Source organism: Lissotriton vulgaris, chromosome 1_1 (assembly GCF_964263255.1).
Source record: "Lissotriton vulgaris chromosome 1_1, aLisVul1.2, whole genome shotgun sequence".
Taxonomy (NCBI): domain Eukaryota; kingdom Metazoa; phylum Chordata; class Amphibia; order Caudata; family Salamandridae; genus Lissotriton; species Lissotriton vulgaris.
The window spans coordinates 69,488,250-69,560,338 of NC_141685.1; the positions used below are offsets into that span (position 1 = coordinate 69,488,250).

Here is a 72,089-nt window from a genome sequence, read left to right on the forward strand (position 1 = left end):
AGGCACTCAAAGCTTCTTGCATGACAATGCTACAAAGAGCTGACGCTCTCACTAATCAACGGTGTACTGATGACAAGCGTACTATGATATAGGGGCCTATGTGAAGGAGTAGAATATTTTTGAGTCGTGAAATGCCCCTCCCCTGTTCCTCAGACCAGTAACACCCACTCATTTTTATGATACAATGCAAACTGTGTGAGAAATTTCTGGTTCTTACTTGATATCTCTGTCTTAGGAATTAGCTGTTTCAAAGATAAATTGCTTTATTTTTTGTCAGTGAATCTTTGTTGAGAGAGGATGGTGGGTATTGTAAACAAAACAACAAAGCCTGGAAGAGGCCGCTAACTTAATAATTTAGGAGACAGTTTTGCTCTTAAATAAGAAACTCAAAACCTAATTAGAACCCACAATTCAGTCTTGTTCGAGGATATAAAACTGTATCAAATATAAGGAATAAGCCACAGACACAGGAAAATTAGAAATAAGCTCCTTCAATTGTCGCTTTGACACATGACCTATGCCTCATTGTCACTGATATGGTTTATAAAACTCCATGGTATTTACCTCTGTTTACTTTGCTATCAAGGACGTTGTGGATTTGAACAACTGCAAATAAATTATTTAAAAGAATAAATAAGCTGCCCAGTTTAATTGGAAAACTGACTGATATTCTGATATATTCATTGAAATACAGATATATTCATTGAAATACAGATATATTCAATGAAATAAAGATATATTCATTGAAATACGGACTGTCGCTTCCAGTTGTCACCTTTCTGTAAATACTCTTAAGTCCTATACAACAATGTTTGGAAGATGCTCATCCAAAGTGAAACTATAAATGCTTTCTTAAAGCAGCAGCCAAGGGTGAAGCCCTGTACTTGAACTGTCTGACCCTTAAAAACATTCCCGTCTGAGACATCTGAAATCCCAGGTCTTTACAGGTATAAATGCTTGTTTATGTGAAATGTATTCACTGCTGGAGCCTGGAGGCGGCGGTTCCGTCAGCGGCCACCAGAGGGCGCTCCTCGCCTGCTGATGAAACCCACTGAGCTGCACATTGGGTGAAAAAGAGAAGGGTTTCATCTTCCGGGTCAGCGGTGGCAGAGACAGCACCAGCAGCGGGGGTGACATCACTTTCTCCCTGTGCTCTGTGTCCAGCCTGTTGCAGAGGAGGAAGGGCCCCTGTCTGTCTGTGTTTGCAGCTACCTCCATCTTCAGACCCTCACACCCCCCCCTCAGACCCCAGATCTGCCCCTGCCCCCCTCAGACCCCAGATCTGTTCCCCCGCAGGCCCCCAGGAGGAGGAGAGAGCCCGGACAGGTTTCTGCTCAGGTAGGCGAGCTGCCAACTCATTTGGCTGAAATTTATAAATCCATGGATCAGATCCAACCTCCCCCCCACCCCCTCCCCCCTGGCATTCACGGTGACAGGAGAGCTCAGCTCTTCCTGCTGCTGAGGCTGAGTGGGGAGCGGAGGAGGGGAGGCCTGCCCAGGGTCAGAGGAGAAGACGTCTGTCCAGGGGTGCAGAGGAGGTGAGGCCTGTCCAGAGGAGGGGCAGAGGAGGAGAGGCCTTGAGCTGGGGTTCAGAGGAGTTGGAGCCTGTCCAGAAGGGGTGAAGAGGAGGTGAGGCCTGGCCAGGGGTGCAGAGGAGGTGAGGCCTGTCCAGGAGGCAGAGGAGGAGAGGCCTGTCCAGGGGTGCAGAGGTTAGGCCTGTCCAGGGGTGCAGAGGAGGAGAGGCCTGTCCAGGGGAGCAGAGGAGGTGAGGCCTGTCCTGTAGTGCAGAGGAGGAGAGGCCTGTCCAGGGGTGCAGAGGAGGCGAGGCCTGTCCAGGAGTGCAGAGGAGGCGAGGCCTGTCCAGGGGAGCAGAGGAGGTGAGGCCAGGGGTGCAGATGAGGTGAGGCCTGTCCAGGGGTGCAGATGAGGTGAGGCCTGTCCAGGAGTGCAGAGGAGGTGAGGCCTGTCCGTGTGTGCAGAGGAGGTAAGGCCTGTCCAGGTGGGCAGAGGAGGTGAGGCATGTCCAGTGGTGCAGAGGAGGTGTGGCCTGTCTAGCGGTGCAGAGGAGGAGAGGCCTGTCCAGGAGTGCAGAGGAGGTGAGGCCTGTCCAGGGGTGCAGAAGAGATGAGGCCTGTCCAGGGGTGCAGAAAGGGAGAGGCCTGTCCAGGGGTGCAGATGAGGTGAGGCCTGTCCTGTGTTTGGGTGGTTCATAGAAGGTGGGGCCTGTCCAGGAGGGATGCAGTGGAGATGAGACATGTTTGTCCAGGCAGGGTGGTCGAGAGCTGAGTTTAAGTTTGTTAATTGTTGTTCCAAGAGATTTGTGGAATGAGTGTAAGTTGCTTGTAAACTGGCTAATTGAAGAGCCACAGAGTGAAGCGCCTCCAAATATGTTATTATATATTACAAGAGATTATTGCAGATTTGCAGACAATATTGCAAAGTCGAAGACCGGGTAAAAGAGGACGCATCATTTAGCGTTGCATCCAGATGTTAGTGCACATATCCGATTCAGAAAAGGGGGTGGTGATGAACAGAGTGTCTGAATTAAGCAGACCACTCTTACCCAGTCCAAAGATCAGGGCTTGATCCATCACCGTTATTTAGCTCACTGCACCCTCCCAGCTCAGAACCTGGCTATATGCAAATCAGTCTGTCCCTGGCCCAATGCATCATAGGAACAGGGCAGACTAAACTACCAAGCCAATTCTTCACCAGAAAGGAGACAAGCTACCGGGGACCGGTTTCTGGCATTTCAGCCGTCGTCGGCCCGGCTTGCTTGAATCCTGATGGTGCAGTGAGCAAGGGACTCATGTCTGAGTATACCCTGCCACACATATAGTGGCCAAAAACGATTCAGAAAAGGGGGTGGTGATGAACAGAGTGTCTGAATTAAGCAGACCACTCTTACCCAGTCCAAAGATCAGGGCTTGATCCTTCACCGTTATTTAGCTCACTTCAGAAAAGGGGGTGGTGATGAACAGAGTGTCTGAATTAAGCAGACCACTCTTACCCAGTCCAAAGATCAGGGCTTGATCCATCACCATTATTTAGCTCACACCGGGAGCTTGTTTCCTTCCCAGTGTAAGAATTGGCTTGGTAGTTTGGTTTGCCCTGTTCCCATCTTGCACTGGGACAGGAACAGACTAATTTGCATATAGCCAGGTTCTGAGCTGGGATGGTGCAGTGAGCTAAAAAACGGTGTTGGATCTAGCCCTGATCTCTTGACTGGGTGAGAGTATTCTGCTTAATTCAGAAACTCTGTCCATCACCACCCCTTGTTGTTAAACGTTTTGTCCACCCTAAGCGTGGAAGGGTATACTCAGATGTGAGTCCCTTGCTCATTGCACCATCAGGATTCAAGCAAACCGGGCCGACGACGGCTGAAATGCCAGAAACCGGTCCCCGGGAGCTTGTTTCCTTCCCAGTGTAAGAATTGGCTTGGTAGTTTGGTTTGCCCTGTTCCCATCATGCACTGGGACAGGAACAGACTAATTTGCATATAGCCAGGTTCTGAGCTGGGATGGTGCAGTGAGCTAAAAAACGGTGTTGGATCTAGCCCTGATCTGTTGACTGGTGAGAGTATTCTGCTTAATTCAGAAACTCTGTCCATCACCACCCCTTGTTGTTAAACGTTTTGTCCACCCTAAGCGTGGAAGGGTATACTCAGATGTGAGTCCCTTGCTCATTGCACCATCAGGATTCAAGCAAACCGGGCCAACGACGGCTGAAATGCCAGAAACCGGTCCCCGGGAGCTTGTTTCCTTCCCAGTGTAAGAATTGGCTTGGTAGTTTGGTTTGCCCTGTTCCCATCATGCACTGGGACAGGAACAGACTAATTTGCATATAGCCAGGTTCTGAGCTGGGATGGTGCAGTGAGCTAAAACACGGTGTTGGATCTAGCCCTGATCTCTTGACTGGGTGAGAGTATTCTGCTTAATTCAGAAACTCTGTCCATCACCACTCCTTGTTGTTAAACAGTGCACATATCCAGCAAAATGTTAGGGGCTGCAGACCAACATTCTGGATGAGATTTTGATGTAACCAAAGTACTCTAGTGACAATTTTATTACTAAGCAGAAGAAGATCAAAATAAAAATGATGGCTCAGACAAAATTTTTCCAAACGGGTGACGAAAGTGGTTCTCACGGATTGTATTCTTGTTTTGATTCTGGGTTTGTTGCTGGTGTGAATTTGGATATGCACGGCGTTGGTGTGCAAAATAATGATGTTCAGTATGTGCATGGAGGAAATGTTGTTCCTCTGGGTCAGGGCCGGACTGGGAACCCAAACCAGGCCTGACAATTATGACGGACCAGCTCCCTGCCTCTTATGTTGCTGGGGGCGATATAGCAACACCACAGCAAAACCAGCCCCAAGTGACCAATATGTTTCCCGGCACTGAACAATCGGTCCCCACTGTTCTAGCCTCCCGGGGAAACACCGGAAGCCCGTTACGGCCAGTGCGGCCCCGCTTAGGGTATAGGTTTTAATAACAGTGGCAATTTAAATACCTCAAACACTAATAATGTGTAGAATAAGACATGATCTGTGCGATGTTTGCAGGAACCTGGGAAACTGGAACATGAATTAGATGGCACCAAATGGGATGTCAACAATTGAATTCAGGGGTCCCCCTACTGGGAGGGGAACACTCTAGTGCACAACAAAAGGACCGTAGTCTTATTCCATAGACAAATTGGTCACGAGTCTATATGTTTACTTTCATAAGTTTTTATTCACTTGATGTGAATATTTTTCTTGTATTCAAATTCATTTTTATATTTCAAAGCAAACTGGTGTTATGGCACACTGGGTAAATCCACATTAGTAATCCTCAACAAAAGTCCCGATGCATTTCGGGCAAGAGCCCTTTCTCAAGGGAATTCTCTACAATGAAAACATAGAATGAAACCAGAGTCAGTATATGGGCGTGAAAACAACCGAGATAGGTCAGTCAGGTGCATGCACAAAGCGGTGAAGAAATAGTACGAAAATAAAAACTAAGCCCTCACAGAGTTAAAAAAGTAAATCCGCTGGAGAACGGTAGTCTAAAGTGATAAAAATGAAGTAAACGGAACCGTGTTATAAGTGAATTGAAAGTACTAGGTGTACACAAACCCAGTAGTGAAAGAAATGTAAAGACGCGCGTGTCCATAGTCAAATACCCAGTTTCCAACGTGAATGACATCCTCGTGCACATTAAAATAAAGCGGGAGGCAAACTTCCCTAATGCTACTTACTTGGTGAATTTGAAAGAAATGCCTCGCGATGTGCCGGCGAGACAGAGGTGCAACCATACGGTAAACACGTGTGTGTTAAATATCTAGATAGTAAACAGAGAGGAGGGGTGGTGAATCGCGGGTGGTGAAAATAAAAAACGGACCATGCAGTGTGAAGGGGAAACGAAAAAATAGGTCTCCATGATGGAATAGTCAAAAGAAAACAGTAGGACATAATGAAAAATGTAAGCAAAGGTTCACAGAGTGAAAAAATGAGAAACAATTATAAATAACATAAAAATTCGATGCGATCATTCAGCCCGTTGGGCACCATCGTGGCAAGGTATCGGATCCAGAAATTTTCTCGCTTTAGTAGATTGTTCTTGTTGTTCTGGGTGATTTGGACTTGTTCCAAAACCTGGAATTTTAGTTGAGCAACAGTGTGTCTGAATTCGGTAAAATGAGAAGCCACACTTGATTTAATGTTGTTGGTGCGGATGTTGCTTTTATGTTCTAAAATCCTGGTGCGGATTTTTCTCTCAGTGTGGCCTACATAGCATTTGCCGCACGGACACTTGAGAAGATAAATGACATTATTGGAATTGCAGGTGGCATTCACTTTGAGTCTGATGGAGTGTCCTTTCATGGGGTGACATATTATGTTAACGGTGATGCAGTTGTTACAATTCGAACAGTTATAACAAGGTTTCAATCCCTTGTATACCGTAAGATTATCTTCCTGGTTGGATTTACACAAAAGATCTTTCAGGTTTCTCCCTCTTGTATAGGCGAAGATGGGTGGTTGTTTAAAAAGACCCATGAAGTCTGGTTCTAGTGTCAGAATAGACCAATGTTTTCGGATAATAGCTTGAAATCGGTTCGAAGTATTAGAGTACTTGGATACCACGACCATCCGGTCAGATTGATCTTTGGACTTTGGTTGCAACAAGGCAGACCTACTTGTTTTCTCACTTCTAGACATTGCCAAATCCAAAATAGGTGGAGGGTATCCTCTGGCTTTTAAACGTTCAAGGGTGTACTTCATTTGTGATTTGCATTGATCTTCTTTAGAGACTATGCGTTTGATGCGCAGTAATTGTGCATAGGGAAGATTGTTCTTCAAACCAGGGCGATGAAAACTCTTATAATGGAGGGTAGAGTTTCTGTCCGTGGGTTTACGGTATACCGTAGTGAACCACTCTCCTGTATTCCTGCGAATTTCAACATCAAGGTAATGTACTTGTCTTTCACTGTGTTCCCATGTGAACTGTATTCTTGGATTAAAGTGATTCCATGTATCCAAAAAAATATTTAGAGACTCAGTGGTGCCCTCCCATAGGAGGAAAATGTCGTCAATAAAGCGCAGAAATAATCTGCCATGTTCAAGCCAACTCGTTTGGCATAGAATGTAGGACTCCTCAAATTGCTGCATGTAGAGATTGGCATAGCAAGGAGCTGCCGAATTTCCCATGGCGGTGCCGTTGAGTTGCAAAATCCATTTATCTTTGACTGAGAAGTAGCTGTGGTAGAGTGTGAATATTGTCAGTTGCATTAGGAAAACTTTCAGATCAGCGTCTAGCTCAGAAGTAGATAGGATGTTCTCAATGGATTCAATGCCTCCATCATGGGGGATGGAGGTGTATAGTGAACATACGTCCACCATACACATGATGAGCTGAGTGTTTTTGAGTTCGTTCATGATAGGTTCAATTTTTAAGAGGAAATCTGTTGTATCTTTTACATGTGATCTAGTAGCTTGAACAAAAGGTTGTAAGTATCTGTCCAAAAATTTACCTACATTCTCATGTAGGCTGCCTCTAGTCGACACTATGGGTCGAAATGGGGGATGCGTTGGATGCTTATGCATCTTGGGAAGCATGTACAGAGTGGGTGGTTTGGGGTTGAATGGTGTCAAAAATCTCTGAGTTTTGTCGTTGATAGTTCCTTGATCAAAGGCATTTTTGATGATGAGTCTCAGATCTTGTGAATACTCTTTTGTGGGATCTCCAGGTAAGAGATCATACGTATCTCTATCGTTGATGTGTAGGTCGATTTGCTGGTCGTAAAAAGTGGTGTCCATGATGACCAGGGCACCTCCTTTATCAGCATTTTGAAATGTGATGGACTTGTCATTGGCCAATTTTTGCAGGATGTTTCTCTCCTTCCGGGTTAGGTTTCCTCTTTTTATGGTCGATTGAAAAGGCAGCTTCAAGATGTCTTGTTTGATCAGATTTTCAAAGGCATCTATCATTTTGTGGCTTTGAGGTGCCATGAATACACTGTGTGGTCTTAATCCTCTAAGCATATCCTCTTCATCTGTAGGTGTAGAGATAATGTTCGAAAAATAGTGTCTTAAACGGATGTTGCGAATGAGTTTGAATGCGCTAACTTCCAGTTCCAATGTGTTGATGGTCGTGGTGGGGACAAAAGATTGACCCTTTTGTAGGGTGTTAATTTCTTCATTGGTTAAGGTAGTTGAAGAAATGTTGATAACAAGATTGTCTTGAATGTTCAACGTCTGCCTTTGGGTTTTTTCTTGGTTTGAGGAGGTGTTTTTTCGATGTCCTCTGCGGGTTTTTCCCCCCCGGGATCTTTCTGTTGGTCCAGACCTAATTCTAAAAAATGCACAGAGGGATCAGTGGAGGTGCTCGGAGTTTGTGAATCCGTACTTGGTGTCGTACGGGTTGATCGAGATCTGGTGTCATCTTCTGAAGATGATGTTTCCGTGGCCGATGTGGGATTGTAAGGTTTGTTGGAGCGTCGGCGGGCATACACCTCTGCCCAGGTGTACACCTCGCCGAGGTTATAATCTATAGTGTCCCTCTTGAATTTGCGGAGTTTTCTCTCCTGTGTTTCACGGGTATGTTTGTCCAGTTGGATATTGATATCCTCTAACATTTTGTTCAGTTCCTCAGCAGACATGGTATCGGTCAGCTCTTTTTTTACATTCGTTATCTCACGTGTTAATTCCTCCAAGGATTTGGAAAGTTCCTCTACGATCAATAAAATAAGATCGAGGGAACATTTGTTTAGTATGGAGTACCAACGTTCTACAAATTGGATGTTGTTCTTGCAGAGAAGTGGTTTGAGTGGGACCCTCAGGCCACGGGGGATCCGTTGTACCCGATGGTACCGTATCAGGGTGCTCGCATGAAGTTTCTGGTTGGATTCCTTTTTCAATAGATAGAGTAGTTGTTTGAGGTTACTTTCCGCTCTGTGGGTGTTGCCAGGCGCGGTAACTTCTTCTTGAATTAGATTGTAGATTTTGCTAGCATCTTCTGTTGTGTATGCGAAAGTGGTTGCTTTTTGATCGGTCATCCCTGACACAGTATCAAAATTCATCTTAAGGCGCGTGCTGAGGTCCAAGGACAGATAATGCAGAAATTCAACGAGGAGTGGGAGCTCGCACAGCGTAAATATTCCTAACGGTAGCGTGAAGTTGAAAGGTTGTAGTGTGCAACCAGAGTATGACACCGTCTGGCCAGGCAGTGTGGAGAGTCAACAATTGAATTCAGGGGTCCCCCTACTGGGAGGGGAACACTCTAGTGCACAACAAAAGGACCGTAGTCTTATTCCATAGACAAATTGGTCACGAGTCTATATGTTTACTTTCATAAGTTTTTATTCACTTGATGTGAATATTTTTCTTGTATTCAAATTCATTTTTATATTTCAAAGCAAACTGGTGTTATGGCACACTGGGTAAATCCACATTAGTAATCCTCAACAAAAGTCCCGATGCATTTCGGGCAAGAGCCCTTTCTCAAGGGAATTCTCTACAATGAAAACATAGAATGAAACCAGAGTCAGTATATGGGCGTGAAAACAACCGAGATAGGTCAGTCAGGTGCATGCACAAAGCGGTGAAGAAATAGTACGAAAATAAAAACTAAGCCACTCACAGAGTTAAAAAAGTGAATCCGCTGGAGAACGGTAGTCTAAAGTGATAAAAATGAAGTAAACGGAACGTGTTATAAGTGAATTGAAAGTACTAGGTGTACACAAACCCAGTAGTGAAAGAAACGTAAAGACGCGCGTGTCCATAGTCAAATACCCAGTTTCCAACGTGAATGACATCCTCGTGCACATTAAAATAAAGCGGGAGGCAAACTTCCCTAATGCTACTTACTTGGTGAATTTGAAAGAAATGCCTCGCGATGTGCCGGCGAGACAGAGGTGCAACCATACGGTAAACGCGTGTGTGTTAAATATCTAGATAGTAAACAGAGAGGAGGGGTGGTGAATCGCGGGTGGTGAAAATAAAAAACGGACCATGCAGTGTGAAGGGGAAACGAAAAAATAGGTCTCCATGATGGAATAGTCAAAAGAAAACAGTAGGACATAATGAAAAATGTAAGCAAAGGTTCACAGAGTGAAAAAATGAGAAACAATTATAAATAACATAAAAATTCGATGCGATCATTCAGCCCGTTGGGCACCATCGTGGCAAGGTATCGGATCCAGAAATTTTCTCGCTTTAGTAGATTGTTCTTGTTGTTCTGGGTGATTTGGACTTGTTCCAAAACCTGGAATTTTAGTTGAGCAACAGTGTGTCTGAATTCGGTAAAATGAGAAGCCACACTTGATTTAATGTTGTTGGTGCGGATGTTGCTTTTATGTTCTAAAATCCTGGTGCGGATTTTTCTCTCAGTGTGGCCTACATAGCATTTGCCGCACGGACACTTGAGAAGATAAATGACATTATTGGAATTGCAGGTGGCATTCACTTTGAGTCTGATGGAGTGTCCTTTCATGGGGTGACATATGATGTTACCGGTGATGCAGTTGTTACAATTCGAACAGTTATAACAAGGTTTCAATCCCTTGTATACCGTAAGATTATCTTCCTGGTTGGATTTACACAAAAGATCTTTCAGGTTTCTCCCTCTTGTATAGGCGAAGATGGGTGGTTGTTTAAAAAGACCCATGAAGTCTGGTTCTAGTGTCAGAATAGACCAATGTTTTCGGATAATAGCTTGAAATCGGTTCGAAGTATTAGAGTACTTGGATACCACGACCATCCGGTCAGATTGATCTTTGGACTTTGGTTGCAACAAGGCAGACCTACTTGTTTTCTCACTTCTAGACATTGCCAAATCCAAAATAGGTGGAGGGTATCCTCTGGCTTTTAAACGTTCAAGGGTGTACTTTATTTGTGATTTGCATTGATCTTCTTTAGAGACTATGCGTTTGATGCGCAGTAATTGTGCATAGGGGAGATTGTTCTTCAAACCAGGGCGATGAAAACTCTTATAATGGAGGGTAGAGTTTCTGTCCGTGGGTTTACGGTATACCGTAGTGAACCACTCTCCTGTATTCCTGTGAATTTCAACATCAAGGTAATGTACTTGTCTTTCACTGTGTTCCCATGTGAACTGTATTCTTGGATTAAAGTGATTCCATGTATCCAAAAAAATATTTAGAGACTCAGTGGTGCCCTCCCATAGGAGGAAAATGTCGTCAATAAAGCGCAGAAATAATCTGCCATGTTCAAGCCAACTCGTTTGGCATAGAATGTAGGACTCCTCAAATTGCTGCATGTAGAGATTGGCATAGCAAGGAGCTGCCGAATTTCCCATGGCGGTGCCGTTGAGTTGCAAAATCCATTTATCTTTGACTGAGAAGTAGCTGTGGTAGAGTGTGAATATTGTCAGTTGCATTAGGAAAACTTTCAGATCAGCGTCTAGCTCAGAAGTAGATAGGATGTTCTCAATGGATTCAATGCCTCCATCATGGGGGATGGAGGTGTATAGTGAACATACGTCCACCGTACACATGATGAGCTGAGTGTTTTTGAGTTCGTTCATGATAGGTTCAATTTTTAAGAGGAAATCTGTTGTATCTTTTACATGTGATCTAGTAGCTTGAACAAAAGGTTGTAAGTATCTGTCCAAAAATGTACCTACATTCTCATGTAGGCTGCCTCTAGTCGACACTATGGGTCAAAATGGGGGATGCGTTGGATGCTTATGTATCAAATGGGATGTCTCAGTCAATGGTCCCAGCCCAACTGGCCTCTGTGCCGAGCATGCAGAATCAAAGGCAGGTATATTGGAACACACATTCAGTCCAGATAGTCCCACAGCCCAGTGCAGAATAAAACACCAAATTCTCAACAAATGAGAAATTTCCTAGTTATCACAAAGGAAAGTTTCAATTCTATTAAGGACGCAGAGGCGAGGGTTATGCATGACCTTTCTTCATTTTATTAACAGCAAGTTAGAAGAAACAGAAAAAACACAGGGTGCCAACTATCCCATGAGGCACAACAGTAACCATGGGAGCCAGTCCACCAATCATAGTCCAGCCGAATACATAAAGCAGCTCCCTCGACGAAGTCCGTCCTCTTTCGTCGCTGCAGGAAGTTAAGTCGTCCCCAGATTAATCAGTCTTCTGATCAGATCCTAGGGCAACAGAAAACGAAGAGAAGAACCACAGAGCAAGATAAAATGCAAATGCAAAAGTACTATCAGTAGCATAACCAAAAGACAAATAGAACGTGCAAATGTACAGAACAAGATCAATGCACAAAATACCATAAATATAAGAAAACATTACTCTCCTTATATGTAGAAATACTAAATCCAGCAAGACCTCCAAGCATTAGGGAGGGAGGCTTGAAAAGCCAGGGTGGGATAATCCTCGACTCCGTGTCCTTAATAGAATTGAAACTTTCCTTTGTGATAACTAGGAAATTTCTCATTCTACGTCAGGAAGCAGGGGCGAGGATTATGAAAGTTCAAAGCTTACTCTCCACCAGCGCAACGGCTTCATGAATTGGTTTAATAGAATTTCTTAAAAGTAGATTCTGAAGACCAATCAGCTGCATTCATAATGTCCCCAAACTGCAACCGACCTGGGCATCCTTGGAGGCCATTGCTCCCCTAGTAGAATGAGCCCCAAAATGCCTGACGTCAATACCAGATTCAGTCATAATCCATTTGACCCATCTAGCAATGGTAGGAGAAGATACCGCCTGAAACGGTTTTTTAATGGCAATCAGAAGTTGCCGTCCACCCGGAGGACGAACCTCCAAAGTCATATCTTCATAAGATTTTAAACATCGAACAACACACAATTTCAGAGAATTTGGATAAGCAGGATAGATTACTGACCTCGTACTCGATTTAGTTCTCCTGGAGATGGTAAAGGTAACACCTTCAGCGGAAAAAACACAGGCAGAAATATCAAGGGCCCTGACATCTGACACTCTCTTACACGAAATAAGACACAGGAGGATAGCAAGTTTAGCTGAAATCTCTTTTTGGGAAAGGAAATCATTATCTTGCCAGGATTAAAGTAGACGAAGTACCACATTAACGTCCTTGAGGCCCAGGTAACGAGGCTCCGATGGACGTGAAAGACGTATTCCTTTCAAAAGCTTAAAAAGCAATGGGTGCTCCCCAATCGGAGCCCCATCCACGAGAGAGTGACCAGCAGAAATGACCGGCCTAAAAGAGTTGATAGTGCCACAGGCTAATTTCTGATGAAAAAGTTCCGATAGGAAGTTCACTACTTCTGCAGCGCAGGCGCCCAAGGGATCCAGGTGTTTCGCCACACACCAACAAACCCATCTTCTCCAAGCTGATCAGTATCGCTTGGTAGTGCCCGGGGCCCAAGCCTGCTGGATAAGGAGTTCAGCTTCTCTTGAAAGCGAGACGTCAGTCCAACATCTCCTGAAATCCTCCATGCCATAAGATGTAGATGGCCTTGAAGAACCAGGGGGTGAGGAAGTCCCAGAGGGTCTGAGGGGATGTTGTTGAAAGACGGCAACCGAAGAGGTCTGTCCCAAGATAATTCTAGAAGGGACGGAAACCAAATCTGGGCTCTCCAAATTGGAGTGATCAGGATCAGAGAGGCCCTCTGTCTGCGGACCTGGGCTGCAACCCTTTGGATGAAAAGGAAGGGTGGAAACGCGTACGCTGATATCCCCGACCAATCCTGAAGGAAAACGTCCACTGCCTCCGCTCCCGGATCCGGTGTCCAGCTGAAGAAACGGGGAACCTGAGCGTTCCATCTGGATGCAAAAAGATCAACTAGGGGAAGGCCCAAAGGGACACAATCTGAGAAAACACTCCAGGATCCAGTCTTCAATCGCTGGCATCCCTGAAATTCCTGGAACTCCAGTCTGCCACACAATTCTGATCTCCTGGGAGATACTCCGCCGTCACCGAAATCTGACGTTGGAGGCAGTAATGCCAAAAATCCTTGAAGAGATCCACCAGAATCTTGGAATGAGTACCTCCAAGGCGATTGATGTACCTCACCGCCGTCGTGTTGTCCATCCTGAGAAGGACACAACAGGACACTCTGTTGGTCGTGAAAGATCGAATGGCAAAGGAGCCCGCTAGGAGTTCTAGGCAATTGATATGGAGAAGGAGTTCCTCCTACGTCCACCGACCTCCCACCGATAGAGAGCCGCATCTGGCACCCCAGCCCAGGCGACTGGCATCCGATTCTATCACTAGATCCGGATGGAATCCGAAGATCGTTCTCCCATTCCAGGCCTCCATATGGTCCTGTGGTATCGGGTTCCCAAGGCCTACATGCTCCGTAGATAACCCACTTACACTGAAAGAACTGTTGGCACGGAAACTGAAAAGTACAAAGAACAAGTTTATTAAGACCCCATGGGGTGGTGGTACATTCCTACAGCACCCTTCGGCAATGCAAGAAGTATCACACCGAACGTTGGTGTGACTCGGTCTTTTATACAGTTTACAGGTAATAAAAGATAGGCGGTACAAAGTTACAGAGCTTTATGTACATATATGGTCATTTTTTGAACACAGCCAACTCATGGGAGGGGTTACAATCTCACTGGTCAGTTTGGCGGCACATTCCTAAGGGGTGACTGGTCAGTTGGGACTGCACATGTACAGGCTTGACCGTTACTAAAAGTAGCCTGTACCTGGGCAAACTCGAGTGGTCAGTGGTACGGACAACGGACTAAAGGGCACGCTGGCCACGAGGCCGCTCATGATCTAAGATGGCCGCCGTAACGTACAAGATGGCGTTTTCTAATATGGCCAAGTTAAGGAGAATAACGTGTAGCAAAGCTAAGCGCTAACCCAGCCATCGTCAAATTACGACAGACGACCCTTTTAGCGCTTAGCTGAAGCTACCTCATAGTGGACATAGTCCGGGTATTCATCCTCGATATCAATCAGCATTATTTGAGCAACTTCCTTATGTAGTACCATTTCATTCTGAGCAAGAGTACGTCTGGATGGAATGCAGGCTGATAAACACATGGAACATAGGGCAGGACCACATTGTATACATAAGCATACGAAGAACAGTATCCCAATAATGACACATAGAATCGTTAATAGTTTCCAACCCCAAGCTGTAAGTGTGGACCAGAACCATCCTGAAAGAGTCCAAGTTCCATTGTCTGGGTGTATTTCGGCAGCTATTTTGTGCAACTTCGAAATGGCATCATAAACAGATGGCGAATTATCAGGTACGTATACACAGCAGCTGCTTCCGATGATTCTACATGCCCCCCCACGGTCAGCTAGAACCACATCTAGAACCATCCTGTTCTGAAGCGTAACAATCCTAGAAGTCTGAAGTTCTTGAGTAATATTTCCCAATGCAATAGCAGTATCATTGGCTACAGCCTCAACAACACGGGTCAATCGTCGTATTTTCCGACTATTCAAAGCAGCCCCCACAAAGGAGAACAGTCCCAAATTAAAGTCCACATATTGTTGCAAAGCAGTATCAGTCTGGTCGATGTCGTCCAGAACAACAGTACGTTTAACACGATTCAACACGAAATCATGATAAAGTACATAGTCATTATGATACATGGGTGGGGCAATGAATACAGGGGGCAATACAAAAGAGATGTAGCATGTACCTAACCATCCTAACGGAAGCTGATGATAGCCCTTCGTTCCACAAATAAAATAAGTATTACGAGATGCTACAAACGATATGCCATTCGGGCTGTCAAATGTAAGTGTAGTGTTGCATTCACTTTTTCCAACCGGGATTGTACCTTTATTACGTATGCACAAATCAGCTTTAGTGGCAATAACATTAATAACATGTGAACTGGATACATTGATGTTCCTTTAGTTGCTGTAAATACGGGGTGCAGATGCATTGTCGGGGCGGTATTCCTCCCATTCAAATCGAGTACCCTCAGCTCGTGGATACCCATCCCGGTCATGGTAGCAAATTTTATTCAAACGGAAAAGCACCCCCCCTTTCGTTGGCCATCGCAAAGTGAATAGAAGAGTGTACCAGGCATTGCAGGACCCATTATGTGAAAACGGGAGTGGAATGAGTGGAGTGCCCCCTTTCTTCTGATGACCAGGCAACATCCCACACACCCAGCAATTAGAAGTATTTGTCATGTTATGAGGATGATGCAGGATCTGAATAAAGCTATTGTTCAAATAAGTCTGTCTGTGCCGTTCTTCATGGTAGGGCAAGGTGAAGTGAAAATGTTCAGATGGAGCCGGGGTAGTCGGCAGCAAATGTTCACGTGCAGGCACCACGAGTTCAACTACCCAAGCTATCACTGCTATTACCACAATTGTCAAGACGAATAAGATGGCACCAAGTATTCTTTTGTCTCGCGATGCAGTGGACGCCATAGTTCAAAGAGTTCACAAAGTCTCAAATGTACATATATATATATACCTAAAAAAGAAAAATACGGTGCTGAGCTCCGAGGTAGCTGCTGTTTTCTTCTCCGGGGTCAAGACGGGTGTCGCTACTCTTGGCAGAACTGATCCCCCCCCCTTGAGATTCCCGGCTTCCGTTTCACAAACCCCAGAGCGGTAACCAACCAGTCTCGAAAACCAAAAAAAATCTTCTTATCCTGGCCGCAGATGGTAACGCTGTCGTCCAGAAACAGTGTGGTCCGGGAAGGCTCCCTCGACTTCGGCCGATGTCACAGCTGGGCTCTTTTCTTTATCCAGAATTTCCTTGTAGTCGGTCAGCACGGCAGGATTCACCAGATCAGGAGAGACGCGACGGCAGTGAGTTGAGTGCACCCACCGCTTTCTGTTAGTCACTCGTACAGCTGTTCGAGTAGCCAGGAGGACCTGCTCGGGGCCACGCCACCTCGGTTCCAAGCTGTTCGCCCTCTCAAACGACCGGATCATCACAAAATCCCCAGGACGAAGATTGTGAGCCTCTCCAGTAGAATTGTCAGGGAGCGCTTCTCGAACCTGTTGATGAATAGAAAGCAAATCATTTGTTAATCGTGCCAAATAATCGTTCATCATTATACAAGGCACATCATGTATCAATCGCGGCTTAGGCACTCCCCAAATATTCATAGGCCTTCCAAACACCACTTCATGCGGTGTGAGGCCTGTTCGAGAGTGGGGCACTGATCTGAGGGAGAGCAATGCTAGCGGTAAAGCATCCGGCCACTTCAATGACATAGACGCTACAATCTTAGCCAGTTTTAGTTTCAACGTGGCATTGTACCGCTCAACAAGACCTGCTGACTGAGGGTGGAACACAGCATGAAACTTCTGCTGGATCCCCAACCCCTTCAGCACATACTCCACAATTTTCCCGGCAAAATGAGGCCCATTATCGCTCCACAAAAATTTGCAAACTCCAAATCGAGGGAAGTACTCCTTGAGCAACACCTTAGCCGTTGTCAAAGCTGTATTATCTTTCGTGGGGAAGGCCTCAACCCATTTGCTAAAGGCACACACCACCACTAAGACATACTTAAGGTTATTGCAACGCTCAAGCTGGATATAATCCATTTGGAGTACCTCGAATGGCGCAGAAGGTGGAACGAACCCTCCTTTCGGAGTATGGGTCCCCTTTGCAGGATTGTGCTGCAAACATATCAGGCAGGTCTGCACTACTCTCTTGGCAGTATTGGCAATCTCGGGATGCTCCCAAACTCGTGTTAACAATCGAGTGATTGCAAGAGCTCCCACGTGCGCCAATCCATGTGTCATCTGAACCATCGCCTGCAAGTAAGCTGCAGGCAATTTCCATCTCTCCATATCCTTGCTTCTCCAACAACCCTCATCATCTAGCACCCCTTCTGCTGCCCATGCCGCACGTTCTGATTCAGTAGCTGATTTTTGGATATCTAGTATCTCCGCTCTAGCATCATACCATCGCTCAGCCTGTGATTGTGTCACGTACATGGGGGAGTCAGTTCGAGACATAGCCGTTTGTCTCGCTATGCTGTCTGCAAAAGCATTTCCTTGACCCACTTTATCGGTGATCTTTTTATGGGCACTACATTTAATTATCGCTACTTTCTTTGGACAAAGCAGCGCGTTTAAGAGATCACGCACCATTTCTCCGTGCATAATGTGTACTCCATGAGAAGTCAAAAACCCACGCTCTCTCCAGAGTAGCCCGAAGTCATGCGCTACTCCGAAGGCGTACCGGCTGTCTGTGTATATGTTCACACATAGGCCAGCACTCAATTCGCAGGCTCTTGTCAAGGCTATCAGCTCTGCTGCTTGAGCCGATTTCTGTGGTATTCTAGCTGTTTCTACCACTGTCTTAAGTGTCGTGATCGCGTATGCTGCGGAAGTCGTACCATCTGGCAGCCTCAAACACGATCCATCAACCCACAGTTCCCCATCCACATCTGGAAGTGGCATATCCTGTAAGTCGACACGACCCTTTGTCTGTTCCTCGGTCAGGAAAACACAGTCATGATGTTTTTCTTCCTGACCCTCCTCAACCGGATAGGGCAATAAAGTGGCAGGGTTCAGGGTAGCGCATCTTTTCAGTGTGATATGTGGTGCCAGAAGTGTGAGCTCATATCCTGTCAAACGTGCACTCGTGAGATACTGGGTTTTCGTCTGATTCAACAGGGCATCAACTGCATGGGGGACTAACACCAACAATTTGTGCGATAAAACTATTCCCTCACTCTGTCGTATTGCTACCGCTGTTGCTGCAACTGCTCGAAAGCACCCAGGTAACCCTCGTGCTACAGGGTCAAGAACCGCAGAGAAGTATGCACATGGCCTTTGTTTGTCCCCGTGTGCTTGCACTAACACTGATAACGCGCACCCATCTTTCTCGTGCACATACTGTGGTAAATATTTTACCGTATACGAGTTTGCCATATAATTTCAGACAAGTTAAAGAAAATAGCTCAATCAAATGAGAGGCAGAGTCCGTGGCATCAGAGTCATACGGGCTTTAATCATAAATGACTCGAGTCAATGGAGATCTATTCCATCAATACAAGGGTTCGGGTATGCAATGATGGCAGGAAAAGATGTCCACGATTTATTAACAGTACATGACATATATAGTAAAATGACACAATAGCATTGAATACAGTAGGCGTGACAAGTGAAATGTATATGATAAGAACACATGTGCGTAGCAAAAAGGCGTGAATATGGGTGTGCACAGAGGCGTGAACTAGAAACATCACAGAAAAGTGTCATAAGTGGGTGGATGCTTAGAGAATTCTTGCGGAGTCAGCTGAAACCTGTGGCTTGAATGCGCGCGCAGCTAATATGACGTGTGATTGACGTGTATCTGGAGGAAGCTAAGGGTCTGACTTTTAACACTAGTAGAAGAGACAGAAGTCTGGCATGTCAGATCGACCTGTCCCTAAAACATATCTGATATCTTGTGTTTGGAGGATGTTTAATCTGGAGTAAAAGGTCTTTCGGGCAGAGGCTAATTCTATACTGAATGTATGCGTGTCTAGGTGCAAATGCGCGGAGCCAGGGGCCTACCATGGTAACGGGAGCAATGAATTTCAGGAGGGAGGACAGGAAGGCTTGGCTCTTTGCTCTGCAGCCGGGGGTATGTTTTCGTATTTCACTAGACAGGAATGTGTTTTCGAGGAGCTGAGCTGGCTACGCTGATAACTTGAAGGCAAAATACTGTTTTTGGCAGGCAGACCAGGCCGAGCCGGGCACCGCTCGCTTGGCAGGAAGTAAGGCAGAGGTCAGGGATGCATCTCCATGCTGCAGCTTTCAGAGGCAGAGGCAGAAGTGGCTTGAAGACAGAAATCAGGGCCTAACTCGGCAGAGCCAGGGAAAAACGTGAAAGTGCACCATATAAAGACGGTGGCACGGCATACTTAGGAACGGAATTATCGATCCATTCATGGTGGATCTGATAGAGGACATGTTAACATTGGACGCAAATGTATTTGCGTCATCAGATTCGGTTGTGGAGGAAGTTACATGCACTTTAAACTCGTACATGGAGTCAATGGGGTACACGGTAGGGGACACACTTGACCATAAAAATTCCAATTACCTCATTCCCTCCTTGTCCCCTACGGACCAATTAAGATATATAAATTTTCATGAGACCATCTATTTGTTCATATAACATCATCTGTTCTTCTTTCTTTTTTCGGGAATGGGAACGTGCACTTGAATGGGGAACACATGCTGTGGCGCACAAGCCGCAAATCGCTGGCCCACATTGCAAACATAGACAACAACTGAATACTATAGTCAATATGATTCCTAGGAATGACAGTAGCTTCCATCCCCAGGCCGATACTACACTCCAGAGCCAACCGGACCAAGTCCAGGAGCCTGGATTCTGGTGTATCAGATGAGCAATCTCGTGCAGTCTGGTAATAGCTTTATAGACTGATGGCGCGTTATTTGGAATAAACACGCAGCAACTGGATCCGATGACTCTACAAGCCCCGCCCCTATCGGCCAGGATGACGTCAAGGACAAGGCGGTTCTGAAGAACAACAAGTCTCATAGCAGACTGGTCCTCTGGTAAGTTGCCCAAAGCAGAAGTAGTCTCGTTCACTACCGCTTCGAGAATTCTGGTTAATCTACGTATCAGTTTACTATTGGAGACAGTGCCTAGATAGGGAAAGAATCCTTTATTGAAATCTGTATATTGTTCCCATGTAGTTTCAGTCAGATCAACTAGTGGGAGGTCTCTTTTGTGTCTAACAATATTAAGGCGGGAATTCCTGTGATAGTCAGATGGGGCTAGGAATACTGGTGGCAATAAAAAGGCAATGAAACAGGTACCATCCCAGTCTGGAGGTAAACGGACATAAACTGTCTGACCACATATAAAATAGGAATGTCGGGAAGCTTTGAATGTAGACTTGCCTTGATCACTGAATTCGACCACAGTAGTACAGTCACTGTGACCTAGATGTACTGAACCATTCTTTCTGACACATAATACACCTTTCGCTGGTAGAACTGATATGGATGGTAAGTCTGGACTGGTTTCTGACTGAACATTTAGAATCATGAGGTTAAGTGTAAAATTGCCTAATCCATACACTTCATTTTCTAGATCGGTCCCTGTCATTTGTGGAAGACCTTCCTCGTTTGGAAAACATGCTTTGTTCATGACTGTGTTCAGATTTCCCCATATCCAATTGCCTTGGGAAACCTTAGAGTCAGTGTCTATAGAAGATATTAAACTAAACCAGGCACCACAGGAACCATTATGTGTAAACGGGTAAGGGAAAAGAGGCAGAGCTCCCTTGTAGTTCTGATAGGGAGGGAGTCGGCCACATATCCAACAATTAGTAGCATTGTTGGTCTGGTGAGAATGGTGTAACATACGAATGAATGTATTGTTGCGCAGCGCAAGTCGATAAGACAATTCGTGTGGGGGTAGAGCACTAAACGTGTGCTCTGCAGTGTTATTAGAAAAAGAATGTGCAAGAGGAAAATACATGTACAGCATCCAACTCAAAACAATAATCGTAAGACTCAGAAAAAGCATAATAAGTAATGTGCAGATGCATCTGCTCCGGAGACTTTTACGATATTTTTGCTTCTTGGTCTCCTGTCTATCTCTCTCTCTATTTGGGTCTAACTTGTACATTGTCAGAAACTGCCTAACCGCTTCACCCAGGAGGGGACTTAAACAATTAAACTGTCTGACTTACTAGACCTCAATTTCTGGCGATACTCCTCTTGGGGAGTTTTCTCTAGAAGGGGGAGTTTGGTATCTGTCTCTGGAATGTTACAGTTCTGGGAATCAGGGTTTGGCGGAAGTCCATGGAATCGTTTAACGTGACTGGAGTGCACCCATCCCTTCCGCCCCTCCAGTTTAACAGCAGTCCTGGTTGTTAACAAAACAATCTTCGGCTCCTTCCAGCGGGGCTCCAGCGGGCTTGACCGGTCGAAATTTCGAACGACCACAACGTCCCCCGGAACCAGTTCATGTGGCTTCACCTTGGTGTTGTCTGGGAAGGCTGCCGCGACCTGTGAACGACATGATTGTAGTGCAGACATCAAAGAAGCAAGGTAATCTGTCAGCATAGTACTATCAACATCTGTGATTTTTCGCGGCAGAGGCGTCCCCCACATATTAGGAGGTCTACCGAAGACCACCTCATACGGGGATAGCCCTGTCCTAGAATGGGCTACCATTCGCATATAGAAAAGTGCAACTGGCAATGCTACTATCCAATCCACTCCTTTCTCTTTACACACTTTTGCAAGGCGAGTTTTCAGAGTCTGATTGTGTCGCTCCACGAGACCTGCTGCCTCCAGATGCCAGACACAGTGAAACTTCCACTGGTACCCCAATAGAAGAGAGACCTGCTTCATAAGCTCAGATGAGAATGGCTGACCGTTATCTGAATACACGACACGGGGCAAACGTATCGAGGGAAAAACTCACGAACCAACTGCCTGGCAGTGGTCGGGGCAGTGTAATCTGGGACGGGATATGCCTCTGTCCATCGGGATAGGGCACATACAACTACGAGGACATACTTAAATCCTCGGCATCTGTCCATCTGGATATAATCCATCTGGAGGACTTCAAAAGGATGGTCGGGAGGATGAAATCCACCTTGCTCTACGGGAATCCCTTTTCCTGGATTGAACTGACAACAGATCATGCAGGTACGCACTTTCTGTTTTGCTGCTGCTCGTAAATGCTTGTTGAACCAAAGGTTCTGTACACTGTCTAACATGGCTTTTTCTCCTAAATGTGCTGGACTATGTGCTGTGTTGATGATAACTTGAACCATAGAGTCGGCGAGAAACCATGTGGTCTTTCCCTTCGTCATCCATCCTTGGTCTGTCTGGACCCCTCCTTGTTCAGCCCATTTCTTTATTTCATCTGGAGTGGCATGTGTCTGTATGTCGATGACATCTTGTGTGGGGTCCCTGACTGTCATACAATGTGTAAGTGATGTTACGTCAGTCTTTGTCATATCAGTCGTTTGAGTATGAGTCAGTGCTGTATGTTTCGCTATTCGATCTGCGAAATCGTTGCCCTGAGAAATAGTGTCTGTGACTCTTGTATGTGCCTTGCACTTCATGATGGCTATGGCTGTAGGCAAATGTATTGCTTCCAACAGAGCTTGAATGAGGGGGCCATGCTGGATCTTGGCTCCGTGAGAGGTCAAGAAACCTCTTTCTTGCCAGAGAACACCGAAGTCGTGTACGACTCCAAATGCATAACGTGAATCTGTGTATATGTTTACTTTCAGGTTCTTGGCACGTATACAGGCTTGGGTCAGAGCAATGAGCTCTGCTGCTTGGGCTGACGGGGTGTCAATGCGATGTGTTTCTATGACTTCAGTTTCAGTGGTCACTGCATACGCGGCCACTAACTCTCCTGTACTTGTTCTTAAACATGAACCGTCCACATAAAGTGTCAGGTCTGGATCGGGTAATGCGACATCTGTCAAGTCTTGTCTGGGTTTCGTAACTGTGTCAACTACATCCACGCAGTCATGTGGAGTAGGATCTGTTGTGCTCGATGGTAAAAGTGTAGCAGGATTCAGTGTATTACAGCGTCTGATTTCTATGTGTGGTTGGAATAACGTCAATTCATAACCTGTCAGTCGTGCTACAGTCAAGTGTTGAGTCTGGGTTCTGTTTAAAAGAACCTCTACAGAATGTGGAACTTGTACTGTCAATTGATGTCCTAATACAATGGAGTCACTTTGTCTGATTGCTAGGGCCGTAGCTGCAACTGACTTTAAGCACGCAGGCAAGGCCTGGGCTACTGGATCCAATGTAATCGAAAAATAAGCACACGGTCTGTGTTTGTCTGCTTGTAGCTGAGTGAGAACCGACAACGCTGTGCCATCGCGTTCTGTGACAAAAAGTGTAAAAGGCTTACTGTAACATGGTGTTGCTAACACTGGTGCTTGACATAAGGCTTTCTTCAATTCGTCAAAAGCTTGTGTATGTTCCTGTGTCCAAGGGAGAACAGTCGAAGACGCTGCCTCCTGTGTTGTCAACTGTATGAGTGGTTTAGCTAGAAATGCATATTGTGGAATCCATTGTCTGCAATAAGAAGTGAGTCCAATAAAGGCTCGTACTTCTTTCTGTGTCTTGGGTTGCGGAAGATGTGCAATTAACTGAATTCGTTCAGGTGTCAGCTGCCTACCCCACTTGGACAGCAAGTGCCCAAGGTACACCACTTGCTGGGCACAGAATTGTAGCTTCGAAGGAGACACCTTGTGTCCCTTGTCCGCCAAGAAATGCAAGACTGTCAGTGATGCTTGTTCACATTCAGGTTCACTACGGGTGGTGATCAATAGATCATCGACGTATTGAAGTAGGGCAGTGTTGGCAGGCATGTGAATACTGTCAAGTTGTCGTTTTAATGCTTGGCTGTAGATGCTGGGGCTTTCTGTGAATCCTTGAGGTGCGCGTGCAAATTTGAAGCTTCGGCCATTTAAACAGAATCCGAAAAGGTATTGGCTTTCCAGGTCAATGGGGACACTAAAAAAGGCGTTCTTGAGATCGATTACAGTAAAGAACGTCGCTTCGGAATCAATAGCAGTCAATAAGGACGAAATGTCTGGGACCGCGGGATATTGTGGTACAATACATTTATTTAATTCTCGTAAATCGATAACTAATCGATAAACTGGGGGTGCATTTGGATCTGTACGTTTAAGAATTGGAATGATAGGGGAATTACAAACATTAGAGTCGGTTTCCACAACCACTCCTTGTGCAATGAGCTCGTCAATGATTTTCAGTAAAGCCACTACAGCATCTGGTGGTAACTTGTATTGTCGGATTCGTGGTAGTACTACTCCTGGCTTGAGTGTGACACGGTATGGAGTAATGTGCATACAACCTACATCAGTGGGGCCTTTTGCCCATAAATGTGCAGGAACATTCTGTAACCTGGGGTCAAAATCTCTCAATACATAATGTCCCTTAAAATCACGAAGGAACAACCTTACTCCTTCCGGAGAACAACAAATTACAGCTCCTAGAGCTTTCAGGGTCTTAATACCAAGCAGGTTTTCTGGACACGATTTCGTGAGCAATAAATCTGTAGTACGGGACAATGGACCAACTGCAAGGGGAACTGGTTTCGATACTTCATTAACAATAGGCTTTCCTGAAAATCCAAGGGAAACATTCTGTGAGCCTGAGAGGGGTGCCCCTGGAACCTCGTCATGACTGATGGTTGTTCTGCTTGCCCCTGTGTCAATCAAAAAATGTCTATCTTTCCCTAATACCTGACTATGTACATAAGGACCCTCTTGATCTACAGGAACCTCAATAAGAGGCAAGCCAACCTCCCTCTCTAGGCTGTTTCATGTGTATTGCTGATAATCGGGGTAGTCGGATTGTGCATACTGGTACATCTGCTGTGTGACATGTTGTGTTGCGGCAATGGGCTGTGGCTGTGGTACCGCTACGGTCTGTTGTGGAATCTGCATAGGCTGTATATTCTGTGGAACGTGTTGTTAGACCTGGTCCTGTCTAGGAGGACGCGGTCTCTCTTTTGTTTTACCTGTAGCTATGTTGTGTTTCAAAACTGCACAATCGTTTACATAGTGACCTGGCTGTTTACAATAGTTGCATGTCCCTTTAACAGGAGCTGCTGAATTATTGGACTGTGTCGTACCCCTTTTATGACCGTCAGCTGGAACTGACTGAGCAACTAGTACTTTCATTTTTGTGTCTTTCATACGTCTCTGTTCGTGATCATGTTCCTCCCTGATTCTGTTCTGGTGATACTGTAACATTTGTAACATTTGGGAAGGCGTATTAGCTTGCCATGTGCTCTCGACTTTCAGTACACGGTTCTTAACCTGGGGCAATGAATTCTCGACTAATTTTGACACAAAAAGGTGTGGGTATGACTCGCTACTTGTTTTCAGGCCACTATTAATAATAAAACATTTCTCAAATCGGGAATAAAAATCACTAGTGTCCTCGTCGTGTTTCTGTTTGCAGGCTGAGATCGCATCCCAATCCTCCTTTTTAGTTGCTAACAATCTTGGCAAAACCTGTACTAACAATCCTGGTAATGCTTTAGTTTTCTCCCCAAGACCTAAACCTGGGGTTCGAGTCGTTTCTTCGTTTTCTAATTCAGCCCAATTAATCTTTTTGTCTCCCACCTCCCATTCTTTTTCTTTGAGTTTCTCGTAAATACCGGCAGGAAATAACACTTTCAATATTTTCATAATGTCGGGATAGGTATAATCTCCCATCAGTAACATGTTTTTTATTTCACAGTGGAAACCTGCAGGGTCTTTATCATGACTGGGCACTATTTTCTTCATTTCCAATAATTCCATTTTAGTTATGGGCGTGTATACAAACACACGTTCAAGGGTATCATCAGGTTTCCGGATTGGATGTACTTCTCGTAATGGATTCTGTTTGTCTAAGTGATATGGTTGCCTGACTGGGGGTGGAACGGAAACAAGATGTGGAGTCAGGAAAGTTCTATACTTGTGACGTTGTTCTAAAATCGTTTCAATTAGATCGGTACCTAGACCTCTCCATCTTCTCAGGAGTAAGTCTTGCAATAAATTATATAACGGACCTGGATCAGATGCTTGGTTTTCATACTGTATAATGAGGTGTTGGGTCATGTATATACCAGCTAGTTGCTGTTCTTCTGGAGTAAGACTTAAAAATGTTTGCACTACTGAATCGTCTTTATATATGCTATCATCCCCGGCCCACTGTACTGCGGACCGGGCTAGTTCCTGATCACGTAAGGTATTGAGTTCGTGATAACCTACCCTTTCTTTCAGTACTTTATCAGTAATTTGAAATATATGCTCTAGGGAACATCGCTCTGGTATCGGACAAAGGTAACGTTTCTTGTTTTCTAAACGAATGGGTCTATCGAAGGGCCTATCAAGAGGATATGGTCTAGGGAGTTTCTCCCTACCTACATATGCTATCATGTCTCTACTCGCTAGTTGCGAGGTTTCTGCTGCATTCTCTGGTTGTTCTTCCTCATCTGAGGTTACTTTATCGTCTGACTCAGATTGCATTTCAGGCTCTCGACGGGCATGTATTGCTATTATTTCTTTACGGATCTTTCTAACCATAGCATGTACGCATTTCTCTTTATCATGTTTACATTCTGCAATATTCTGACTCCATTTTGACAACTTCTCCATCTCTTCTTGCGGAAAACCGGACTGATCTTGTTCCCTTATCAAACAATTAATCAAGAATCGCAAAAGTAATGTTTTTGTCTCAACTTTCTGATGTGCCATGGCTTCACTAATACACTCCGGTCTTTCTCCTGTTCTGATAAAATGATATATATTGTCTAGATGGTCTGGCATTTCTGGTAGTAACATCAAATAATTGGTAACACGTCTTAAACGTAGGGAGGCTAACATCATGGGTCCTGTCTTTCCAGGCACTGTATCATATCTTCAATCTGTAAGATGTTCTTTAAGCTTTTCGGCTGGGACTGCTTTAGGTGTTCGCAGCATTGCTAATTCTCTCATTGTTGTTCGTTGTACATGTGGCGGGGTGCGGTAACCTCCTGTAGCACCTCCTGAGGCGGAGGTTTGAGCATAACCTGGCTGTAGGATCGGTATCTGTAACGGGGTTGGACCCTGAACCGTGCCGGGCCCAAAGGGATTAAGCGGATGAATACCAGGGGGAATAGGTACGGGAACCTGGGGACGTGGAGGGGTCTGCTGTTGCGGACCTGGGGGCAGATTATTGTGGGGTAGGTTATTGTCAGCAGGTGGTACGGGTGGTATGGGTGGAACAGGTGGTACGGGTACATTGGCAGGCACATTGGTATATGTGGGAGCTACGTCGTCTAAATAGGAAGAAAGAAAAATGTCTGCTGCGGTCTTATGACGTAATTTAGTCGGAACCAATGGAGGGGGCAGATCTTTCTGTACTTCCGGGGTCGCCTGGGGCAGGCCCTCGGCCAGGACTGGATACAGTCCTGTAATAATGGCATTACTCTGTCTGTCGTGTTGTTCCATTCTAACTCGTTCTCCTTCTTCTAATAGTTCTTTTTCTTTGGCTTTTTCGGAATCCTCTCTACTGTTCTCTATTTTCCTGAGTGCTTTCTCTGTCCGTCTATGTGATTCTTTACGCCATAATTCAATGGCATCTTTCTGTGACTGTCTGGCTTTCTTTTTCCACAACGCTTCCTCTACTCTCATGATGCACTCGGCATCCCATGTCCCAGTAACGGGCCATCTCTGATTCTCTGCCAAGTCTTTCGTATAGTCCACCCACAAGTCGAGATATAATATGGCATCTAAGCCGTGCTTGTGGTACATAAAATGCCCAGGAGTGTCCCTGGGTGGGATGGGAACTGCTTCTTCAAGTATCCCTTTCCTAGTTCCTATCTGTCGTAATTTCGAGAATAAAGGCATTGCTACCTCGATCTAGACACTATACACAGTAAACACAGTTAGAAAAATGCGAACAATCACTCATACCACGACATTTAAAACACATTGAAACATTACGAAACGAACAACAATAACTGGATAATTGAATACTAGATGCACTGCTAAACAGTACAGATACACTGCTAAAACAGTGCAGACCGGATCTGTGTACCCAAACCCGTCTTGACCGGACACAAATTAATGCACCCGTCTTGATGCGTCCCCAGCAACGGTACTCACCGGGAAGCACGGAACGGAAGGCCTCGGAAACTCGACTGGACTGGACTGACGTCACTGCTTCTGCCGCGCACTACGCATGCACCTCGACACTACAGGTGGGCCTCTCGATACCTCGGACACTGCTCTCTCGGCTGGGCTCTGGTCGGGATCCTCCGCACTCCTCACCGCCTCGTCTGGATGTCGGCCGCAGTCTCCGTCACCTCCGTAGGCCTGAGGAAGATACAGGAAATCCTGCAGATGCGCATGGGGTCCGTCACGGCCGTGGCAGGGGGCAAGGCCTGCGACGCATCACCGGCGCGTGGGGTGGGGGAGGGGTACCTATTCGGGCGCCAAATTATGTGGTAAATATTTTACCGTATACGAGTTTGCCATATAATTTCAGACAAGTTAAAGAAAATAGCTCAATCAAATGAGAGGCAGAGTCCGTGGCATCAGAGTCATACGGGCTTTAATCATAAATGACTCGAGTCAATGGAGATCTATTCCATCAATACAAGGGTTCGGGTATGCAATGATGGCAGGAAAAGATGTCCACGATTTATTAACAGTACATGACATATATAGTAAAATGACACAATAGCATTGAATACAGTAGGCGTGACAAGTGAAATGTATATGATAAGAACACATGTGCGTAGCAAAAAGGCGTGAATATGGGTGTGCACAGAGGCGTGAACTAGAAACATCACAGAAAAGTGTCATAAGTGGGTGGATGCTTAGAGAATTCTTGCGGAGTCAGCTGAAACCTGTGGCTTGAATGCGCGTGCAGCTAATATGACGTGTGATTGACGTGTATCTGGAGGAAGCTAAGGGTCTGACTTTTAACACTAGTAGAAGAGACAGAAGTCTGGCATGTCAGATCGACCTGTCCCTAAAACATATCTGATATCTTGTGTTTGGAGGATGTTTAATCTGGAGTAAAAGGTCTTTCGGGCAGAGGCTAATTCTATACTGAATGTATGCGTGTCTAGGTGCAAATGCGCGGAGCCAGGGGCCTACCATGGTAACGGGAGCAATGAATTTCAGGAGGGAGGACAGGAAGGCTTGGCTCTTTGCTCTGCAGCCAGGGGTATGTTTTCGTATTTCACTAGACAGGAATGTGTTTTCGAGGAGCTGAGCTGGCTACGCTGATAACTTGAAGGCAAAATACTGTTTTTGGCAGGCAGACCAGGCCGAGCCGGGCACCGCTCGCTTGGCAGGAAGTAAGGCAGAGGTCAGGGATGCATCTCCATGCTGCAGCTTTCAGAGGCAGAGGCAGAAGTGGCTTGAAGACAGAAATCAGGGCCTAACTCGGCAGAGCCAGGGAAAAACGTGAAAGTGCACCATATAAAGACGGTGGCACGGCATACTTAGGAACGGAATTATCGATCCATTCAGGGTGGATCTGATAGAGGACATGTTAACATTGGACGCAAATGTATTTGCGTCATCAGATTCGGTTGTGGAGGGAAGTTACATGCACTTTAAACTCGTACATGGAGTCGATGGGGTACACGTTAGGGGACACACTTGACCATAAAAATTCCAATTACCTCAGTACAACCTGAAAATCTTTTTATAATCTGGTATACCTAACACGGGTGCAGAACAAAGGGCTTGTCTCAATTGTTCAAAGGCATTTTGACATTCATCTGTCCAGTCAAGGGGCATTGGTGTTGTTTTGGACAGTAACGCTAACAAACGTTTTATAATGTGCGAAAACCCCATGATCCACTGTCTGCAAAAGGACGTCAAACCTATGAAAGCACGTACATCTCTCTGAGTGCGGGGAATTGGTGTGTCTAAAATCGCCTGAATTCGATCTGATGTTAATGCACGCCCCTCCTTAGACAAAAGATGACCGAGGTAGGTCACCTTGGGTCTACAGTATTGAAGCTTTTTCTTTGAAACATTATGATTGTTCTGTGCCAAAAAGGAAAGCAAAGCAATTGTACTCTCCTCACATTGTGCATAAGAGTCTGCAGCAAGCAAAAGGTCATCGACGTACTGGATAAGGACAACCCCAGACCGTAATTCAAAAGAATCAAGCTGTCTTTTCAAAGCCTGGCTGTAGATACTAGGGCTCTCAGTGTAACCTTGAGGAACACGACAAAATCTATACGATTTATTATTTAACGTGAAGCCAAACAAATATCTGCTATCAGGGTGGACAGGAATAGAAAAGAACGCATTTTTCAAGTCAATAACACTAAATGTTGTTGCCGTTGGTGGCACCAGTGTAAGCAATGTCGTGATGTCAGACACCACCGGGTATTGGGGAATGACAATTTTGTTAATTTCTCTCAAATCAATAATAAAACGATAGACTTTGTCGTCAGTATCTTTCTTAAGGATCGGAAGAATAGGGCTGTTGCAAACATTGTAAGGAACCTCCTCCACTACTCCTGCAGTTATCAAATCTTGGACAATGTGTGTCAGGGCAATTTCACCTTCCCTGGAAATCTTATACTGTGGCACACGTGGCAAAGGTACTCCCTCCTTCACAGTAATTCGAATAGGTGGAATACTCATCTCTCCCACATCCGTGTCTGAGGTCGCCCATAACGTGTGCGGGAGAGAGGCCAAAGCTGCAGTGTCTTGTATAGTGCAAAACCTGTCCGATTCAGGGTAATTGTCATTCAAAATAACCCGCACTCCCTCGGGAGCGCAACGTATCATTGCTCGAAAATATTTAAGAAAATCACAGCCCAAGATGTTATCTGGTGTATGGGGCGATAGCAAAAATTGACCAAAACTGAAAAATTCATCAAGACAAAGTGCAAGGGGTTTTGACAATGGGCTAGGGGAGGGTGTGCCATCAAACCCTACACATGTTATCATTTCGCCAGACAGGGGAGCCCTCGGAACCAATTTTTTTGACAAAGCGCTACGAGTAGCTCCTGTGTCGACTAAAAACTGATCAGTAGAGCCCAAAATGCCCGCTGACACATATGGACCCTTCTGATCTACCGGCACCTCAACTGATTCCGTACCCCATCCTACGCAGTCCTATACATGCACAAAATCCTGATGCTCCACATTCTCGCCCTCCGATATCTGATATTGATTTCGTCTATCAAAAGTATTTCGTTCATCCTGGCCACGGCCCCTCTCTTCAGCCCTTCCACGATCACCTCCGTCACCTCTCGCCCCCGAATAACTGCCCCTCGACCTTCCACCTCCTCGACCACGCTGACTACGTTGTTCACGAAGTACCGGACAATCTTCAGCCCAATGCCCAAACTCTTTACAATAAGCACATTGATCCTCTGCTATATCCGTACGACCATACGACGTATTACTTCCACCTCGTCTGCTTCTATCACTCCCTCTAGATTGTGTGCCACGAACCTGTGCCAACATCACCTTCGTTTTCAATTCCTTCGCTTTCTTATCAACACTTTCTTTAGCCTCCAATTCCTGCCACTCATATTACTGAGCCATAGTTAACAAAGACGCAGGGGTCGCCGTGGCCCAGGAACTTTCACTCGATTTTAATCGTTTTGCAATCTCCGGTAGGAGATTAGCCACATACTTATCTACAAACAAATGCCTACCCGTATCATCTATTAATGATTGACCACTGTAATCGTGAAAAGCCTCTTCGAAGCGTGTAAAGAAATCCGAAACCGTTTCATCTGACTTTTGTTTGCACGAAGCCAACATGGTCCAATCGATCTTTTTAGAAGGAACAAGCATTTTTAATTTAATCAAAATAGCCGCCGGGAGGTTTAGAATCAACTCACATGGCTTACATGCAGGCTCCCTATCTAAATCTGCTTCGTTTATTTCTTTCCACGTTCCCCGAAGTATTGTTTCATCATTATTTTTTCGAATTAATCTCCACATGTCAGGCGGAAGAATTAACCCAAAAAACAAATCTATATCAACCAGAGTCATAACACAGGACGAAATAGCCCCTTCCACCCCTTCATAAAATGCTGCCTGGGTTTTACGAAGATCAGGCAAAGAATTTTTCAACGCCATAACATCTGCTCTATTCCAAGGCGTATACACCCAATTATATATAAAATACCCCTTCGCATCCTTCGAAGTTTTATCATCGTCTGTACCATCCCCTTTCGGTGGAACATACAAAGGCGCAGCTTCACGCATAGGCATAACATGCACTTTAGAACTCTTATCTGAACCCCGGAGAGAACACTCCTTAGACTGCCCAGTAGACTCCGGCCCGGACTCCTTATTCTTTTCCCGCTCGTCCCGCAATCTGGACGTCTCATCCCGAAGCTGGATCAGTTGCTTGAAAAACGTATCAACATCTGCAAGAACAAATAAACCTTTACCCAGATTCTCATGATGAACCGATACAGCCTTAGGTTCTAATGTATCCGAATATTTACGAAATGCGATAACAACTTCATCAGCCAAAATAGGCAAAAAACACATCAATTCTTGTTCTGTCCAATTACCCCTCTCGACAATAACTTCAGCCACAGTTACAAAATTTGTATTCAATTTACGGGCCCAACTACGCAAATCCGCAGCTCTTTCCGCAGATAACCTGATACTCGACTTGCTCCCTTTTCCCGACTTATCCTGTTCGTCATCGTCCGAGTCCGCAGTCGGAGCCGTAGGTGGAACGTACGGAGGCGGCGATCGATCTAGTAACGAAAAATCATCAATTTCATTATTAAGGACAGGATAAAGCGGTCGACGAATAGGGAATTGACCAGTCGTTTGCAATTTACGTTCCCGTTCCTCCCTCTCTCTCTTTTCCTGAGCCTCCTTTTCCTCAAGCTGTAAAGCCTTATCTCGAGCAGCCTTGCGCTGCTCTTTGTCCGCCAAGGCAACCTCACGTTTCATTCGTTCACGCACCGCTTTCTCCCACATTCGCACACAATCAAACATGTTCTGTCTAGACCTTCGTTGAAACAACCACTGCTCCACAAACTGAACCTTTCGCAAATCGAACGACCCATGTAGTGGCCATTGCAAATTAGGATCGGTTTTGGTGTATTTATGCCATAATTTACTGTACATTATAGGGGGAAGGCCGATTTTCATGTACATTTCACGGTTTGGAGTTCCTTCTGGGGGAGCCGGCTGTGATTCCGCTAACCTAATTGTGGTACCATTTCCAAAACAGCACATCCCTCGGAGTGTGCTTAAAACAGGCATGTTCAAAAAGTATCACGAAAGCGTGATACCGTATAAAAATGGCACTTACAGTACTTCACACAAATGTGCCGCTCAAAGTAGAAAACAAGATTAGAGAAACATCTCTACATGCCTGCCTATGTGAAGTGCACTACATATATAAATTCAAAGTTCACAAAATCACAAATGTTAGCTAACTCAAATCAAAGGCACAGTCACAGAACTTCGGTAAGCGTCCGTAGACTACCTTACCGATCACAAATCATAGAACTTCAGTAAGCGTCCACAGACTACCTTACCGATCACAAATCTTACCCAAATCTCAAAGGTCCAGATTCCAACTGCCAAGGTCTTTAATCGAATCAGCCAAACGACACTTTATCCAGCAACGCAGACGATCAAGAACTCAGTCGGAGACCGGCGCCACCTGGAAGGTCAGATCGGAAGGAAAGGAAGAAACACCGTGGGTGCCAAGACTCGAGTCACTCGGTGGCAGCGTACGCGTCCATGGCGAGTGTCCAATCCTTCGTCACGACCTCTCCTTCGGGCATCCGAGTCGCCGATGAGTCCCTTCGTGGTCGCCAATTTGTGGTATCGGGTTCCCAAGGCCTACATGCTCCGTAGATAACCCACTTACACTGAAAGAACTGTTGGCACGGAAACTGAAAAGTACAAAGAACAAGTTTATTAAGACCCCATGGGGTGGTGGTACATTCCTACAGCACCCTTCGGCAATGCAAGAAGTATCACACCGAACGTTGGTGTGACTCGGTCTTTTATACAGTTTACAGGTAATAAAAGATAGGCGGTACAAAGTTACAGAGCTTTATGTACATATATGGTCATTTTTGGAACACAGCCAACTCATGGGAGGGGTTACAATCTCACTGGTCAGTTTGGCGGCACATTCCTAAGGGGTGACTGGTCAGTTGGGACTGCGCATGTACAGGCTTGACCTTTACTAAAAATAGCCTGTTGCTGGGCAAACTCGAGTGGTCAGTGGTACGGACAACGGACTAAAGGGCACGCTGGCCACGAGGCCGCTCATGATCTAAGATGGCCGCCGTAACGTACAAGATGGCGTTTTCTAATATGGCCAAGTTAAGGAGAATAACGTGTAGCAAAGCTAAGCGCTAACCCAGCCATCGTCAAATTACGACAGTCCATCCACCAAAGAAGTTCCGCCCTGGCCTCCGAGGAAAGGGAGTTCAGCTCCGAGTAAGTGAGACCCCTGCGCAGGTGGGAGGCCTTCAACCTCTGCAGGGTCCTGTAATGTAGAGTACTCGGAAAGATGGCTTGAATCGAGGACATAACAAACCAACAATCCTGGCCAGCTGTCACAGGCATATCCTGTCTCTGCGGAGAACCTGTCGAATCTCCTTCCTAATCTTTGAAATCTTCTGAGAAGGAAGATTCAAGGAGGCATCCCTCGTGTCGATGCGAAAACCTAGAAAGATCATGCTCTGTTGGGGAACCAGGTCCGATTTCTGGACATTGATGGTGAACCCCAGATTCTGTAATAGGGATATTGTAATCTGTAAGTGAAGGAGAAGATGATCCCTGGATTGATCCATGAGCAGCATATCGTCCAGGTAAATTATTAGTCAAATACCCTTGGTGCGGAGATGTTCCACCACAGGACGAAGAAGCTTGGTAAAACACCAAGGAGCTGATGAGAGACCAAAGGGAATCGTTTTGAATTCGTAGGTTTGACCCTTCCACTGGAATTACAGGAACCTGCAATGGGGGGAGCGGGAATTAGAACTGACAGATACGCATCTTTGAGGTCTAACCGGACCAACCAATCGTTCTGGAGAAGAAGGTCCCTGAGCAGATGAATTCCCTCCATCTTGAAGTGCCGGTAAACTAACCACTCGTAGAAGGACCAGAGATTGATAACCGGTCTGAAGCCTTTTTCTTTCTTTTCTACCACCATAATATTGCTTAAGAATCCGCACGGATGAAGATGGGAGAGAGTGATAGCACCTTTTGAAAGAAGATCTAGAACCTCGTGATCTATCAGATCGGTCTCTGAGTCTGAAAAAACCAAAGGGCGAGGATGAGATGTTTGGATGGGGAACCCGTAGAACTCTATGTGAAACCCTTGAACTGTCTCTAACACCCAAGGAACTGACGTTAAATCCGCCCAGTTTTCTAGAAACAGAGAAATCCTGCCCCCAGGCGAACAGGAGAGCGGATTTTCAAGCTTACCACGGAATCCTCGTGCATTCTTGTTGCCACCATGGCATCTGCCTTGTCCCTTGCCTCCACGGGAAGGATAGAAGGTTCCTTGTCTGCCATCGTTCCATCCATTATTTCTTTTTGCCTGTGCTCTATTGGGACCTTGGTTTAATTGTCGACCGGAAGAGCGACCCCTGCCTCGCCCGGCCCCCCCAAAAACCTTATCCAGGGCAGAAAAGGTGGCTACAAACTTTCCTAACTCCTTAACGAAGGGATCACCAAAGAGCATACCTTGAGCTACTGAACCTGCCTTGGAGGAAGACAGTTCTTCTAATTTGGAATCAATTTTCAAAAGTAGGGAACGGCGACGCTCGGCGGAGAGGGCACAATTGGCATTGCCCAAGAGACACATTGCCCTTTGCGCCCATCCCGCAATATCGTCCGTCGGGAGAGGAAGGCCTGACTCTCTGGACCGTTCCGCTAACTCAATGATTTTAGTTAGGGGTCCCACAACATCAAGAAGCTTGTCCTGACAAGCCCTCCAGGAACGATCTATCCCCTTTTTTGGATCCTTCATATATTTAGCAAAAAATGTACAGAGCTTAGGGTCCAACTCTGGGGTACTAGCAACGCCATTGGGAAAAGACGGTCTAGAGCATTCTGACCTAAGGCGGGATCTCACCTATTGAGAAAGAGGCTGCCTAATCTTTGCGGCAACATAATCCGCCGTCTTCTTATCAGGTACCCAATCTGAACTCCGAGGTCGAAAGATACAGGAAGGGTCAAACATATCCGCATGAACCTGAGCTCCATCACCAACATCAGAACAAGAAGAACGTGGACACCAAGACCTGCCGGAATCAAACATATCGTCGGAGGAATTGTAATCATCTTCACCCTCTCCATCTTTGGGAAACCCTTCATCAGGGTCCAAGTCTGGGGTGGACTCACCCAGAAAGAAGAGTTCTCCCAGTATATTTTTAGGTCCAGAGGGGGGAGAAGAAGATAAACTAAGCACAGGAAGTACCTCTGATTAGACCTATATTACTTTATCACAAGAATTTATCAAAAAACATTTTTATAAAGATGGATGCTATAGAAATAGAAAAAGGCTTTTAGTTACTTTGAAGACATAATTTTATTATTTTCTTTTTATCTTTTTTGTTTTTTCAATTTGACTGTTTATACATAAATACAATTTATTTTGTCACATAGAAACATAATCATAAATAACAAGCTTTCAAAAGAATATTTGTAAATTTCATAAAGTGCAGTTGAAGCGAAACACCCCTAACAACTTACCATATCCTATTACCATTCATTCTCTCATGCATACCTTACATACCTCTGCATTCACTACTTTTTATAAAAACAAATATAGACAGATAAACAAAACTCTACATAGGACCAAAGCAAAAGACTAACAGTTGGAAGGTGCCGTGTTTGACGTAAGGTTTGACATAAGACGTCACTAAGAACTAACAGTATGTTCTGGACTCCAGGAGTTCTTGCGCAAATCAAGACAAAAGCAGGGGGAATTCCCGGGCTGCTGGAGGCTTGGATTTGTTTAAAGAACACGTTGTACTTTCTAGGAATCCATGGGAGTAGCCTTGCCGTATTAGGACTGCATTGGCTATGACTAAATATGGACATGATTCTAATGCCTTTATAAGGATATGTTTTGTTATAACCACATAAGGGCATGAATCAGGAATATTTAATTCGGGCCCTAGATTGATTCACAACATCGGAACCAGTCTTGAACACATGCGCAGACAGTTTGTTATCGCTGTCCTGCAGAGGGGCAAGCGCCTGGGCAATGGCCGAAGAAAGGAGCTTGTCAACCTCTGCAGGAGTGCGTGCCTGGGGGGGCTGCACCTCAGCAGAGTGAGCTGATACATAGTCATGGTCAGAAGGTGAATGCATATTTAATGAAGGCCGGGCACCCATTAACAGATACACCCTACTAAATTATAAAAGGCTCCCCCCAACAGGAGTGCCTCTAGAAACAGGTGAGTAACCAAACTGTTAGACTTCAATGTACTACAGAAGTGGCTGTGAAGACTTTCACATATATTCAAACATTTTTTTTTTTAATACAACCAGGCCACGCTTATTATAAAAGGGCAAAGCCCGTAAAACAGACCGCCATGCGGTGTCAGTGCTGGGCGGGAGGCAGAGCAACACAACAGATGAAGCACCAGAAGCCTCGGAGTGTTTCACCACACGTGCGCGAAGAACGCTGTGGTGAAATCGCCACCTCCCTAAAGGAAGCAAGAGCATACATCCATTCTTCCTCATCTATCTCTAGCCCGTCAGCAACCCATTTCTCTTTTAGGGGAAGGAGCGCGTCGGGGGGTTGTTGATTAGCTTTTTGTATGTGAGAGAGATGGCGTGGTCTGTAATGTGTCCATCCAATAATCTGTCTTCGAGTGGGGAGGTCTGAAGCAGTGTAGTCTCTGGTGGAATGTTCTCCTGCAGAGAATGTCGCACTTGCATGTATCTGAAGTGTTCGGTCTGGGCTAGGTCGTATGTGTCCTGCAAGTGGGCAAACGTGTGGATTCGTTTAGGGCCCCAGATGTCTCTGATTTGTGAGATTCCTATCCGGTCCCAGTTACGGAACCCCTTGGTGTGCCCCAAGTTGCCAAGTTTTTCGGAGGCCCATAGTGGAGTTGACATAGTAAGGACATCTGACCACCCTAGTTTTCGCTGAGCAATGTGCCATGTCTGTACTGAATGTTTAGTTGGTCCTGTGAGTTGGTGTTTATCCGGCTTGGAGTAGAGTGCGACCTCATAATTCCCCCCAGGAAGTAGCCATCTGTCCATCCCGTACTCGGGGTCGTTCCCGTCACTGTATGTACCTTGGTTGATCGCTGAGAGGTGGGCGGCCCAGTAATATTTGCGGATGTCAGGGAGGGCGATTCCACCGTCGTACCACCCCAGTGTGAGTTTGCGCAATGCGATTCTAGGCGCCCCTGCTCAAAGGAGGTCACGCTGCGCCGCTTCAACTGCTGCAAAATACGAGTTGGGTACTAGGTCTGGGTAGTTCTGTAAAGCGTAGAGAAATCTTGGCATCGCCATCATTTTAAAAAGGGCCAGAAATGACAATGGAAGTTGCCGCCAGGATTTAACGTCGCGTTTGAGCCGTCTTAGAGGTGGCAGTAGATTTATTTTGTACAGTAGAGTCTTGTCTGTGGAGACAAAGACTCCTAGATATTTGACGCCGTCCTCCACCATTGTTATGGGACAAGTGGCAGGGAGCCTCGGGGGGTCCCCGGGGAGTACGTAAAGGTGGGATTTGCTCCAGTTTATCAGAAATCCGGAGTTTCGTCCGAAAATCGTGAAGATATCAAGAGCCGCCATGACAGATCTAAGCTGTCTGGAGAGGTACAGAAGGATATTGTCGGTGTATAGGGAGATCTTGTCCTCCCATCCCTCCGTCCATGCTATCCCTTTGAGGTAGACATCCTGCCTTATCCAGGCCGCGAGTGGTTCAAGGGAAAGCGCGAATAGGAGGGGAGAGAGAGGGCAGCCCTGTCTAGTCCCTCTCTCAAGGGTGAAGACCTCGGACGCCTTACCATTTACCACCACCTGGGCTAGAGGTTCAGTGTAAAGGAGACGGATCCAGGATATAAAATTCAGCCCAAAGCCCAATTTACGAAGTACCGCGATCATGTAGGGCCACTCTAGGGTGTCAAATGCCATAGTGGCGTCAAGAGAGACCACCACTGCATCTTCTTGCAACCTATGTTGTTGCCCGAGTACCCCATTAAGACGTCGAATGTTGAGTGCGGTTTTGCAGTGGGGCATGAACCCTGATTGATCCGGATGGACCAGGGTAGGCAGGACCGATTGAAGTCGATTTGCCAGTGTTTTGGCCAAAATTTTGGGCTCCGCGTTGAGCAGCGAGATTGGTCTATATGAGGCACAGGACTCTCTAGGTTTCCCCTCTTTAGGTATTGCCACTATAGGCGTTGGTCTCGTTTCAACAGTCCCGCCTCTTTACTTTTTTCGAACATGTGTTTTAGGTGGTTACTGAGGGCATCCGGCTTTAGCTTGTAGAGCTCTATTGGGAGGCCGTTGGGTCCCAGGGCTTTTCCCGGGCGGAGGTCGGCTATAGCGCGTTGAAGCTCAGTGACCTCGAGTGGGCTCTGAAGGGTTTCTCGGTCTTCCTCCGACAGACAAGGCAGTCGGATATCTGTAAGGAGGGCTACCGAGTCCTCCTCTGGGCGGTCGGACTCCCGGCTGTAAACCTGTTTATAGTGTCGTGCAAATTCGGCCACTATCTCCCAGGGTTCAGTTAGAACAGTCCCTGAGGCCGTTTGTATTTCTGGCACTACTTTATTGGCCTGTTGTTTTTTATAGAGCCATGCTATAAGTTTCCCAGCTTTGTCGCCCTGGTCATATAGCCTTCCCATCTTATGTATGGCTGCTGTTTTAGCTTCCTGTGTAACTAGTTCCCTATATTCCGTTGTTTTTAGCTGCAGTCGATGTTGTACGTCAGTCGCCCCAATTTCACACGCTTTCCTCTCTAACACCGCCAGATCTGCTTCCACTGCGGCAACCTGCTTTTCTTTATCTTTTCGCTTACCTACGATGGCCGACAACGCCTCCCCCCTGATCACGGTTTTAAAGGCCTCCCAAAGGGTGTCTGGAGAGTCCACCGACCCTACGTTATCGTCAAAGTATTGGGTAATTGACTTAGATAGCTTCCTACTAGTCTCCTCATTCTTCAAGTGCCAATCGCTTATTGGTGCGATGCAGCACTCACGCCGAGTCCCGAACGTTATGTGGGTAATAACCGGCGAGTGGTCAGATATGCCACGGGTGAGGTGCGTGGCTTCTCGTACCGTTGTGTCGTGTTATAGTAGAGTGAGGATGTAGTCAAGGCGGGAGAATGAGCGATGTGGCCCGGAAAAGAAGGTGAAGTGAGTATCCGCTGGGTGCAGTAGCCGCCAGACGTCTGTGAGCCCGAAGGCTTCCAAGAAGTCCGCCAGCCACTTCTGCCCCTGTGGTATGTCTCTGGGGTGGTGTCTGTCCAGGGTCCCCGACACTACAGCATTATAATCTCCTCCCATTACCAATTGACCATCAGGGAGGGAGAGAAGCAGTTTGCCCAGATCTGTGCATGCTTGAGTCTGGAGGCCAGGTGGGATGTATACAGAGAGCAGGTTCAGGTGGTAACCTTCCCATCTGCCGGACACCACTGCAAAGCGGCCCTGAGGGTCTGACTCAGTGTGATCTATGTGAAGGGGCAGTGAGCGACGCAACAGGATCCCTACACCCCTGGAGCCTGAGGTGAAGCCGGAGTGAACTGCAAGGGTGTACCCCCACCTATTGAGGGCCTGACATGTGTTCCCCATGAGGTGTTTTTCCTACAGCAGGACTGCATCCGGCTGGTACCTTTTAATGAATCTCAGGACTATAGTGCGCTTGAGCCTGTCTCCTAGCCCGTTGACGTCCCAGCTCAGAACTTTTAGGCTTTTTTCCCATCTCCTAGCCATAACCGTTGCTGTGTGACATGACTTGTTCCTGCATTCTGGCGCCCGGGTCGATTATGACATTGCGAACTACACATGACCGTAAAACCTTCCCAACTCCCCCACCCTCCCAGCTACCTCCCCAACATTCATGTTCAATACAAACATTGATCATTACAGCATTGGTGGAGCCCAGCATTACCAAACTGTTCCCGACCACCCCCAGCCCTTCCCACCCACATCCCCCCTCCCTGCTGCCCTGCTCTGCGGGTTTAGAACTACCCACATCCCCAATTAGCAGAGTGCCTTTCGCCCCAGAGACACACCCCAAAGAGGAATCTCCAACAATGAACAATCCACCCTCCCCTCAGATGGACCTGTCACGTGAAGCGATCATTGGCCCGGCCCCACCCGCCGCCCGCGCCCCCCCCAACCTCTAAGTGAGGTAGTTCATAAGTCCTGCAACTCAGAATTCCAGTGTCTATGTTTGGTTATGATATCATATGGGCAACTAACCCCATGGGTAAGAATCTAAGAGTCAAAGGCAACAGATCAATACATTAAAGTGACCCTTATCGGCTCTGTGAGTCTCGCGAAGGCCGTCTTCGGGCGTCCCTCTGCTGTGTCGATCATTTCGGACTTGTGGAGCGTTGGCTTTGGCCATCTCGTTCAGATCCCCCGGCCGCTGAGCCCAGAGATGCGGTCTGAGTGTCTCTCCAGTTCTGGGCCTCCGCACCCTCGCCCGTCACGGCCACCTCCTTGTCGATCCATTCCTGCACCTCCAACGGCGACGTGAAGAAAAAGGACTTTCTTCCCATGAGAACCTTGAGTTTGGCGGGGAAGAACATCATGTATTTGATACCTTTTTCTCGGAGTGCCCCTTTCACACCCGCAAAAGACCTCCTCTCGCGCTGGGCCTGGAGGGTGAAGTCGGGAAAGAATCGAATTATGGCGTTCTCGTAGAGTAGATCCCCAAATTGTCTGGCCGCCTGAAGGACAGCATCTCTGTCTCTGTAGTTGAGGATTTTAGCAATAATTGTCCTCGGTGGCACTCCCGGGCTAGGTTTGGGGATGGGCGCCCGGTGCGCGCGCTCGATGGCAAAGATTTTAGACAAAGTTTTGGCTTGAGGTGCTTAAGGATTAAATCCTCAACGAACAGCTCCACACTGGGCCCCTGGAGGTCCTCCAGAACTCCAACCAGGCGTACGTTACTTCTTCTGGCCCTCCCTTCCTGGTCGTCCAGCCGTATCGTCATCTGACAGTGTTGATGGACCAAATCATTGACTCTCTTTTCCAGATGCTTCGTAGACGCCCGCAGGTCCGCAATGTCGGTCTCATTAGCCTTTGTCTTTTCCGACGTTTTATTGAGGTCAGTCCGGAGAAGGTTCACCTCTATGGCCATCTTGTCGATTTTAGTTTCAAGGGTGGTGCCCAGTGCCTGAATAGCCGTCATAATACTGGCCAGCGATGGTTCCTTTGGGCTCTGCTGGCCGCTCGCCGGTACCTCTGTCCGCGGCGTACCCCTCTGTACTGTGTATTTATCGAGATTGTTCGATTGTGCGGGCGGACCCTGCTTAGGCCTCATGTTGAAGCTGGCGTCGAGAAGCAGACCTGTGGCCGGGGCGGTGTTCTGTCGTCACAGTGGGTCGCCGGCACGCAATGAAATAGCTAGTAAAATGGAAGCACTGTGTGCTCATCCCTCCAGTTTCCAGCCCCCCAACTGGGCCGACGGTCAGGAGAGGATCACCAGGGCGGATAGGATAGGTCCGTGGTATTAGGTAACGCCTCAAAGTTCAGGCAGTGTGAGGCGATCGGCGTGGACACCAGGGGCCATACTACCCAGCTATACGGCACCTCAGTGGACCACAGGCAGAGGCGGAACCACCACTGCCGCGGCAGAGGCAACACGATCGTCGGGCCGGGGCTCCGCAGGGTCCCAGTCACTCCCCGAGGCCAGCTCGCCACTTACACAGTATCTCTGGCGCCGCACCAGGCCTCCGCCACCACCTCAGGCCCATGCGCCGCAGTCTCAGGTCGGCCGACACTTCACCGGGGGCCCCTCGGCCCAAAATGTCCTGCCCTTACAGGGCACCAGGTGGAGGATGTCGGGCGCGCCCCAGTGGGTGAAGTCGGCCACTGGTAGACTGGCCGCGAGCTGGGGCCGCAGTTCCCTAAAAGCCGCCTCCTCACGTGGCAGGAGTGTCCAGCCAGGGGTCTTACCGGCTCTGGGCCGAAGGTCCGCGGCCCATGCGGCCTCCCCCCAGCGCGCTCCGTGAAGCAGAGGCTGGGCGCCCGCCGCAGGGCCAAGTTCGTCCCCACCAAGACTAGGCCTCAAGCCGGGGCCTCTCGTTGCGCGGCACGCCGGCCGCGATGCAGGCACGTTCCAGGGCCTCTCCCGGCCCTCTCTGACTGGATCGAGGCTGAGGGCTCGGGCCGGTGGAGCTCCGGGATCAGGCGGCCATTACTGCCGGCGCCAAGCCACGCCCAGCATCACTTTTAATCATTAAATGTGCTACCCGTTCCACAGTCAGACTGACAGGAGCTCCCAACCCACCCCTCTTGGGAAAGGAGTCCAAGTTGTAGGCATTTCTAATAAACAACTGATGAGCTGTCAGCAAATGTTCCCGTACAAATTGGGTCAATGATGAATGGCCAGAAACTTGTTAGGGAATAACCATGTAAATTGACTTGTGTAATTTATTGTACACCGGATGATGTTGGTATTCAAACACAACGTGAAGACTCTAAATTACATTCGGCAACTCGAGAGTTAATTGTTTTCAGGCTTTACATAAGAGTATTTAAATCCAGATTTAAATTGTACAGTAAATCAAGAGGCTTGGAATTTTACAGGAAAGAAATGTGAATTGATTGAAAGTGCAGAGCCAGCTTAAATCACGGTGAAACCGAATGCAGTGTGTCCACACACTCCTCAGTACAACCGTACACGTGAAGCAGAGGAGGGCATATACCTGTCATTGATAACATTTTTAAGCAAGGCATTCTAAAAGAAGAGATATGGAGCCCATGTAACTCTACTATCACAGGAATTAAATAAACAGGTAGAAAAAGGAGGATAGTAAAGGACCTGAGAAGAATTAATACTATTGTTGTCCCATGTTGCTGTATTGTATGGTAGGACATGCAAGATCCAATGCCAATCTCCTGCTTTAAGGTGAAGAGTCAAAATTAATTATTAATTTTGTAGGTGTGTTTTATTAAATTACATTTTGTTGTGCTATGTTTTCATGAACATTCATTAGTTGTTGTCATTTTTACCTCATCACGAACCATGTCAATAATGTGTTCTCTCTGTCTAAAAACTTATAAAATGTACTGTTTTGGGATATTTGTTTTATTTTATCCTTTTCCAAATTGCAGACTACATGTCACTCCTCTTACTGATTTTGTACGTAAGAACTTTTCCTTGATTTTTAACTAAGCAGATTCTATGTCAGTTTGCTATTTGAAATTATAGAAAAAGGGTTTCTTATTTCTTAGCACACATTTGTTGTGGTGGTCTGTCTGTTGACTTTACATCTAGAGTTATATCTGAGTCTGGCTTTTGATATAATTTAGAGGTTAACTGTATGTGATCCTTCTGCAAATATTATGATGATTATTTCTCTGACTAAGTAACCATTACTTTAAATCTTTAATATGACCTTACTGCTTGCTGTAACTCCAAAGCTAAATGCAAGTGCCTTTACCAAGGGAACGGTCCTTTAATGGGCAGTTTTGCCTGCTACGGCTGACTATAAGGTCATTACACTGTTTGCCCCATGAGGGCAGAATGTGTTAATTAATAAAATAAAGGTGTCCCAGAGACCGAGGGGGTCGAAACACCTCCGGTACTCCGAAACCTTTGTTTCACAGTTGTTGCTGTGAATGTGAAACTGTTAACAGCCGCATGCAGGACCACAGGGGTGAAATGTTGAACAGTCACAGCAATAGCTGTGAAAGGAGGCTGAAGTCAGCCCCTGGCTCTCCCTGGGCTCGGCTAAACTGTTTTTATCATTCAGTTGAGCCGGGGAGATGCAGGAGATGAGCAGAACACCCCCTCTTCCTTCTTAGATACCAGTGACACTACGAGCTATAAGAGGAGGAAGGGGGGAGGCTCCTGTGTGCCCCGCTGCAGGCTCTATCTTCTGCCTTCTCCTGCCCAAACCATATATTTCAGAGAGGCAGAGGCTGTGTATTAGGACATTGTAATGTTGAGAGCAGCAGGCCTATATCAGGTTGAATAGGCTGCTGCTGCTCCATTGTCTTCAATGGAGGTCTCAACATTTCAATGTTCCAAGTTTTGTCTCGTGAAGGATTTATTTATGCTGACCCCCCGCATCATCCCTTCAGATAAGTTATAGATAAAAAGCGCCAACACATTGATGCTTTGTTACTTCCATTGCTCATTATTCCCACTCTGCATCAGCTTGAGCTTGAATTACTGTTGCCCAGAGAGCGTGGTTTGTATAAATCTAAGAGTCTGGTTCACTGCTTTATGAACGGTGGGCAGAATTATGTACAAGGACATTAACGTACCTTTGCAAACCAGATTGTTTTAATTTGCAAGTTTCATGGTCTGTAAATGTTAAGATGGGGGTTATGAAGAAGTGGACTGGATTGTTAGGGTTTGTTCTCTGAGGCTGTGGGTGCACTCTATATTCACAGAGACCTTTTCCAGCAAAGGATCATGGCTCTTGAACCAAAAAAAAGATATGCATTCATAACCAGAGTTGCTTCGCAATGGCATCCAGAGAACAAGAGATTCTTTTGTTTTGTAAGTTCAGGACGGTTATTTGTAAAATGGGATGAAGTGTGATTGTCGTCTGATGCAAAACCATTTCTTTCCTTCCTTTCAAGGTATTCTGGGATGAGCAGGCAGTGCAGCGTGGGTGCCATCCTCGGAAGAACAAAATATAATATAACTGTCAGGTAAGGATACCTATAACTCTACATTTCCTTTTCCCCTGTTTCTTCTTTCTCTATTCCCTTTCTTGATCTCTGGTTTTTTTGGTCTCTTCAGCTTCCACATTTGACTCCCTCTGTGCACTATTCTTGTTGTTATCAAACTTCTGATAATCACCTGATGGATCCACATTCCTCCTGGTACATGTTGGGAGTGTAGTGCAGGTCCAGTTCATTTTAGGTCAGTTTTACCCACCAGTTCCTTAACAATTGGCACATCTGTCTCCTCTTCCAGACCACATGATACCATCCTCCCTCTGTCTGTTCTTTCTGCGTATTTTCTCTCTGGATCTGACTTCCATCTCTTGGCGTCCTCCCATCCTGCCCTTTTTTGTCCTGTCTACTACAAGCAAAAGACACAGTACATGTGGGTGGTGCGACCGGTGGAGCTGCACCTGGTGCTGACCTTGGGGGCACTGTATTTAGAAGTAACTTATGGGTTCACAAGCATCTGCTGAAGAGTAGGGGTGGGAGGAATTTGAGTAGTCGCGCTACACAAAGCTTGGCGAAATGGTAAAAAATCTCTGCGAGCACGCAAAAGTTCTGCAAACACACGGAATTGCTTGTTCCGCCCGTTTGCGTTGCTTTTTTCCTGTTCGCGACTGCTGTTTGCGTGCTCAGGGAGAAATATCTTGCAAACAAGCTTTTTGAAAGCGCGAGCAAGCAAAAAATTACTCAAAACCGTCGAATCGCAGAATTTTTGGCAATTCCGTGTTCTCCGCAGAACGCAAAATTACCCAGATTCCGCAAATTCCACAAGCGGAATTTACCACCCAGGCCTACTGTGGAGTTTCCTACGCCTGACCCCTGTGGTGAAAGTGGAAGATAGCCTTTTTTCTCTTTCCTCTGTTTTATGTTTTTCTTTTTTTTACCCTTTCTGGTTTCCTTTGCTGTTGTGCTGTTCAATAAAATGTCCCTTCCTAGATCACTGGAAAAAGGATTAGATTAACAGTCTAGGTGGGCAGGGGAGTAAATAACATCTAGTAATTTATTACAAGAATGACAAATATATCACTATGTTCCCAGCCGTTGCCACAGAAATTGCAATTTGATAGTGTGGATGCTTCTGAGAATCTGTGTTTCTTTCTTAAATATTTACTTCTTTTGCTCTCACATCCTAGATTTCCAGTGATCCCAAGCTCCCGATCAACACTGTTTCCCCACTATCAGAAATGCAACTCAAACTGATTTCCTATCTTGTTTTTGTTAATGCTTTCTTTGTGCAAAGTATAAAGTCACAAATATTTTGTCTTTGTGTTCATTTACAATTTTTGACTCCATTTCTACAGGTGACAGAAGCATGAACAGATAAAAGAAGGTTTAAATTTAGTGAAACACAACGAAAAGGATTATTTCAAGGAAAGTTAAAACATTCTCGAGCTCTAGAGAAGAAACACATTCTATGTGCCAGGAATGGTGAGGATGTTGGAGCGGAAGAAACTGGTGAATGTGAAAGTTGTCAAATCCCTAAAGGAAAATTATCATAAATGTTTACCCAGTGTCAGTAACTGAGAGTAAGGAGAACATTGGCCACAACTGATACCCACACAGAGCACTTGAGAAAACTCAGTGTTGTAAATTCTGTTTCATGGTTTATGAGAAATGCATTGGAGACTTAAACCCTCCCCAACAGATTAGTATCCGTAGACGTGTTGTGATGTGACAGAACTGTCAAAAAGACTAATATCCCCGATTTACAAGTGCAAGCTTTTGACTCCGTCTCCTGTGATTCAGAGGAGATTAAAGATTGTTTAAAAGAAACAAATTGTAAATGCTCTTTCTTAGATGTTGTTTCTGCAAAGATGCCGGATTATCATTTCCAATATAGGAAGATTTTCCCCCACCAACTCTGTCTCTTGGGTTGATCCGAGTAGTTTCAAATTGTCCTGTAACTTCCAAAGTGGATCATGTACCTGTCTTAACCACTGAACAGAAAAAGCATATACTGGCACAGAAAGTAAAAAAGAGGCCAGTGTTACACTATTGATAATTCATAAACCACCCTGGCATGCCCTAATTACCTGCCATTACTTGTATGAACAAACATACTTAACAGGCAAACACTAAACCCCAAAGACCTCATCAGTGCCTTTAAAACTCCTAAATCAAATGTGATAAACTAGAATCACTAAATGAGACTAATTAAACTAGATAGAATTCACCCGGGCATAACTTGGAGAAAATGAATCCATGAGGGGCCTCTTAATCAATACAAGGGGCTCCTCAGTGAAAGTTTATAAGACAAGTTAGATCGGTGCCTTTAAAGGTAGGAAAATGATCTCCAGGAAAAAACTATAATTAGTTAAATACATATGTTAAGAAGAGCATCTGAAATGTAATTTAGAAGTTAATGCTGAGTTGTAACAAACAAGTACATGATCAGAAATCAGAGTCAGTCTTAAGATGACATGTATCCAGGAACAAACCCAACTTGGAGAAACAAACTACTCGAATAAGAGCAATGACTGTGAGAACAGCTTTAGCCATCAATCCCACCTCACTAAACATGAGAAAACTAGCGCTGGACGAAAACCCTATCAGTGTCCAGAATGCCAGAAAGGATTCACTCGCAAATACAACCTTACTGTACATGAAAAAACCCACACTGGGCATAAACCGTATCAATGCTCTGAATGCTGTAAAAGCTTCAGTACCAAATCCAATCTCACTTTACATGAAAGAACTCACACTGGACAAAAACCGTATCAGTGCTCTGAATGCTGTAAAAGCTTCAGTACCAAATCCAATCTTTCTTTACATGAAAGAACTCACACTGGACAAAAACCGTATCAGTGCTCTGAATGCTGTAAAAGCTTCAGTACCAAATCCAATCTCACTTTACATGAAAGAACTCACACTGGACAAAAACCTTATCAGTGCTCTGAATGCTGCAAAAGTTTCACTCGCAAATCCAGTCTCACTTTACATGAAGGAACCCACACTGGACAAAAACAGTATCAGTGCTCTGAATGCTGTAAAAGCTTCAGTACCAAATCCAATCTCACTTTACATGAAAGAACTCACACTGGACAAAAACCATATCAGTGCTCCACGTGCCAAAAAAGCTTCAGTTTTCGTGGGAGTCTGATTCGACATCAGCGAACTCACACTGAACAAAAACCTTATCAGTGCTCTGAATGCTGTAAAAGCTTCAGTACCAAATCCAATCTCACTTTACATGAAAGAACCCACACTGGACAAAAACCGTATCAGTGCTCTGAATGCTGTAAAAGCTTCAGTACCAAATCCAATCTCACTTTACATGAAAGAACTCACACTGGACAAAAACCATTTCAGTGCTCCACGTGCCAAAAAAGCTTCAGTTTTCGTGGCAGTCTGATTCAACATCAGCGAACTCACACTGAACAAAAATCTTATCAGTGCTCTGAATGCTGGAAAAGCTTCAGTCATAAATCCAGCCTTACTGTACATGAAAGAGCCCACACTGGGTATAAACCGTATCAGTGCTCTGAATGCCAAAACAGTTTCTATTACAAATTAAGTTTAACTCAACATCAGAGAATCCACACTGGGCTCAAACCGTATCAGTGCTCTGAATGCTGTAAAAACTTCAGAAGCAAATCCAATCTCACTTCACATGAAAGAACCCACACTTGGTTAAACTGTATCAGTGCTCTGAATGCTGTAAAAGCTTCAGGCAGAAATCCAACCTTACTGTACATGAGAGAACCCACACTGGGCTCAAACCGTATCAGTGTTCTGAATCCCAGAAAAGCTTCAGTCATAAAATAACTTTCACTCACCATGAGGGAACTCACACTGGGAAAATACCAGATTAGCTCTCTGAATGCTGAAAAAGTCGGAAATCTGGTCTCACTCAACCTGCGAGAACTTACCTGGAAAAAACCTTGTCATTGTTCTGAATGCCTGGGAAGCGTCTGCTGGAGATTCAATTTCATTCAACAAGAAAGAACGCACAATGAGAAAAGAAATGACCCGTGCTCTCAATGTGACAAAAACTTCAGTTGTAAATGTAACCTTTCTACATAAGCGAGCCAATGTGGGAGAATAAAAGGTGCTCACTGTCAACCCTGAGGAGGAGCTTTCAGCATCGCAAAACCTTTACAGAAGCAGCCACAAAAACATCAATCTATTGATTGTCCAACAAACCGTCTACTGAGAAAAGCACACAGCGAGGGATGGAAATGCTTGAATTAACCTCATTCTTTTGCAACTATTTGTGGCCTCATTCTATTCAGCGTGTTTTATTCCCTGAGTGTTTATAAGCAATGACTGACCCACAAAGTCCATTTGATATTGAACTTTGAGGCCACGCCCCCAAGGGTCAGGAATGCATGTAACCTCGAACTGTTTCCAGCCTTAATGAGCCTCACCAGGGGGCTGCAGCACGAGTCCCTTTGTCATAGGTCTCTATGGGACCAACATCTGTTCATGTCTGCGCCACTTACGGCTGATCATTGAGAAAAACTAAAGGTGATGGAATGACTGGCAGTTGATCTCAGCAACATCCCGCCACATCATTCTCTAGTCTCTGTACCACTACAGAACAGGCCAGCCATATGTAAACCATTCTTGGCCCACCCTAGATAGTCCTAATGACTTCTGTTCCGAGGGGACATGGCCTCATATTACAAAGATCCACTTTAGCTGCCTCTTTCCATGTCCTTTTTGCTACAAATGGACCTGCTTCCCATCTGCTGAGGACAGTTTCACAAGCTTTACAATCTCATCAGATACACCCAAGCGAGTCTCACAGATAATCAGGCCTATTCGTAAACTACTATAGGACGACTAAAATACAAGAAAATGCGATTCACAAAGTATGTGCTGTCGTTCTGCCTCTCCTATCTTTTTCTTTGTGGAGTTGCCTGCCCCGACTGCAGAGTTTCCGCACATGTTTATATACTTTTTGTAGTAAGTGCAAGAGGGACAGAGGGGAGTGGGTGTAAAATGGGAAATATTTATGAATAAAGGGGAGGGGCTAAGGGAGGAGTAAGGAGGGGTGTAGGGACGGACAAACACTCACCCACAAAGGAGTAAACCCATTGCTATTTACAAACCACACCTCTACAGTCACAACTGCCATGATGTACCTAAAACAGTTGTAAATGTACCCGAGCTCAGAGTCCAACATCACACATGCTCATCCACTGGAACTGCAACACACTCCCATGAATAATAATGGAGGTACGGACATAAATTAAAACGGCGGTAAATGAAGTATTTTAAACTAATTAAAAATCTAAACAAATGTCATTCAAGGCAAAAAATATCTAAAAAGAAAAAAATATTTTACAATGTTTTAATAACATTTGTTGAATTGCAGCACTAATATAACATCATTTTTAGTTTAGTATAATTATATATGTTATAATTAATGCCCAAAATCAAATTTCAGGTTATTTCAGTCAATCAGGTGACACCACGTTGCAGAGATTTTCATATTTTCAATCCAAATAACAGCTAACATGTCCACCACTCAAAATAATTTCAATTTTCACTATACTAATTCACCACTAATCCTTTAATGGGTTCCTTAGTATTGTGCTATTGTCCGAAAAAGCGCTTTGATGCCTCGTGAGGGGTAATAAGCACTACCTGGCAGATGCATCAACGTAGCCTTTTGCTATTTAGGAATAGCAAAAGCCTATGCATGTAGGAAGCGCTATTAAAATAGCGATTCCTAAACATTCCTTAATTGCTACTCGCAAATTGCTAGTCGTAATTAAGGAATGCGGTCCCATTCATTCCTATGGGCCTCCAGGCCTCCAGGCCCATAGGAATGAATGGGAGATTGCGAGTCGCAATTAAGGAATGCGGTCCCATTCATTCCTATGGGCCTCCAGGCCAATAGGAATGAATGGGAGATTGCGAGTCGCAATTAAGGAATGCGGTCCCATTCATTCCTATGGGGCCTCCAGGCCCATAGGAATGAATGAGAGATTGCGAGTCGCAATTAAGGAATGCGGTCCCATTCATTCCTATGGGTCTCCAGGCCCATAGGAATGAAGGGGAGATCGCATGAGCGATTTGCGAGTACCAAAGGGTGCAAGGGTGTCAAAATGACACCCTGTTGCACCCCTGAAATTGATCTCTGCACATATGTTGCACACACACAGGCATGTGTGTGCGCAACATGAAACTTTAAAAAATGCACAAAAGTGCTTTTTTCAAAGTTTTAGCAAATTACCATGAAGTTCAACTTCATGGTAATTTGCTACTCCTATTAGCGAATTCGCTATTTTTTTTTACTTTCATGCATTGCATTTAAGGAGTTTCAATTTGGGATTCCTTAAATGCAATTGCAATTTAAGGAATCTCAATTTAGAGATTCTTTAAATTGCTATTTTTGCATTTGGGATGATGCATCCCAAATGCAAAAATACTGGTCGCAAAGGGGCAGATTCTGAGAATCTGCCCATTTGCGACCGGTATTTACTTTGATGCAAATGCCTGTAGATACATGCAATTATAATACAATAAATTTAAAAATTATTAATACATATTATAAATGTTAATTTCGGTGGGACACCTTTAATTAAACCTTAATACAAATATATCTTCTATATATTCAACTTGGGTGGAATTTTCCCTGTGTAAAAAATATAAACAATATTTAAATTGTTTATTACACTTGGAAAAAATATTTTTATGTTAAATACAAATGTAAATGTTATAAACTTTAAATATGAACAAATTAAAAACTCACAGTTTACTTAGAGATCTAATTGATTTTAAATGTAAAAAAAAGGTTTTCTTACAGATCTGTTTCAAAAATCCCAACTAGCTAAAATCGTTCTGATTTTCTTACTATGTACTCCGAATTACTGATCTGCCTTATTCACCTCTATTCGGAGGGGTACATCCTTAAAAAATCATGTATAGAATTAATTGAAAGTATTTTTTAATAGTTGCAATATTTTTTAAATTAAAAGATGAACATATTATCATGAACGAATTCATTTTAAATACATATAATTTTATAACATTTTTTTGAAGGTGTGTGTATTTTTAAAAGGCAAAATACATAATTTTATTTTATCTTTATTTTTTAATGGGTTCGATTTTTAAGTCTCTCTCTCCATTATTTCCTATGGGAGGGCTTTGCATTACCAGTGGTTGGCTATGTATGGTGCTGCATTTTCTATTGCTCCACTTTGGCCGAAGTAAGTTACATTTGTACATTTTACTCCACCTCTGTTTTAGCATATGCAGATGTGCAAGTCCACACCTGTGAGTAACTTTATCGTAATGGTGAATAGCTAAAACTGGCAAAGATACTCTACGAGCATCCTTGTATGTATAGATTACTCACAGGTGTAAGGTACCTTTGTGAATAAGCTCGAGGTGTCCAACTCAACCTGAGTGTTTCCTTTTTGTAGTAACGCTAAAGTGGACGCGGGCACTTGGGCTGTTATTAGAGCAAATGCGATGGTCCGGTGTGTTTGTTTGGCTGGGGAGCGGCAATGAATACCTTGAAGTAATTTTCCTGGACTTGCTACATCATTGGGCCTCCTGAGGGCCTCCTGTAGCAGCAATTTATCATTACCTTAGTAGGATCAGGTAATTTCTCCTTGTTCTTAACCATGTTATCGTGATTTGCTTTTGTATTTTACCTTCTCTTCCTTTTACCTGATTTTGCTGGTTTCACCACAACATAAGCACAGAAATGTACTTTGCTTTTGCCTGGTTCTGAGGTCTTATCCTATGTATACATTTTTATACGATGAACACCCTCGCTGTACGGCTACAGTGGAAGCACAGAGAGCACAAACCCTGAGATTCCTGCACCTTAATCTGCATTTATTGGTATTCTACCTTTCCACTTTGATAAGTGAGATATGGGTTCGAATCGCTAAACAACCTTTAACCCTGCTGTGATACACCTTGGCGGTTAAAAGTTTCATGTTTGAACCTCCAGCGTGAGCTCCACTACGCTGCTTGTCTCACACCACGCTCCATGATTTGGCTCGTATCATCAACCTTGGACCATCTCTATAACTTGGAAGCTCTGAAGACTTCGCAGCTGTTGTAACTGCCTGAAGTTTCATAGTTTTAGATGGCTGTGAATTCAGGTTCAACGTGATGACCCAACTCTACTTTGTGGGAATGTTGCACTTCATGACACTTCTGCGCATCTCGTCAGCTTCTGGAACTGATTGAGCCCGAAACATTGCATCAAATTCCAGTGTCGATCATCACCAGAAATTGGACTTACCAGTGCCTCTCGAGCATGGCTAGTGAGGTCCCCTACTTTTTTGTATGTGACTTCCTGATTGATTCAGTGGATCTGCTTTTTTTGTGGTGTTGAACACACTACTAAATGAGCCCTTTATTTCCTTTGGGACAGTTGTTTTTACTAATTAATAACCCTTAAACTACTGACCTGGTTTTAATTTTCACTCCTGAGTAATTATTAAATACTCCTGTTTCTCTACACTTATTTTGAATTTCTTTGTCTCTTTTTTTCTACATTGTATTGAAATTTGTGATGCCTACTGTTTTGAATTACCTTTGAGCGTGGCCTTATTACTCAAGCCACGTTACCAAAAGCGAGCTAATGACATTTTAGTGGAAGACACATTTACCTTTGTCGACCATAGTAGGGAAAAGCAAAGCGGGCTGATTCCAGGAAGCAGATCACCTACCTGACAACGGTTACTGTCTTAGGTGGAATCTGCACCCACTGTAGATGCAAAAAGTAAAGATTATGAGGGAAGCTGTTGGTAGGTGTGCCCCCAGTATTTGAGACTGCCACCCTCTCTCGAACAGTTGAAAGAGCTAAAGATGCACCCGTCAGACATTCATGTCTCAACAACTAAGACCGCCCACTCATGTCATACAACGGTCGCACTGTTACCTGAGTCACTTTTCACTGTGATGTGTACAAGCATTTTACATAAACAAGTTGTGTTGTGCGCTGTGAACACGCATCGCCCTCTTTGTATATAAATGAGCTTCTGTCGCCAGACACCCAAGGCTCCCATCTCTTCTAGTGCGGATGATAACGTGAGCACTGTAAGGTAATCACAAACAAGGGCTATATTGAGAAATAACCAACTTCCAGGTCACACAGCTGTGGTTATGTAGTTCTTTGTTAGTTTTCAATTTATGTTAACTTCCAGTAATTCTCCAGGTTACGTTTTTCTCAGTTTATCACTTTCTATCGCTCTTTGAGCTCCATCAATTAAAAATGTGAGGTTTTTCATAGGATATATTGTTAGTTTTCATCGACCTTGTCACAATGCCATCATTCTCGATTTGTCAGCATGTGTTTTGCCCCTCTGCTGTTCTAGGATGGGTCTTCTCAATGCAGAAGGAGCTGTAATAGAAATAATACATCAGGCATATATGAAATTGTCAGAGCTACAAATTGTGATCGAAAAGAGCTGAAAATGCACCTCTTTAAAGAATATCACATTGTGACGCATCAACAGTCCTCTCTCACTCTAAGAAACCATCTCCCCTCTAATCACATGTTGACTCTCTAGGTCCTGGACCATGTACAGAGCTCTGATGCCTCGCAGCGTTAGTCATGGTATACTGATAAGACATATATGTAAGGTGAAATGTGTGCACACTTGAGTATGGTAATGGTAATGTTATTGGTATTTGTATAGTTCAACTGATACCTGGAGGTGTCCTGGCACTGTGTGAAGGCCGACAGAGGATTGAAAGGCGTGGGAGAGGATGGCAAGATCAGTTAGTAAACAGCCATGTTTTCAATACCTTCCTGAAGGCCAGAAGATTGGTCATGCTTCGCAGATATAATGGCAGAGCATTCCATGCTCTGGCCACATTCCCAGTAAAGCTTCTTCCTCCCCGTGTGCAGTGTTCTATGAGGCGTATACCAGCGTAATTATTGTTTTAAAAATTCTGGTCTGGTTCCCTGAAGGGCTTTAAACACCAGACAGAGGGACTTAAATTGAGTGCGCTTCCTAACCGGCAGCCACTGAAGTTTTTTAATTTTGGCTGAGATTGAGTCGAACTTTGGCGTGCCTGTAAGGAGTCTGGCTGCTGCGTTCTGCAGTATTTGAAGTTTGTTTAAAGATGCTTCCTGGATTTTGAGACATAGACTATTGCAGTAGTCTAATCTGGACATTATTAATGCAGTGACGGCTGTTTGTTGCGCATCTTTGGGAAGAACGCATCTCTCTTACAATGTGGGGCGGGGAGCTATGTTGTGCATACTGTTTCATTTGTGATTTCCAAATTCTCTGTGCTAAAACTTAGCAGAAGCAGAACATAGAAACCCTGTGCATCGAGGTTCTTAAGATGGATCGCACAGCACACATTCCCTCTGTGTTGAGCTGTTCTCTATCACAGCTTTTCCCCAGTATGATAACAGTTTCTTAAGATTGATCGCAGAGCGTACCTTCTCTCTGTGTTTAGCCATTCTCTATCACAGCTTTGCCCGGGTATGATAAAAAGGGCAGGACTGAAGGCCATTTCTCTGCACCACTCCCAGAGCCCCTCTCCAACTGTTTGCCATCGCAAACGACAGTGATTTCTGGCATGATAGTTCCATTGTGAAGCTAATTCAGCATTTGGAAGGGGCACATGGTGTGTCTAGTCTGAGCCTACTCCTGTGTAGGAGTGAATGGCACAAGAGTATTGCCACCTTAAGAGGGGACCAAGTTGTGCTAGTCTCACCCTCACTTCATACAGGAGTAAAGGGCACAAGAAGGGTTTCGCCACCTTAAGAGGGAGTACAAGTTGCATCTAGTCTGATCCTCACTGCATAGTGGAGTAAAAGGAGCTATAAGTAGTACTGTCACTTAAAAGGGACAAATGATGTGTCTAGTCTGATCCTCACGCTGAACAGGAATTAAGGGCACGAGAAGTGAAATGCAACCTTGTGGGCAGGGCTTCCAAGCTGTGTTTAGTTTGAACCTCACCCTATAGAGAAGTGAAGGGCACAACAGGGATAGTGCCACCATACGTGGGGGCACATGTTGTGTCTAGTCTGATCCTCACCCCATACAGGAGTAAAGACCATGTTGCAGATTGTGGGATCTAGCGGCCAGGTCTACAGGGTTTAGATTTCTAACCCACAGGTTGAAGGAATTAGTTGGGTGCACCACCACTGAGTTTAGCAGTCTGCTTTAAATGTAGCCCGCACAACCCACTGAGTATTCCTGCAGGTGTGGGGCTTGCGCTCTCTGGGTTATTAACAGTCCCCTAATGTGTTCAGGGACACTTTCAAGGTACGTCAGAACTGGGTATATATTGTGTCTTTTATTTTAAAATAGTTATTTTAAAATTTCTGAACCCAGTGCTCACAATGTTGTATGGTAACATCACAGAAGATAAAAATGAGACGAAGCTAAGCATTTCCAGAGCAGTGAAAACCTGTAAAATCATTATCATAATTTATAGCGCAAACACCCTCACTGTGCTATCTCTAGGCGCTATGTTGGTTCTAGTAGAATCAATAAATAACCTACCTATCTCTCGAGGTTCTGTGGTGGTGCGCAGACCTGGGACAACAGGGTTAGTTGTTGGTCTGGAAAAGCTTTCCAGCTGTTTCAAGGGCAAAGACATTGTGTTTATTCAGAGGCAAACATTGCCCAAGCGCCATTCAGTGCAGCCTGAGTCTTGGAGGAGTCTCGCTGCTTGCTTCTTCATTTAAGGTGAAATCTGGTGCCAGGCCATCTGGATCTGTGACCCGGGGCAAGTGTCCCTCTGAATCAGTGGTCAGTTCTGGGGTTCATAGCAGGTATTTACCACTGATTTTTATTTTATGTTTTCAGAAACAAACAGGGATCTTAAGACTCTAGATCTAACTGGACTATACTGGTTGGATGTAAAATTTGTCACCGATGTAAAAAGCCCCTGAGCATTTGCGTCCTCTTTAGCTCGTGTTTACTTTACAAGTGTCAACTTCTAAAACCTTGAGCTGTAGATATTGAGAGGATGGACTAGATTTGTGGCATCCGTGAGGTGCCGGGTTTTTAGGGACCCGGTGGTGCCAGGGGTAACACCCGGGGACCTCTGAGTTCTCCCTGTTATGGACCACAGAAACACGGAGTCTTCTAGTTGAAGTCAGAGATCGAGTTTTATTGGCTGCAACCAAGTAACATGTGTCCTAGAAGTACGGCAGCACAGGCCGTAAGTTCTCAGGAGACTGTTCGTTTTTACAGAACCAGCCTTCTCCTTATATACATAAATAACAGCTGCAGGCAAGAATTCTTGAGTTTATGATATGGCTATACACATATTTTTGTAACAATACAAAGAGCGAAGTCATGCTGGTCAGCACATATTTTAGATGTCCAGTTTGTGATGGATTACCCCGCCAGATCCAGAATTCCCATCAGATATCGATGAAACACCAGTAAGGTCGGGCACCTTCCCATCATAAAACGGGTCATAAACAAGAAGCATGGACAGGTGTATGTGTATGGAAAACAGGGTCTGTATGTAGTGAATGGTTTATGACATGTTGTGCCTTGATGATATCTTGTTCGACCACTGGGCGAGGAGCTGCCAAAACTGGTTTGGCTGGAGGCAGTGGAGTCAGCTTCGACCAGGTCATGGGGATGTCAGCTACGGATGACGTGTCCTTTCAGATCAAACTCGGTCTTAATCGATTGACTATATGAGGGCAAGCCATAAGATGGATGCCGTTTACAAAATGGAGTCTGAGGGTTCAGGACGGAAGCTACGATTTAAGGGTGTTAGCATCACTCAATTGTGACGCAAATGCATAGGGATAACGTCCTAATCATTACCGGTCCGTAGATACCAAATTCGTCATGGTACGACGATATTTTGAACACGAGTGTTGGACCCCGGAGCCGGTGTTACAGCAGGCGCCGAAATTACAGTACCACATCCGATAGGCTAACAATTCAGGCTCAAGGGTGGTTAGACATGGGGACCACTTTCACAAGTTCTGTGAAAGACCACAAGATGCTGACTGTGAACTTCAGCTCAGCCGGGCGAACGCAAATGGAAACTGAGGCTAAGATGGAACCAGCGCTGCTCGTGTTTAAGGACCTCAAACCTTCTACGAAAATAAAGAAGGCTAAAGCAAGTGATTGAAATAAAAATTATAATAGAATTATGAATTGGAACAGTCAGATTCAGTGTTTCTGACAGGCCTGGGATAACCTCTAAACTAAGCAGTCACTGAATGTGTTTTGCATAAGCTTGATCGTCATGGCTTCATGGCACATTTAGAGAACCGAAGAATAGACTAGAAGTGCGCATTTGATGGACTCAGAGTTCATTACTGGTTGTGTGTTTAATAAGACATATTTTCATGCTAAAATGAAAGGGGTCTCTGCATTTGAAAACACAGGACCACAACAGGTACAGTAAGGGTACTGCCACCTTACGGGGGCATGCACGGTGTGTCTAGTCTGATCCTCACCTCGTATAGGAGTAAGGGGCACAAAGAATAGTATTGCTATCTTAAGGTGGGGTTCACGGTTTGAGCCTCAGCCCTTACAGGCACCAAGGGCACAATAAGGGCACTGCCACCTTTGGTGGGCCCACCCTGTACTCCAAAGGTGCATGATGTATGTAATCTGTTCCTGCTCTTGTGCAGGCGTAAAAGGCACAATGAAGATACTGCCACCTTGGGGGTGCACAGTGCGTCTAGTTCTTTAAATCCTCATGAGCGCAAACTTACAATAGGTCGGGACACTGCAAGATGGTGGAAGAAAGAGAACAACAAAGGCCAACCCCCGGATCTGGCTCCCATGGCAACTGGAAGGACCAGTCCTGCCCCCTGAGAATAGTAAGAATCTACAAATGATCACAAGTGAAAGGTTGTGAGAATCTGCGCATTCTATCCTGGAAGTTTTGGGGGGGGGGGGGGGTTAGCACACCCACAGCACAAGGGAACCAGAGGAATTTTTTGTCTCCCTTGTTAGTTTTGTCTCTCTTGTTAGTTTTGCCTCTCTTGCTGCTCTGTTGTTTAGCTTGTGTCCGTAAGGCGATGGTACACCTCCGGGTAGCTGTTGCGCCATATAAATTTAAACAATAATAATATTATAATAATTATTATTATTACTTAAGGATGAAATGTGTCTTGAGAGACACAGCACCTTTGCACACAGTGATGATTCTCTAATGCACGAATATGTGCACTCGTAAAAGCATGCCGATGTACCGGTGCAGTTACTATTTGATGCTTGCAAACTTTCACTGTCATTCTCCAGACGTACCACTGGGAATGTCATGTGACATCACCCAGGCTCCTGTTCTCGTTGCGCCGAAATCTACACAGCAGACATTTAAGCACTTGGAACCATGAAGCTGTGAAAATCCACACACAGGGCAGGTTTATCAAATAGTTGTGTCATCTTTGCGTCATGCAATGGTCCGCAAGGAGACACAACTACTAAGTAAGATTTATCAAGCCGCGCAAGGTCACCGCGCATGGACGTGCGTTGCTTGATAAATCTAAAGTAACGCAACTCAGCACAAATCGCTGCGTTGCATTACTCTGCCCCAGAGAGCGGTTCCATGGGTGGAGCGGGGGGGCTTCCATGCATCCACCCTTGGCGTTTGGTGCATTGCTCTGCCCCAGAGAGGGGTTCCATGGGTGGAGAGGGGGTGCTTCCACGCATCCACCCTTGGAGTTTGGTGCATTACTCTGCCCCAGAGAGGGGTTCCGTGGGTGGAGCGGGGGTGCTTCCACGCATCCACCCTTGGAGTTTGGTGCATTGCTCTGCCCCAGAAAGGGGTTCCATGGGTGGAGCGGGGGTGCTTCCACGCATCCACCCTTGGAGTTTGGTGCATTACTCTGCCCCAGAGAGGGGTTCCATGGGTGGAACGGGGGTGTCTCCACGCATCCACCCTTGGCGTTTGGTGCATTGCTCTGCCCCAAAGAGGGGTTCCATGGGTGGAGCAGGGGTGTTTCCACGCATCCACCCTTGGAGTTTGGTGCATTACTCTGCCCCAGAGAGGGATTCCGTGGGTGGAGCGGGTGTGCTTCCACGCATCCACCCTGGGAGTTTGGTGCATTACTCTGCCCCAGAGAGGGGTTCCGTGGGTGGAGCGGGGGTGCTTCCACGCATCCACCCTTGGAGTTTGGTACATTACTCTGCCCCAGAGAGGGGTTCCATGGGTGGAGCGGGGGTGTCTCCACGCATCCACCCTTGGCGTTTGGTGCATTGCTCTGCCCCAGAGAGGGGTTCCATAGGTGAAGCGGGGGTGTTTCCACGCATCCACCCTTGGAGTTTGGTGCATTACTCTGCCCCAGAGAGGGGTTCCATGGGTGGAGCGGGGGTGTTTCCACGCATCCACCCTTGGAGTTTGGTGCATTACTCTGCCCCAGAGAGGCGTTCCATGGGTGGAGAGAGGGTGTTTCCACGCATCCACCCTTGGAGTTTGGTGCATTACTCTGCCCCAGAGAGGGGTTCCATGGGTGGAACGGGGGTGCTTCCACGCATCCACCCTTGGAGTTTAGTACATTGCTCTGCCCCAGAGAGGCGTTCCATGGGTGGAGCAGGGTGTGCTTCCAAGCATCCACCCTTGGCGTTTGGTGCATTGCTCTGCCCCAGAGAGGCGTTCCATGGGTGGAGCGGGGGTGTCTCCATGCTTCCACCCTTGGAGTTTGGTGCATTGCTCTGCCCCAGAGAGGCATTCCATGGGTGAAGCGGGGGTGCTTCCACGCATCCACCCTTGGAGTTTGGTGCATTGCTCTGCCCCAGAGAGGCGTTCCATGGGTGGAGCGGGGGTGTCTCCACGCATCCACCCTTGGAGTTTGGTGCATTACTCTGCCCCAGAGAGGGGTTCCGTGGGTGGAGAGGGGGTGGCTCCACGCATCCACCCTTGGAGTTTGGTGCATTGCTCTGCCCCAGAGAGGCGTTCCGTGGGTGGAGCGGGGGTGTCTCCACTCATCCACCCTTGGAGTTTGGTGCATTGCTCTGCCCCAGAGAGGGGTTCCATAGGTGAAGCGGGGGTGTTTCCACGCATCCACCCTTGGAGTTTGGTGCATTACTCTGCCCCAGAGAGGGGTTCCATGGGTGGAGCGGGGGTGTTTCCACGCATCCACCCTTGGAGTTTGGTGCATTACTCTGCCCCAGAGAGGCGTTACATGGGTGGAGCGGGGGTGTCTCCATGCATCCACCCTTGGCGTTTGGTGCATTGCTCTGCCCCAGAGAGGGGTTCCATGGGTGGAACGGGGGTGTTTCCACGCATCTACCCTTGGAGTTTGGTGCATTACTCTGCCCCAGAGAGGGGTTCCATGGGTGGAACGGGGGTGCTTCCACGCATCCACCCTTGGAGTTTGGTGCATTGCTCTGCCCCAGAGAGGCGTTCCATGGGTGGAGCAGGGGGTGCTTCCAAGCATCCACCCTTGGCGTTTGGTGCATTGCTCTGCCCAAGAGAGGCGTTCCATGGGTGGAGCGGGGGTGTCTCCACGCATCCACCCTTGGCGTTTGGTGCATTGCTCTGCCCCAGAGAGGCGTTCCATGGGTGGAGCGGGGGTGTCTCCACGCATCCACCCTTGGAGTTTGGTGCATTACTCTGCCCCAGAGAGGGGTTCCGTGGGTGGAGAGGGGGTGCTTCCATGCTTCCACCCTTGGAGTTTGATGCATTGCTCTGCCCCAGAGAGGCATTCCATGGGTGAAGCGGGGGTGCTTCCACGAATCTTTCTTGGAGTTTGGTGCATTGCTCTGCCCCAGAGAGGCGTTCCATGGGTGGAGCGGGGGTGTCCCCACGCATCCACCCTTAGAGTTTGGTGCATTACTCTGCCCCAGAGAGGGGTTCCGTGGGTGGAGAGGGGGTGGCTCCACGCATCCACCCTTGGAGTTTGGTGCATTGCTCTGCCCCAGAGAGGCGTTCCGTGGGTGAAGCGGGGGTGTCTCCACTCATCCACCCTTGGAGTTTGGTGCATTGCTCTGCCCCAGAGAGGCGTTCCATGGGTGGAGCGGGGGTGTCTCCACGCATCCACCCTTGGAGTTGGGTGCATTGCTCTGCCCCAGAGAAGGGTTCCATGGTTGGAGAGGGGGTGGCTCCACGCATCCACCCTTGGAGTTTGGTGCATTGCTCTGCCCCAGAGAGGGGTTCCGTGGGTGGAGAGGGGGTGGCTCCACGCATCCACCCTTGGAGTTTGGTGCATTACTCTGCCCCAGAGAGGGGTTCTGTGGGTGGGGAGGGGGTGGGTCCACACATCCACCCTTGGAGTTTGGTGCATTGCTCTGCCCCAGAGAGGGGTTCCGTGGGTGGAGAGGGGGTGGCTCCATGCATCCACCCTTAGAGTTTGGTGCATTGCTCTGCCCCAGAGAGGGGTTCCGTGGGTGGAGAGGGGGTGGCTCCATGCATCCACCCTTGGAGTTTGGTGCATTATTCTGCCCCAGAGAGGGGTTCCGTGGGTGGAGAGGGGGTGGCTCCACGCATCCACCCTTGGAGTTTGGTGCATTACTCTGCCCCAGAGAGGGGTTCCGTGGGTGGAGCGGGGGTGTCTTCACACATCCACCCTTGGAGTTTGGTGCATTGCTCTGCCCCAGAGAGGGGTTTCGTGGGTGGAGAGGGGGTGGCTCCACGCATCCACCCTTGGAGTTTGGTGCATTGCTCTGCCCCAGAGAGGCGTTCCATGGGTGTAGCAGGGGTGCTTCCACGCATCCACCCTTGGAGTTTGGTGCATTGCTCTGCCCCAGAGAGGCGTTCCATGGGTGGAGAGGGGGTGTTTCCATGCATCTACCCTTGGAGTTTGGTGCATTACTCTGCCCCAGAGAGGGGTTCCATGGGTGGAGCGGGGGTGCTTCCACGCATCCACCCTTGGAGTTTGGTGCATTGCTCTGCCCCAGAGAGGGGTTCCATGGGTGGAGAGGGGGTGCTTCCACGCATCCACCCTTGGAGTTTGGTGCATTGCTCTGCCCCAGAGATGGGTTCCATGGGTGGAGAGGGGGTGCTTCCACGCATCCACCTTTGGAGTTTGGTGCATTGCTCTGCCCCAGAGAGGGGTTCCGTGGATGGAGCGGGGGTGTCTCCACGCATCCACCCTTGGAGTTTGGTGCATTGCTCTGCCCCAGAGAGGGGTTCCATGGGTGGAGCGGGGGTGCTTCCACGCATCTACCCTTGGAGTTTGGTGCATTACTCTGCCCCAGAGAGGGGTTCCATGGGTGGAGCAGGGGTGTTTCCACGCATCCACCCTTGGAGTTTGGTGCATTGCTCTGCCCCAGAGAGGGGTTCCATGGGTGGAGCAGGGGTGCTTCCACGCATCTACACTTGGAGTTTGGTGCATTACTCTGCCCCAGAGAGGCGTTCCTTGGTGGAGCGGGGGTGTCTCCACGCATTCACCCTTGGCGTTTGGTGCATTGCTCTGCCCCAGAGAGGGGTTCCATGGGTGGAGCGGGGTGTCTCCACGCATCCACCCTTGGAGTTTGGTGCATTGCTCTGCCCCAGAGAGGCGTTCCGTGGGTGGAGCGGGGGTGGCTCCACGCATCCACCCTTGGAGTTTGGTGCATTGCTCTGCCCCAGAGAGGGGTTCCATGGGTGGAGCGGGGGTGGCTCCACGCATCCACCCTTGGAGTTTGGTGCATTACTCTGCCCCAGAGAGGGGTTCCATGGGTGGAGCAGGGGTGTCTCCACGCATCCACCCTTGGCGTTTGGTGCATTACTCTGCCCCAGAGAGGAGTTCCATGGGTGGAGTGGGGGTGTCTCCACTCATCCGCCCTTGGCGTTTGGTGCATTGCTCTGCCCCAGAGAGGCGTTCCATGGGTGGAGCGGGGGTGGCTCCACGCATCCACCCATTGAGTTTGGTGCATTGCTCTGCCCCAGAGAGGGGTTCCATGGGTGGAGCGGGGGTGCTTCCACGCATCCACCCTTGGAGTTTGGTGCATTGCTCTGCCCCAGAGAGGGGTTCCATGGGTGGAGCGGGGGTGCTTCCACGCATCCACCCTTGGAGTTTGGTGCATTGCTCTGCCCCAGAGAGGGGTTCCATGGGTGGAGCGGGGGTGCTTCCACGCATCCACCCTTGGCGTTTGGTGCATTGCTCTGCCCCAGAGAGGGGTTCCATGGGTGGAGCAGGGGTGGCTCCACGCATCCACCCTTGGAGTTTGGTGCATTGCTCCGCCCCAGAGAGGCGTTCCATGGGTGTAGCGGGTGTGGTAAATAAATTAATTACCCTGTCAGAATTTCTATACATTAACAAGGATCATGCATATAATGAGAGGCAGAGTCCGTGGTGTCCGATTCAGAAGGGCTTTAATTCAGTAATTCGAGTTAAGGGAGAATCGGGTTCCATCACCACTAGGGATCAGGAAGGATCGTCATCTGATCTTTATTCACAAAGTGCATTATTTATAGTTAAAACATACATTAACTTGCATAGAGAAGGCGGAGCACTCCAGGCGGAGCAAGTGAAGGAGAGAGATAAGAGCACATGGGCGTGAAAAAAGGTGTACACGTGGGTGTTCACTTGATGAGTCATAGGTGGGTGGATACATGGAGGGGGTCTGCATGGTCAGCAGGAACCTTTACCCTACTTGTGTGCGCAAACTTGGTCATGACGTGGAATTGACATGTAACTGGGGGAAGCTAGGGGGAGCTAACCTTTGTGCTAGTAGAGGAGTCTTGGATGTCAGGACGACCTGCACTTCTGGTATTATCTGATATCTTGAGTTTGGAGGATGTATTATCTGACTTAAAGGTCGCTCGAGCAAAGGCTGCTCATCACTAAATACTAGTGTATGCATATATTTCTTTGTGCATTGCGGGGGCCATGGGCCTTCTATGGATGCGGGTTCTGTAAATCACTTGAATGGAGACAGAAAGGCTAGGCCCTATCTTCTGCAGGCGGAATATGTTTACCCTTTTCATTAAGCAGGAATGTGTTTCTGTGAAGCAGAGCAGATAACTGTAGGCAAAATACTGTCTTGGCAGGCCAGGCTGGGCACCTCTCGGCTGAGCAGGAAGTATGTGAGAGGTCAGGGATACATAGCTAAACTGCAGCTTTCAGAGTGTCAGGAGGCATGGAGCCTGAATTCGGGTCCTGGCTCAGCTGAGCCACAAAAACGAGTTCATCTCGACTTTTAAACATGCACCATGTAAATGCATTGGCAACATAGGCCTCAGTACGGAATTAACGTTTCTTTCATGGAGGGCCTGGTAACTGACATGCTAACATTGGACGGAAATGCAGAGGCATTATTATTACAGGCATGAGAAGGGAATTGCATGGTGACATGGACATACATGGGGTATATGTACATACATAGGGTACATGTAGGGGACACACTGGCCACATAAAATTTCTATTTCCTCATTCCCTCCTTGTTCCCTACTGTGCCCTTCAGGACACATCGATATTCATGATACCATATATCTGATCATACAGCATCATTTGCTCGTCTTTTTTCCTTTGTATACGTGGATGGGGAATACAGGCAGTGGCACACAAGCCGCAAATCGCTGGGCCACATTGTAGACAGAGACAGCAACTGAATATAATAAGCAGTATCATCCCTAGGAATGACAACACTTTCCATCCCCATGCTGATATTACACTCCAGAGCCAACCGGACCAAGTCCACGTGCCTGGGTTTTGGTGTATCTCGTGAGCTATCTTATGGAGTCTTGTTATTGCTGCATACACGGATGGCGCGTTATTAGGAATAAACACGCAACAACTGGAGCCGATCACTCTACAAGCCCCGCCCCTATCTGCCAGGATGACGTCAAGAACAAGGCGGTTCTGAAGAACAACAAGCCTCATAGCAGACTGCTCCTCGGTCAAGTTAGCTAGAGCAGAAGTAGTCTCATTCACTACTGCTTCCAAAGTTCTTGTTAACCTTCGTATGAGTTTACTGTTTTGGACGGGACCTATGAAGAAAAAGAATCCTTTATTGAAATCTGTATATTGCTCCAAAGCTGTCTCAGTCTGATCGACAACTGGGGAATCGGTCTCCCTCTTGTGTCTAACATGTACTAGTCGTGAATCTCGATGATAATGGGATGGGGCTAGAAAGACGGGTGGCAGCAGGACCGCTATATAACACGTCCCACTCCAATCTAAGGGCAGACATACATAGGCTGTCTGACCGCAAATGAAATAGGAATGGCGGGAAGCTTTGAAAGTAGACTTTCCTTTATCATTGAACTCGACTAGGGTATTACAATCCTTTCTTTCTAACGCATAATTCACCTTTTACTGGTAAGACTGTTATGAACGGTGGACCTGTATTTTTCTCGGACTGGACATTCAGAATCATAAAATTAAGGGAAGCATTTCCTTGTTCGTACACTTCATTTTCTAGATCGGTCCCTTTTCTCTGGGGAAGACCATCTTCGTCTGGTAAACATGCCTCGTTCATTACTTTATTTAAATCACCCCAGATCCATTCACTCTGGGAATTTGTGAACTTTCTGACTTGTGATGACATTAAAGCAAACCATGCTTCGCACGAACCATTGTGCGAGAACGGGAAAGGAAAGAGGGGCAGAACTCCCTTCGTTTTCTGATAAGGTGGGAGTCTGCCATATACCCAGCAATTCGTTACATTGCTGGCCTGATGAGAATGGTGCAACATTCGAATAAAAGTATTGTTGCGCAGTGCTAGTCGATATGACAGTTCATGGGGTGGCAGATCACTGAATGTGTGCTCTATAGTGTCATTGAAGGAAGAATGTATATGTGAAGCAATAGGAGGAAAGAAAACATGTAGCGTCAAGCTGATACATATAAACGATATACTTAAAAGAAACATAATAATCAGAGTTACTATACATCTGCTGCGTAAGGTCTTGCAGTATTTCTCTTTCTTATCTCTCTGTCTATTATCCTGGTCTACGATCTTATACATGTCAGGAGCCTGTCTAACCGATTCACCACAGGGTGGACTTAAACAATTAAACGCTGTCTGACTTACTAGACCGTAACTTTGACCTATACTCCTGTTGCGGAGTCTTTTCTAACAAAGGGGGCTTTGAGTCACTGGTTTCGGGGCAGTCCTTAGTTTCGATCACAGTTCCATGGAATTTTTTGATGTATTGGACATGGATCCAGCCCTTTCTTCCTTCGACCTTGATGGCAGTCCTCGTGGTAAGCAGCACTAATTTCGGTGTTTGCCAGCGGGGCTCGAGAGGGCTTGAACGATCAAAATTCCGGACCAAGACTGTGTCTCCAGGAACGATGGTATGTTCTTTAACTTGGGTGGTGTCGGGGGAGGCTGCTGTTACCTGTGAACGACAAGAGAAGAGTGCAGACATCAAGGAAGCCAGGTAATCTGTCAGCATATTACTGTCAACATCGGTAATTTCCTTTGGCATAGGCGTACCCCACATATTCGGCGGTCTACCAAAAACCACCTCGTAAGGGGACAGTCCTGTTCTGGAATGAGCTACCACACGCATGTAAAAGAGGGCAACCGGCAAGGCTACCATCCAATCCACGCCTTTTTCTGCACAGACTTTCGCTAATTTTGTCTTAAGTGTTTGGTTATGCCGCTCTACAAGTCTGGCGGCCTCTGGGTGTCGTACACAATGGAACTTCCACTGGTACCCTAACAGAAGAGATACTTGTTTCATTAATTCAGAGGAGAATGGCTGACCGTTATCTGAGTACACGACACGGGGCAATCCATAACGTGGAAAGAACTCTCGAACCAACTGCCTGGCAGTGGTTACGGCAGTGTAATCTGGGACTGGGTATGCTTCTGTCCATCTAGATAGTGCACATACAACTACTAGGACATATTTGTATCCTCTACATCTGTCCATCTGGATATAATCCATCTGGAGGACTTCAAAAGGGTGGTCAGGAGGATGAAATCCACCTTGTTCCACTGGAATGCCTTTGCCTGGATTGAACTGGCAACAGATCATGCAGGTACGTACTTTCTGTTTTGCTGCTGCACGCAGGTGCTTGTTGAACCAGATATTCTGTAAACTGTCTAGCATAGCCTTTTCTCCTAAGTGTGCTGGACTATGTGCTGTGTTTATGATGATTTATACCATAGAGTCAGGCAGAAACCATGTGGCTTTGCCTTTTGTCATCCAACCCTGGTCAGTCTGGACCCCTCCTTGTTCAGTCTATTTCTTTATTTCGTCTGGAGTGGTATGTGTCTGTATGTCGAGTACATCTTGTGAGGGATCCCTGACTGTCATGCTGTTTGTCAGTGATGGCACTTTTGTCTTTGTCGTGTCTGTTGGAGTGTCTGTTGGAGTCTGGGCTGTAAGTTTAGCTGTTCGGTCTGCCAGGTCGTTACCCTGGGAAATGGTGTCTGTGACTTTCGTATGTGCTTTGCATTTCATGACGGCTATGGCTGTAGTAGGCAAGTGTATTGCTTCTAACAGAGCCTGAATAAGGGGACCATGCTGAATTTTGGCCCCATGAGAGGTCAGGAAACCTCTCTCCTTCCATAACACTCCGAAGTCATGAACGACTCCGAAAGCGTACTGTGAATCTGTATATATGTTTACCTTCATGTTCTTGGCTCGTATGCAGGCTTGTGTCAGAGCGATGAGCTCTGCTGCTTGTGCTGACAGTGTGTCTATTCTTTGTGTCTCTATGACTTCAGTATCAGTGGTCACAGCATATGCGGCCACTAACTCTCCTTTGCTTGTTCTCATGCATGAACCGTCCACATATAGTGTCAGGTCAGGGTCTGGCAATGCAATGTCTGTCAAGTCTTGTCTTGGCTTCGTCACTGTATTAATTACTTCCACACAGTCATGTGGTGCAGTGTCCACTGTGCTTGAGGGCAAGAGTGTAGCAGGGTTCAGAATGTTGCATCGTCTGATATCTATGTGTGGCTGAAATAATGTGAGTTCATATCCTGTCAGTCTCGCTACGGTCAGATGTTGTGTCTGTGTCCTGTTCAAGAGAACTTCCACGGAATGTGGAACCTGTACTGTCAGGGGGTGTCCTAACACTATGGAATCACTCTGTCTTATTGCTAGGGCTGTTGCTGCAACTGATTTCAGGCACGCAGGCAGAGCCTGGGCCACTGGATCCAGTGTACTAGAAAAATAAGCACAAGGCTTGTGTTTTCCTGCTTGGTCTTGTGTAAGAACAGACAATGCTGTTCCGTCTCGTTCAGTGACAAAAAGCGTAAAAGGCTTGCTGTAACAAGGAGTCGCTAAAACTGGTGCTTGACATAGGGCTTTTTTCAATTCTTCAAATGCAAGTGTATGTTCCTGTGTCCAAGGGAGGACAGTCGAAGACGCTGCCTCCTGTGTTGTTAGCTGTATGAGTGGTTTGGCTAGATATGCATACTGGGGAATCCATTGTCTTCAGTAAGAAATGAGATCAATGAAGGCCCATACTTTCTTTTGTGTCTTGGGCTGTGAAAGATTGGCAATTAACTGAATACGATCTTGGGTCAGCTGTCTACCCCTCTTGGACAGCAAGTGTCCAAGGTACACCACTTGCTGTGCACAGAATTGCAACTTCGAAGGGGACACCTTGTGCCCCTTGTCTGCCAGAAAGTATAAGACTGTCAGTGATGCATGTTCGCAGTCTATTTCTGTTCGTGCTGTGATCAGGATATCGTCCACATATTGGAGCAGTGTGGTGTTGGCAGGCATGTGAATACTGTCTAGTTGTCTTTTCAATGCTTGGCTGTAAATACTAGGACTTTCTGTGAATCCTTGAGGAGCTCTCGCAAATTTAAAGCTGCGTCCATTTAAACAGAATCCGAAGAGGTATTGGCTCTCTGGATGGATTGGGACACTGAAGAAGACGTTCTTTAGATCAATTACAGTGAAGAACGTCCCTTCGGAATCAATTGCAGTCAGTAATGAAGAAATGTCTGGGACCACTGGGTATTGGGGAATTATGCATTTGTTCAGTTCTCGAAGGTCAATCACTAGCCTGTAGACTGGTGGTGCATTAGGGTCTGTTCGTTTAAGAATAGGGATGACAGGTGAATTACATACATTTGAGTCAGTTCTACTACCACTCCTTGTGCAATGAGTTCGTCAACAATTTTCAGTAATGCTACTACGGCATCAGGTGGTAACTTGTATTGTCGGATTCGTGGCAGTACTACTCCCGGTTTGAGAGTGACACGGTGTGGCGTAATGTGCATGTAACCTACGTCAGTTGGACCTTGTGCCCATAAATGCTGTGGTACATTCTGGAGTCTGGGATCAAAATCTTTCAACACATAATGTCCTTTAAAATCACGTAAAAACAATCGCACTCCTTCCGGAGAACAACAAATAACTGCTCCTAGTTCTTTCAATGTCTTTATACCAAGCAAATTTTCTGGACATGACTTAGTAAGTAACAAGTCTGTATTACGGGACAATGGACCGACTCCTAGGGAAACTGGCTTTGACACTTCGTTAACAATAGGCTTTCCTGAAAATCCCAGGGAAATATTCTGTGAGCCTGAGAGGGGTGCCCCTGGTACCTCGTCATGACTGATGGTAGTTCTGCTCGCCCCTGTGTCAATCAGAAATTTTCTGTCTTTTCCCATTACACGACTATGTACATAGGGACCTTCTTGATCTACAGGAACCTCAATAAGGGGCAAGCCAACCTCCCTCTCTAGGCTTTTTCATGAGTACTGTTGATATTCTGGATAGTCTGACTGTGCGTACTGGTACATTTGTTGCGTGACATGTTGTGTGGCAGCTACTGGTTGGGGTAGAGCTACTGTCTGTTGCGTGTTCTGTGGGGGTTGCGTGTTTTGTGGGGTGCTATTCTGTCTCGGAGGATGCGGCCTTTCTTTTGTCTTGCCTGTAGCTATATTGTGTTTCAGGACAGCACATTCATTTACATAGTGACCTGGTTGCTTGCAATAATTACAGTTCCCTTTAACAGGTACCGTGCTCTTTTTATTCCCGTTAGCTGGTACCGATTGCGCAACGAGTACTTTCATTTTCGTATCTTTCATGCGTCTCTTTTCATGTTCCTGTTCCTCTCTGATTCTGTTCTGGTGGTATTGTAACATTTGCAACATTTGGGAAGGGCTATTTGCTTGCCAGGTACTCTCAACCTTCAGTACTCTATTTTTGATCGGGGGTAAGGAATTTTCTACTAGTTTGCTCACAAAAAGATGTGGATACGATTCACTACTTGGCTTAAGGCCACTATTAATAGTAAAACATTTCTCGAATCTAGAATAAAAATCACTGGTGTCTTCGTCTTGTTTCTGTTTACAGGCTGAAATAGCATCCCAATCTTCCTTTTTAGTAACTAATAATCTTGGCAGGACCTGTATCAAGAGTTCAGGTACTGCTTTAGCTTTTTCCCCAAGACCAACACCAGGGTGTCGTCTTTTATCCTCTGCTTCCAATTCTGTCCAATTTATCTTTTTCTCTCCCACCTTCCAGTCTTTTTCTTTAAGCTTTTCGTAAATGCCGGCTGGTAACAGTACTTTCGATAATTTAATAATGTCAGCGTATGTGTAATCCCCTATGCGG

The 72,089-nt window shown here is 46.2% G+C and overlaps 1 pseudogene across 1 annotated transcript; it reads left to right on the forward strand.

Annotated features, from left to right (window-relative positions):
- The first annotated feature begins 1,229 nt into the window (after nucleotides 1-1,229).
- On the forward strand, nucleotides 1,230-51,046 carry LOC147737340 (uncharacterized; annotated as a pseudogene). The gene is made up of 3 exons (XR_015296579.1): nucleotides 1,230-1,338; nucleotides 45,669-45,740; nucleotides 47,063-51,046. The product of XR_015296579.1 is annotated as an uncharacterized LOC147737340 (transcript).
- Nucleotides 51,047-72,089: the final 21,043 nt, after the last annotated feature.